The sequence below is a fragment of the Furipterus horrens genome, unplaced genomic scaffold, assembly GCF_987537825.1.
Source record: "Furipterus horrens unplaced genomic scaffold, mFurHor1.1.pri manual_scaffold_4, whole genome shotgun sequence".
NCBI lineage: Eukaryota > Metazoa > Chordata > Mammalia > Chiroptera > Furipteridae > Furipterus > Furipterus horrens.
This window is the reverse complement of record NW_028327174.1, coordinates 173,390,903-173,446,704: the sequence shown is the minus strand read 5'-3', so window position 1 is coordinate 173,446,704 and position 55,802 is coordinate 173,390,903. Positions and strand designations below refer to the sequence as shown.

Below are 55,802 nucleotides of genomic sequence, written 5' to 3'. Positions count from 1 at the left end.
AACAAAAACTAAATGAAAAAGAGGAAAACTGCTTATACATAATGAAGACTTCTTACTAAAGCCTAACAGTACATATTGTTTTCAGTGGTAAAACACTGAAACAACCTAAATTAAAATAAAAATTTAGATAGAGCCCTGACTGGTGTGGCTCCCAGGTTCTGCAGCCCAGGTTCCGTCCCAGGTCGGGGTCTTATGAAAGGCAACCTATCAATGTTTCTCGCTCACATCGATGTTTCTCACGCTCTGTTTCTCCCTCCCTTCCCCTCTTTCTAAACATGAATAAATAAAATCTTTTAAAAATTTAGACAGGGATGCCTATCATCCTTATTATTTAACATATCTTGGAAATTTTACCAAATGCAGAAAGTGAAGAATATAAATTATGATTATCTGAAAAGTTATAACACTTTTTTTGTGGATATGATTGTACTATCAGAAAATTCAAAAGACTATAGTAAAAAACTCTGGTAAAAAGTATAATTTGGAAAGTTGACTGGATAAAAGATAAATATAACAAATATAAACTGCTCTTTTCCTACTCTAGCAATAGGCATCTCAAATTGAAAATCAGAAAAATATTCAATTTACAGTTACAGAATTATAAAGTCTTAGGATAATAACAATTAGTCACTTTGATGCCATATACTATTGTAAGCACTTTGTATTAATTCAATCAATCCTCACAACACTCTCTTGAGATAAATTACTATCATTTATTATTATTATTATTATTATTATTATTATTATTATTATTATTATTTTAGAGAGAGGGGAAGGAAGAAAGAGAGGGAAACATCACCTGGGGACCTGGCCCACAACCCAGGTATTTGCCCTTACTGGGAGTTGAACCAGCAACCCTTTGGTTCGCAGACTAATGCTCAAGCAACTGAGCCACATCACCCAGGGCTTGTTATACTTATATTACAGAAGACAACACTGAGGAAAGAAAAGATTATGTGATTTACCCTAGATCATTAGCTGGTAATATGCTAAGAGCTGGGACTGGAATCATGGCAGTTTGGCATTGAGACTATTCTTGTAATCACTATATTAGAGTATTACAATTTTTAAAAATTGAGATATAATTGACATATAACATTATATTCATTTCAGATGTACATGATTCAATATTTGTATATATGACAAAATGATCACTGCAATAGTCTAGTTAACATCCACCACCACGCAGTTACACATTTTTTTTCTTGTGATGAGAACTTTTAAGATCTACTCTTTTAGCAAATTTCAAATACACAGTCGTCGTCGGCAGCCGTCCGTCTCGAGAGACGATGGTGTAGCTTCTTCAGAGTCTATCTGCACCGCCAAGAATGGCTGTGCAGTCCGACTCGGGAGTGACATGGTATCTGTCTCCTCCCGTGTTGAATCGACATCTTGCGATGACGCTGAAGCTACAGAGCCTGGGCAGGGTAATATGGAGGGTCTGCTGTTGCCCATGCAGCAGACCCCCCCTCTCTTCGCAGCTGAAGGGCCCAAGGGAAAGACGGAGTCGATACAGCTTGGGTTCAGGTGCGCCGCAGGAGTTGCCGGTGTTGACTACAACGTCAAACCGCCTTAGGGACTCCGGCTCCGGATTTTCTGTCGGGGTTTACTCCCTTAGCCTTTCCCCTGAAGAGGTATGCCGCAAGGCAGCGGAGGTTTTTTGGAGTCAGAGTTTTCCTTCTCTGATGTACAGTACAGTATTAGTAACTATAGTCACCATGTTGTACATTACATCCCTATGACTTGTAAGTTTTATAGTATGTAAATTAAATCAAGAAACACATAATACTCATATAAAGTTTATTAAAAGACATAAAGCTAGATTGGACAAACAAAATCAACCATTTCCTTGGATGGGAAGATAAAAAAGTAAATTCTTCAAAAATTAAAGTATGTATAGTTAAAATAATTCTAATTAATATCTTTTAAAAAGTCAAGAAAAAATATTTTAAGAGAAAGGAATAAATTTGCCTTACCAAATATCAGAACATGTTTATAAGGCCATGTGATCAAATCAGTAGGTAAAGGGGAAGAAATTGACCAGTGGAATAAGTCAGGAATCCAAAACTAGGTGTTCGTATATATAAGAACATGGCAATTCAGCTCATTGGGAAAAGGAAGGCAAACATAATACATGGTCCTGGAACAACGGGGTGTCCTGACTGAATGCCTACTCTGTGCTAGGACTGTGCAGTGGTAGGGCTTGCATTCCAGTGGAGCAGTGGAGCCTGCTAGGTAAAAGCACAGCTTCTCTTGCAGGACATTGACATCATCAAATCTGGAGGCAGGTGGGGCTGACTCAGGTTCCAGAATGTCTTCATGGCCTCTGCCTTATCCCCACTCCCCCACTTCCCATCTGCCTTCTCTTCTTGACTTCCTGCCTTGCAGACTCCAAGCTCCAGCATTAGAAGCAAGGACAGCAGCTTTTCACAGATTGTTTAACCAGTTCTTACAATTGCATAATTGTGTAAGAGCAATTCCCTGTAACAAATCTCTTAATCGAAAAAATAATGTGTGTATAAGTATAGGTTTATGCATATCCTAATGATCTGCTTCTCGATTCAGCTGTTTATTATTGAGATATAATTGATATATAACATTGTATGAGTTCAAGGTGTACAACGTATTGATTTGATATATTTATATATTGCAATGTGATTATCACCATAGATTGGACACCTCTATCATATCACATAACTGTCATTTCTTTTATGTGGTGAGAACAGCTTGATTGAGCCTTGACCGACATACTAGATGAAGGACATACAAATAATCATTGTTATCCTTTCCACTTTCCTTTAGATTTGAAATGTTCCAAAATAACACTATTGGGGGAGAAAAATATGTACAAAGGATCTAGTAGCAACAGAGTAAATCCAGTTGGCTAACAAATGAAAATATGTTCAAATTCAGTAGGAGTCAGGGACATGCAATTTAATGTAATAATGAGATATCACTTTACATTCAAGGTGGAAAACTGGGGCTCAAAACCATTGGGAACTCTGAGAGCCAGTGTATCATGTGTCCTCAGAGTTACTTACCCCGCCCCCTTCAGGGTTGAGGTTACTGGTGTGTTTATACCAGTTCCCACCAGTAATTGGTTGAGAGCTGCTCTGGGGGAGGCCACTTTTGGTGACCATATATTGGGGTAGAGCCACTTGCCAGAGAAAAGCTGCAGGCAGAGGTGCTGGCAGTTGGAAGTGAGACTGATGCGTACCAATTGGTAAGGCCTGAGTGGACAGGGATGGCTGAGGCAATGAGTGCTTGTGCATTGCTCAGATCCACTCATGTCCCTCATCAAGTTTAGGCTGTTACTGCTTCTTTAAGGTCACAGTTTCTTTTCTTTCTTTTTTTTAAATATTGTATTGATTTATGTTTAGAAAGAGGGGAAGGGAGGGAGAAGAGAGAGAAAGAAACATTGATGTGCAAGAGAAACAATCTGTTGCTTCTCACGCACCCCAAACTGGGGACCTGGCCTGCAAGCAGGCATGTGCCCTGACTGGGAATCCAACCAGCAACCTTTCCATTCACAGGCTGGCACTCAGTCCACTGAGCCACACCAGCCAGGGCTAAGGTGACACTTTCTTAAAAGAGGAGGAGGAAGGAGAAGAGGAATAAAAACTTACACACCAGGAGGGTTAGTGGGACAAGCTATAATCCCCACTGCTGTGATTGGCTCTAAGGCTGCAATTGAGAGTCTTCATTTTCTTCCACTACCATCTCTACTAGATGCTGGTCTAGATGACTTGCCTGGTGGGTAACCCAGACTTGCATCTCCTGAGCCCTCATTACTGTGCCCTTTTCAGACTGTGGTAGCTGCAGTTGCCCATTGTGGATAGTGTAATCTGTCACTGGGCACGGAGCCGCAGGAGGCACCCGTGAATCCCCTCGCATGCAGATATGTTCAGTCTGCTCATAATGCAGACCAGCCCTATCTCCTCATGATACTCAGGTTCAATCACCCCTGCCAGGACGATCACTCCACTCCAAGCATGTGAGACAGGAGGAGCCAGGCGCAACTGCTAAGTATAGAGGACTCTACTCTGTGGATGGGTGGAGATGCTATGCAACCTTTCAACTTCAGTTTCCACTGAGAACTGAGTGGTCATCTCCATATGCTCCCATTTAAATTCCTCAGGATGAAAATTTGATAATCCCTGATTTCCAGGCCAGGACGCCCCATAAGCCACAGACTTTGAGTCATTTGCCCAATCAGCTGAGGTCCAAGGGGTTGAGGGTCACATAACACAATTTGTGGGGTCTAGGGCTGCCTCAACAGGGGTTCTCCCCCCTCCCCCCCTTAAAAGGGGCTTTTGGTGTGGCTGGCACAATATGTGATATGTTTAGCAAAGGTGCTGTAACAAACAGCCTTTTGTCACAAGCCCTCCTAGTCACGTGATTAGTTCACAATCAGCTTACAGTCTACTGAGCCCAGTCTCCTAATTTGTACAATAAGTGGGCTGGACTCTGAAATGCCTGATTGAGGTGGTTGTGCCGCACACACCCTAGGCTTGGTTGGAAGCTGCTCTGTCCAGCAAAGTCTTCGTGACCACGGCAGAACAAACTTTTACCCAGGACACTTTATTATGTCTGGGGGAAGGAAGGTGACTGCTCTCTCTAGTGGAGAACAGCGATTTGACCTTCTTCCCTCCTGCCTTTTATTGAGGATATACATGAGAGATACAAGGTCAAGATTCATGAAACATCAATAGTTTGGAGGCGTTAGGATTACAGTTGACAGTAACAGATTACATGTACTAGTACAGAGGGTACAGTGATCAGTCTGTGTCAGGGTCTATCAAACATCTTGACGCCACACTGGCATTAGGTGTAAGCTTTCATACATTCCTTGCTAGAGATTGTTTATGTTATATTATAGATAAAGAAAGCAGAGCAAGTTCTAAAGCATAAAAGCATAATAAGCATTTTTCAAATCTAATTCCCATGGCAACCCTCTGAGTGGTTTTCAGTCATGTTTCACACGCAGCCTTATGTTGAGACTTAAAGACAAGCACAGCCAGAATGCCGGCAGCAGTCATGCTCAGGCTGGGGCTACAATTCCCTAAACCACGAGGAGCGGTTCCCTACACCTGCAAGTTTCCTCTCCCCTCAAACTTTTGTCCATAAACTATTGTTAAGCCAGACTCCCTTCATCCCATGCTTCTGTTTATTTTCGAACTCAAAATTTCATTTTTTAAATAAATGCTGGCTGTTATTATTTACCTTTATTACAGTTCATTCTGTGGTTTGGAACCATCATTTTTGCCTAGCGTTTGACTCTTGAGGTTTCCTTTTGGTGTATTTGCTTATTTTTTTTTTAGCTCTGTTCCATTAGCATCTATGAATGTGGTTTTGATGTCACTATTCAAGATAGGACCAAGGAGAAGCCTGCGTCAAGTCACTGGAGACCTACTGACACTCTTTGGCTTCCATAATCAAAGGGGTGTAAATTTCCTTCATAGTGCCAGGAGATGGCTCACAGTTCTCCCTCTTGACTCTGAAGCTACTGACAGACTTGAAAGGATGCTTTTGCTAAAATCTACACCTACTATATATCTCCAGCAGTCACATCCTGACTTATGTCAGACATTGTTGAGACAATCCCGTATTTTAGATAGGAACTTGTGGCTTGCCCAAAGTGACATACTATGGCGAGGGGTGGCTTCTTTATCCATAACATCATGCTCTTTCCTTTACATCTTACTTCTGCAGTTCAGGAAACTGATCCACTGATGCTATAGTAAATTACTACAAATTTAGTGGCTTAAAAGAATATATAAGTTTCTCATCTTCCAGTTCTGTTGATCAGAAGTCTGACACAGGTGTCACTGGACTAAAGTCAAGGTGTTAGCAGGGCTTTCTGGAGGCTCCAGCAGAAAACCTGTTTCCTTGCCTTTTCCAGTTTCTAGAGGCTGCCTGCATTCCTTGGCTCACGGTTCCTTTCTCTACCTTCAAAGCCAGTTACTTGGGTGGAGTCCTTCTCATGTCAAATCTCTCTGCCCTTTCTTCCACAGTCAAAGCTCTTTCTTCCCATGGTCCTGAAAGCTTTTCCCTTTCAAGGTCTCCTGTGATTAGATTGGGCCTACCAGGATAAAACAGGATGCTCTCTCCATTTCAAGGTTCCTCACTTAACCAAATTCACTTTTTGTCAGGTGAAGTAACTTATTCACAGGTTCTGGGGACTGCAGTGTGAACATTTTGGGGAGGCCATTATTCTGCCTACTATGCCCTACCTTTAGACTAGGGCCTCCTGGAATCATTGGGTTAAGGTAATAAAGACAGATGTAACCTGACTTTCAGGGTTTTGGGAGACTTCCTTGACTTCCTGATGTTGGCTGCGCTTCACCAAAGTTTATCCAAATGACTTCTTTAACACAGCAAATTAAATATATACATATATATATATATATATATATTTACTGATTTTAGAGAAAGGGGGAGAGAGAGAAACATTGATTTGTTCTTCCACTTATTTATGTATTAATTGGTTGATTCTTTTGTGTGCCCTGACTGGGGACTGAACCTGCAAACTTGGTGTACTGGGACGCTCTAACTAATTGAGCTATCTGGCCAGGGCTAACACAGCAAATTCTCTTCTCTGATGCCCTGGTAGTTGGGCTTCCTTCTCTTGTCGCCTTAACAACCCATTCCCTGTGATAAGCAGCAGAGGTTAGGAGAAGGCAAGCAATACGCTTTGGTATTTGTCCTCTAGGATAACATGATATTATGGTCCCGGAAAAGCTGTATAGCACTGGCCCCTTGGTTACCCAAGGACTTATTTTTTCATTGTTTGGAGAGAGAGAGGAAGGGAGAGAGAGGAACATATGCCTCCCATATGTGCCTGGACCAGAGATCAAACCCACAACCTAGGCATGTGCCCTGACTGGGAATTGAACCCATAGGTTATGGATGACACTTAACCAGCTGAGCCACACTGGCCAGGGTGCCCCTCAGCTCTTAAAAGCCCCAGGTGTTCCTGACATTTGGGCAGGCAGATGCAGCTCAAAGTTATAGGAGTGCTTTGTGATGTCCAGTTTTGAAAGGTAATGGGTACCAATATTGCAGAGTCCCCATCTGACACACATGGGGAAGGAGAAAGATCCTGCTCTCATCCCTGTCTACAAAAGAGGGTCACAGACAGTCTAGGATGTAAGGGAATGCAGACTGTCATAGGAGATGTATAAGAGCTAAAGAGGAGAGGAATATAGACCAAGCCTCCCTAAGATAGCCAAACCACTGTGGGTTTGGTAAATCCCAATTCCACTGGGCACCCTCCCTTCTGAAGCCTCTCTAAGGGTCAAGGTATGTATGCAGCATGCTCATTGATTCTTATTTGAGCACATACTGGAAGCTTGATTTTGTCATTTTACCAGGCATCCAAGCCATGTTCACTTGCATTTGGTTCTGAAAACTGGGACATTATCTACAGTTTAATGCATTCCTATAAGTGCTCCTGCAATTGATTTATACACATGCTGCCCCCACCCCTGTACATCACCAACACAAGTACCCGGACTGCCCCCTCCCACCCCCTGCCACCTGCTGCGCTATACTCCCACTCAATCTCACAGTCCTCTGAGGCCCCCAGGGAGTCACCAACACACATCACTCTGTTATGTGGGTGAGGCCCTGATTGGGTGCCTGGGGGAGGGGACTGGGTTGTTGGAAACTTTAATTAAGCAGGGACAGTTAACAGCTGCAGAGACACCTTAGAAAATAGTGAACCGTAAAAAGGAAATATTTGTAGAATCTGTTCCTATGACCTTTTAAGATTTTTCTGAAAATGACCGGTCATTCCCTGGCGTGGGAAAAAAAATAACAGCTATCACAGACACCCTTTAGCCCATCAAATCCTTTGTGCTTAATTCTGTGGCAGGCCTCAATGCTCACCTCACACAGACATTCCTAGGAGATCACACAGACCTAGGGTTGTGGGTGTGAGCACTCACACACACACACACACACACACACACACACCTGCCTCTCCCTGAGGGACATCCCTCGGGTGATAAATGTGCACTTCTGCCTCAGCGGACACTGTCTGGGGCTGGCTGGGTGCTGCTGTCGGGCAGAGTCTCAGCAGACCCACAGGCCCGTCACAGCGCTCCTCCACACACCACTAACCGTACACTACAAGCTGTTCGCGTGTGGTGAGGAACTCTTTCCTCCTCCCTGTTCCTCCCTGCAGCTGCAGGGTTGTGTTTCTGAGGGGGCGGATGTCACCCACTAGGGGTGGGTTTTTTCCACCCCCGTACCTTGTCCTGTCCCAGCTTCTTCCCACCCCCAGAAAGAGGCCTTTTTGGGGTTACATTCTAGGTCATGTCCTGGTAAGAGAATCAGAGAGCACCTCTCAACAATTGCTCAGTAGCCGCCTTCATCCTCCCCTGATTTTCCTCTCCTCCATCATCAGCCAGGCCCTCATCATTGATAGGGGGCTCTCAGCCCCTGGTCTTCCCCCATAAATGTCCCCTTTTCCTTGGGGCTGGGTGTAAAGGGACAATGTTGGGACTTTCTAAAGGAAGGGCTTTATTAGTAAAGTAAGAAAGAAACCAAAACCAAACCAAGAAGATATCAAAACCTCAGCTGGTCCAGAGTCTGCGTGCTCAGCACCCAGCTGCTGCTTCATTTCTTTGCCTCCTTCCCATTGTCTAAGAAGCTGCAGACCTTCTTCATCCCTAGGCAACTCCTTTGCTTGCCTGCTCCCTGGCCACCCTCCCTGCCAAGGGTGCATGAGGCATGAGCAGGCTTTTCCAGAGGAGCACACGGTGGGGTTGCCCTCATCCTCACCTCCAGCCCAGGCCTATCCCAGAGCCTCTGCTTCTGGGGACTCAGCTTGCTGAATCCGGCTCAGATGTTGGGACACAGGAGATGCCATGAATCCAGCAGGGGGCAGGATGGAACACTGAAGGGGTCAACTGGTCACAGGTGTGATGAGCAGGACAACAAGGGTGGAAGGGGCCAGGGAAAGGCAGTGAAGAGGAGTCCGGGGGTGTTTTCAAAGGAGAAACAGTGTGGTCCCAGGTCTGCTGCATCCTCCAAAGGCTGCAGTTCCCAGGAAGGGTTTTGGAGTGAGACTTCCTGTGTGTGGGATCCTCAACAGCACTGTGGACCTACAGCAGGAGGGGAGCTGGGTCCACCCTGAAACCCCCTAAACTGATGGGGAGATGACCCCACAAAACCCAGGACCCTTTTCTGAGAGCCAATACCTGCTGGAAACCCCAGGATGACAAGGAGCTAGGGCTCCATACTACAACCCCCAATCTGGTGTGGAAGATAAAGCACCTCCCCCATCCCTACCCCCATGCCAGCAATGATTGGGAAGATCCTCTGGGATCAGTTGGGTACAAAAGAGCTCTGATTACACAGGGAAAGCCTGTGGAAGAGGCAGCCAGGAGAGGAGCCACAGGGCAAATCAGGGAAGATGATCAGGGGATGCGCATTTGGAGCCCAGCACTGCCAAAGTGGGTCTGGGATACATGAACGTGGAGCGCAGAGAGAACACAGAGACAGGCCTGAGTAGTGGCCCAGTGTACCCCCAGCCTTGATCCCCATGCTCTGGCCCTCAGTTTCCCCTCCTCTGCCCCTCTGGTCAGTGCTCAGGATGCCATCCGCTTCACTGAACCCATCTGTCTGACACTTGCTCACATCTTCCTCTTTTGTGACTAGAAGTCACAAGGCAAAGCACTACGCCGTACAGTCAGGGGGAACACAGAGCCTAAGAGTGTGAAGGGACAGAGGGGAGAGTGGCAGGGAAGCTTGGTGCCAGTGGAAGAAGGGGAGACGGGTGGGGCAGAGGTCCCCAGGACCATGGCTGAGTCTGTCACCTATGCAGACCTGCGGTTTGTGAAGGCTCCCTTGAAGAAGAGAATCTCCAGCCAGTTAGGGCAGGGTAAGGGTAGATGAGGGGTCTCCTGAATTCTGCATCCCAATCCTCTTTCATGACCCCACCCCACAGATCCCCACTTCCAACTCCCATCTTGGTCCCTTTTCTCTCCTCTACAGACCCAGAAGCTGACGATGATGGGGAACTCACCTATGAGAATGTACAAGTGCCCCCAATCTCAGGGGGAGCCTCAAGCTTGGCTTCCTCTGGACCAGGGGACAAAGCCGGTATGGAGAGCCCAGGGGATGTGTCTGGAGGGGGCTGTGTCTTGAGCTGAGGAATACACAGTATTCTTGGGAGGACGATACCTTTGGGAAAAGGAGGGAAGTTCTTAGGGAAAAGAATGAGCACTGGATAAATGGCAGCCAGGAGAAGAATAAAGCTCCCAAGGGCAACGTGGATCCCAGTGGGGAGGCAGGGATCGGGAGGGATGGGGCAGCCCTGTGGGGAGATGGGTTCAAATAGAAAATGGGGAGTCAGAGGAGGGGGATGAGAGGGTAGGGGAAAGAAATGAGAGAACCTTCCTGGGAGAGGGTTTGGGGCAGGCAGAGAGGGGCCCAGCGGAAAAGATAAAGGGAGACTCTGGAGGACAAGGAGAGGGTACCGGTAGCGGTGGGGGAAAGGTAGCTAAGACTCAGGAAGGACACGAGAAAATCGCGGGGAGCTGAGGAACTCCGGAGAGCGCTAAGGAAGACCCGGGGCAGTAGCGCAAGACAACGAGGACCCTGGAGTCTCAGCGCGGGGAGGCGGTGGGTGGGTGGGGAGGGAGAGCGGCATTTCCCGGGCTTCCCATTTCTAACGGGACTTGCTCGTCTTGCGCAGGTCTTCAGTCAGAGCCGCCGCCGCCTGCGTCCTGGAGCTCGGTGACGTCACCAGCAGCCAGGCAACTCCTGCGCTGTGAGTACCGCGCCCTCGGCCCCCCATGCTGGAGCACAGGCACGCGGGGCGGGGCCTCGTGCTCGGAGGCCTCGCCCACCGCGCAGACCCCACGAGGCCGCGCAGACCCCACGAGGCCCCGCGGAGCAGGGCGCGGAGCGACGTGCTGGCGCCCCCGCCGGTGGCGGGTGGTGCTGGGCCCCGTGGTGTGCGGTCTGGTTCCAGGGGGCCCCGCGACCCCCCTCTCTGCCCATTTCACCCCCAACTTTCCGAGTTGTCGACCCAGATCTCTCCCCACTCCCCACTTAACGATGGTCCTCATCGACATACCTCCGGCCTCTGTCTGGGTCTGAGATTGAGTGCCTCCTCCTACCAAGCAGTGTCTTCAATTCTTACCAGTAACAATTCCCAGCACTTATAAGGGGCAGTCTTCCGTGCGCTACCCGCGGAAACTCATTTTCCGCCAAAAACCACCATACCGGCGCTGTCTCCTCTGAGGGAAGCTCTTTTCCATGAACCCCTCCCACACCCCGGTTTATAAACTGTTCCTGGGGCTCACTGGCCCTCCTGCCACTGTCTCCCTAAGGCCGTTCAGCCTGCTCGAAATACCTCTTGGGCCTGCTCCTCACCTGCCTGCTGTTAGGGATGGCTGCTATCTCCCTGGGAGTGCGCTGTGAGTATACCTCCTCTCATTTCCTACTTACCCCAAACAATTTTCTCTCTTACTCTTCCCAACAGCATCCCTTCCTCAGCAGGGGCTGGAGTTACTATCACCACACATCCTTAGCTTTTGGTCTGGTTTCCAGCCAGGTCTGTTTTAGAGCACTGTGTCTTCCTAAATTAACCTCACCTAATCCTGTACCTCACTTAAGGCTTAGGCAGTCAGAACTTAAATTTCAGCCTGGGATGCAAAAGGTTGCAAGAAGCAGAAAAAGGGTTGACGCTGAAGTCTCAGGGCACAGCTGAAGAAGATGTCATTCAAATATCTCTTTATGGCCAAACAGATCTGCAGGTGTCTCAGCAGCTCCAGCACACGAGAAGCTTTCTGGAAGCCACTAACAGCAGTCTGAGGCAGCAGCTCCACCTAAAGATCACCCAGCTGGGGCAGAGGGAACAGGATCTGCAGGGTTCCAGGAGGGAGCTGGCCCAGAGTCAGGAAGCACTACAGGTGGAACAGAAGGATTGCCAGGCTGTCAAGGAGCAGTTACAGGCCTGCCAATCCAACAGGGAGGAAACAAAGAAGGCCTTGCAAAAGGAGGAAGAACAGAGGAGGACATTGGAGTGTAGGCTGAATAGCATGTGGGACACACTGAAGTCCTACTGCACATGCAACCCACCAGGTATCTGCTCTGGGAGAGGAGAGATGGGAGGGTCTGCTGTGAGGGATGGATAGAAGTGAGGAGATACTCGTGCCAGGGGTCTATCAGGGGGCCACTGAGTTCAGGAAAGGGGTAATGAACCACAGTGATGGCTGACATGAGCTGTGCAGCCTTAGCCAACAGGGAGAAGGCTCAAGTTGCATACTGGATTAGGGGGACTCACCCAGCTCAAAGGCAGATCTGTGGGGGAGAGGAGGGTAGCAGCCAGCAAGGCAAATCCCACTGGCCGAAGCAGCAAACTCTCATCTGGCTTAACATCAGTGTCAGGGATCAAGGAACCCCTTGAATTTGGATGTGAAATAGGTTGTTTGCACATATCCTAAAGAGAGGGTCTATAACTTTAATTAGGTTTCACTACATATGAGATTCCCCAAAAGATTAAAGTTTGCAGATTGATGAGGTGCAGTCTGGTGGAGGGCAAGGCAGCTGAAGCTAAGTGTGGATGACACAGTGAGGTGGGTGGCGATAATGTGGCGTAGGGAATGGGGTGGGATGTTCAGCCAGCCAGTATGTGGGGATGAGAGAGAGGGACACATCAAGGTGAGGAGCTGTGGTAGAGCAGGCTGAGGTGCCAGCCCAAGAGGACTGGAATGTTCATGGACCAGCTGTCTGTGGTTGAGGTTAGGCTCAGGCTTAAGACAGTGTGCATACACCCCTGGCCCTCATTTTTTTTTTACTTTCTTATTCACTATGACCCTCTCAGTTCCATACCAGCGCTGCCACCCACTCCCACAGCTGTGCCCTCGAGCTCAGCATCTCAAAGTGCTCAGACTCTGAAAGGATGGTTTTTGAGCTCCACTCTGACCACAGCTGCCCCCGCTCCAGGCTCTCCCCACACTTCTTTAACCTCATTGAGTTCTCCACTCCACTGACTCCCCTGTTTCCTCCTTTCCAGCAGCCGCCACCTGTCCTCACTTCTCTCTCTACCCATCTTGCTCTCCGGGGTCCATCACTTCGACCACTCACTCCTTTGTTCTACTGCCCTTCTGGTGCACCTGACTGGCAATATCGAACTCTGGATGAACTCAACTGTCCACCTTGTCTGTGCCCGCACCCAGGTGTGACAAACTGTGCAATCGTTCTGCCTGGTGCCACTGATACTCTAGTTTCAGCCTCAGCTGGGACCTCACACTGCCGGTCGCCTTGCTCTCCATAATAACTCCTTACCCTAGCACCCCCCCCCCTCTCACTTTCAGTAGATGTCCTACTCTGTCAGAGAGGAAATCCCTCCATCCACCACCCCCAAGTCTATATATATCCATTTACATTTTTGTCCACCCCCATATCTTATAAGGATAACTACAACAACTCGTTGGATATTTTTCCTAAACATCCTCCCACACCCCTATTCCACTCTTCATATTGCAGCAGGGTAGTCCTTTAAACAAAAATATGATCCTGTCATCCCAGTGAAGAGCATGTCATTCCAGGTAGTTAATTAATCAAAAGGTATGGAATACATACTATATGTCTGGCACTGTGCCCACATACTTGGGATCTAGCCAGTGAACAAAATTCCTATATGTAAAACCCTACGTGACCTCTTTCTTGTGAAATAAGAATTCAAAAAATCCTTAAATGGCTTTCAAGGCCCCTGCCTGCCTTTCAGTGTGCCGCTTCAGCTTGCTCTTCTGTTTGGCCACAGCAACTTCTTTTTATTCCTTTAAATTACTGATTTACAAGGTGCAGTCTGGCGGTGGGACAAGGAGAATAACTCAAGCAATGGAAAGAGGTGGGTTGGGATCAGGAGCGCAGACTGAGGTGTGGGATGTTAAAGAAAGAGGATTGTTTATTTCTTATGGTCAGGAAAAGAGAAACAGAGAAGAGACAAATTTTGAGATGGAGGGAAGGGGAATAATTTACATTAAGTGTCCGACAATTTCAGCAAAATAGGAACCAAGGTTATCTACTTGCAGAAGACTGGAGAGGGAAGGAGGTGGTTCTCAGCTTGAGGAGCGTGGGAAAGTTTTCACTATGCAGTGTGGAATGCCTCAGAGAGCTAATGAGGAGGATGAGTCCTGTCGGACACCTATGGGGGCCCAGGCGAGGTTATCCAAAGTGGGGGTGGGGCGGGGGCTGTAATCATTCAGAAATTGGGAAACGTACCACCAGCCCTATTAAAATAAACCTCCCAGATTGTTAAGGAGTAAACTTGTTTTATGTTAAAGGCTTTTACTAAGTGTACACAGGTTTGTCATTTCCAGAAAGACTGCAAAGATCAAGGACTAAGAGTCAATGAAGCTTAGACCTATGGAAACAGTGTTAGCAACTAGGTTGCTGAGCAGTCACTTTCATTGCAAGTGTTGAGATCTCCCTCTGGGTCTGGGCTGTGCTGTCACACTCTTTCTGTTTTTTAGACACCTGCTGTCCCTTGGGATGGATACTGATGGAGGGGAAGTGCTTTTACATCTCACCTATTAAGAGAAGTTGGGAGGAGAGCGAACGCTATTGTAAATCTCTGTCCTCCAGCCTGGCCACAATTAGTGGCTTTTCTTATTCAGTAAGCATACCTTTATTCACAGACTGCTGTGGGTACTGTTAGGTAAAGGGACACAGGTCATCAAGTCAGGAATGGCAGTGTCCACGTGGCATGCATGCTGTGGCGTGCATTCCTTTTCTATGCAGCTTCTCAGCACAGTGCCCCAGGCGGCCCCTACTGATTAGAGTTGTCATCAGAGTTGACTTATGAACCATTTTTACTTTTACCGGTTTCTCATTTTAGTTTTCTGGTCAGCATCTGGGCAACCTAACAGATTCTTCGACTGTCATAACCCCTCAGGAAGAGAGGCCCCAGACCTGGTGGGCTGGATTGTAGGGATTGTGTCCTTGTGACCACAGCAGCCCACAGAATGGGTCCCCTTCAAGGGCTGGTGGACTGAAGGGTGAGCCTGCATCTGTCTGGTGGCACTTGAAGGATGCAGGGATAGGTCACTGATGAGCTGTGTCATGCACCAAAGATGGGCATGGTCCTCTTGTCAAAGTTCCTAGGTCTCCCTAGAATATTCATTTCCTTCCATCAGCCCATGTCCCGTTTTACACCCTTACCCCCATTCCACTATTGCTCACCACTCTCCACACACCTCTGGTATCTTTGAATCTCCCCTCAGGCTTATCGTTACAGCAGCTTGTATAAAGCAATGAGACAAGTTGGCTGGCCTGATCCATATTGGACTCAAGTGTTGGGAGAAGTTGATGGGTATGATTCATATTGGATTGACGTCAGGTCAAGGGAAGGGCAGCGACATCATGGTAAAACGGGCTCTGGGTAAGTTAGTTAGGACTTTTGAGTATTTTCAATTTCATAATCCCTTCATGAAGAAACAGTAATGATATTTCCCTTTAGGTCCAGCTCCCAAACCTTTGACAAATCAATATTGTAATTGCCAATTTGTCCATTTCCTCTATGGACAAGTAGGGCATTCTTATTCTCTATTCTGTCCCCAGTACCTAGCAGTCCCTGACACATGCTTTTGAAAATATTTTTATTAATTACTAGGTTGAGACCTATCATCCTTCTCTCAGAAGCTAGGGCTTCATAGCTGATGAAGAACCCTGGCATACTAACGTCCTGTCTAGGGCCACTTGGGGCACTGGAGTTGCCCCAGGGAAGTAAGAGGGCAATGGGATAACTTAGGGGCTCAACCCTGAAACAGCTGGTCACTTTTGACGTTCCCTAACTGGAGTTTCCATCTTTAAGACCTTGGATGATTTTTCCCTCCCCTGGCCCCAAAGTCTTTTCAGGTTGGAGTCTAGACATCTGTCCCTGAAACATACCCAAACATGGCCTTAGGTAGGTAGGGTGAGTTAGGTCTTGGGCTAAGTTTTATGTAGGGCAGGGGAGAGGAGGGAGGGGAAAAGAGGGGGCCAGAGCCTATCCCAATTCTATTTCATCATTCTTTAGGTCTAATGCTCAAAACCAACGATGTCCCAAGGTTTCAAAATACAGTTGGCAGAGTAACCAGGAGTGTACTACTACTCTTCCCTGCATCTGTGAGAGGGAAGCTTTTAAGTATCCAGATCAGCACAGAGCTGAGTAAGTGTGTGGGGACTGAGGCGTGAGAGCTTGGGGGGTACAGGGGCTCAGCTGGTCCGGGGAAAACTTGTTCCTGGGAGTAAGTCATGTCTGCAGCCTCCAGGAGCTAGGTATAAGGGGGTGCTGCACAGGGAGAGGGGCAGGGAAGCCCTGGCACTGACGGGAGGCTGTTGATGTGACCGTGCTGGGAGCTGGGGGAAACGGGATGAAGGTTCTTAGTGACAGTCAACTATGGGACTCATTGATATTTTTACTCTTCCAGATACTCATGCCAACAAGAGCCTGTGCCCCTTCCTCATCCCTAACTTGCAGCCACAAGACCTATGATTATCTCCCTCCAGGGTTCCCTCACTCTGCCTGGACAGTGCCTGGCCAAGGGCTGATCCAACCCAACACTTCTAGGCAGCCTGCTGCCTGCTTAAAATCCTGTCCCAGAAACTGGACTATTCCTGGAAAGAGGGTGCAGAAACCTCTGGAAGAAATTTTGACCTCCTCAACCTCCCATAATGGAATGGGGGTGGGGGGAGGAGGGCGTACGGGCTGAGCGGATGGGGGCAGCCCGGAGCCAGCCAGGCAGTTTTATTGAAATATTTTTAAATAATTTGCACGTGTTAGTCTTGTGTGTCAGCAATGCTGTGTGACCCCCACGGGAGAGCAAGCCCAGGGCTTGGATAGGCAATGTCTGTCCCTCGAGTCCATGCTGAGGTTCCCCTATACGGAGGAGCTGGTCAGCCCATCTGGGGCCGGCACTGTCCAGGGTGTGTGCTGTCCTCCCAGGGCATCCTGAAGGCCAAAGTTGGAGGCCCCACTGCTAAGAGCGTGCCCCAGGCAGCTGAAGGCTGGGTGTGGGTGGCTTGGCATGGTGCCCTCGGTGGCAGAGGAGACTGCCTGCCTCACAGTTCAGGTTGCGGTAGCGGGCAACAGCTGGTGTGGGGCGGGGGCACATGGACAAGAAGCCAAAGCTGAAGGGGCCCAGGCAGCAGCCCGGGCAGGGTAGCCCCTCGTCGGACTCCCGAGGAGCTGATGGGGGTGGTGAGGGTTCTGTTCGCTCCAGGGCTGCCGCCCGGGGCAGGCTGTGCTGGGCCCGGTTCCAGGGCTCCCCGGCCCAGCTCTGTGGGGAGTTCACCACCACAGCTGGGGGGTTGTTGTTAAGGGGAGGTCCTGATCTAGGGGACCAGGGCTGGGAGGCTGGCGAACAAGTGCTGATGAAGTTGTCTGTGGCCACGGCCAGAGGCAGCTGGGGAGCTGCTCCTGGGGGTTCTGGCTCAGGGCTACTGCCCTCACATTCCATTCTGTCTTCAGCTGAGGGGCCCACAGAGGGAGGGCCAGGACCTGGCAGTACTGTCTCCATACGTCTGGGGAGCTCAGGGGATGATGGTAGTGAGCGGCAGCGACGGGCAGGTGTCCCAGGCTGGAGGAGAGTGTCTGGAGTGCTCACCAAGGGCAGCTGCTGGGTGGAGAGCAGTGGTGATGGTGGTACGAGGGGCAGGGGAGCGACTGGCTTGCTGGGTGTGTCCAGGAGCTTGATCTTGCCACCCCGGAGGTCTTCCCGTAGTGAGAAGGGGTTGACTCGAGTGAGACTGTCCCCCCAGTTGGGGGGTGATTCTGGTGATGGAGGCAGGAAGAGGTCTGACCGGCTTCGGGAGAGCCGGGGGTCTGACCTGGGAAGCGTGGCAGAGGGACCCCCTCTTGGAACAGACCCTGTTGACAGAGAAGTCTGTGATCACTATTCTCAGCATTGATAGCTTCTTGAAGGTCTCATTATTAGCCAGGAGGCTGGTGGGACTAGAGCTTAGAAAAGGGAGTCTGATAGCGTGCTTGGGAAAGGGGCAGATAGTACCTCCAGCCACTTTTTACCTTTTTCCTTCTCTTCTTCCTCAACGCTCTAGAATCAGAAAACTATCTTCTTTGAGATGTCCTATCTCCCCTACCTCCATCCCCAGCCTTCTCAACTAATAAATACACTTAGTCTTCCCCAGATAATTCCCTGAGTTCTAAGGAGGAGAGAGGCAAAAGGACTCCAGGTAGGTCAAGGTCATGCTCACTTACCCTGATTGTGAGTCAGGGGAGCCCTGGTGAGGGGGGCTGGCTCAGACAGTTGCTCTAGGATCCATTCCAGGTGCTGGGTGATTTCGGCGAAGGGAGCACGAGCGCTAGGTTCCATCTGATGGGTAGAGACAGGGGCAGCTTCACTCAGTGCTCCTAAAGTGGTCCCTGAGTTCTCCTCCCATCACCTGGGACAAGACAGCCTTGCCAGTTAGATAGGGGTGGAGGTCGTGGGGTACGGGGGCTCTTACACTGCAGCAATGGATGGCCAGCAGCAGGAAAGGCAGTGGGCAGTCATCCCCTACCAGGGTCCGGAAAGCAGGCACATCCAGGCCAAAGTCCTGCACGGACAGAAAGGAAGGGCCCCTAAGTCAGCTTTCTTTGTGTTCTCCTGCCTCCCAGTGAGGACCTCAAGCTCCAGGGAACCCTTCCTAGTTATAAGTTGCCCAGTCTGGAGCTCTTCCTTTTCAAACCTGGAGCTATCATTCACCTCAGTACGGGGAAGGTAGTCAGGGTCCGCAGGTACTCGTGCGATGAGCTCACAGAGGATAATCCCAAAGGCAAAGACATCAGCCTGGGGGTAGGAGATAATGTCAGGGGGAGGAATCAAAAAGTTTTCATGCCATAATTTTGTTCGAATGTGTCAGAATTCATGGGGGTGTTTTGACAGTTCCCATGTGTTGGAGGGGGTTCCTGTTAGGGGCAAGGGAAGGAGGTCTTGGGGGCCTCCTAAATATCTGGCAAGGTTGCTGAGGAACTTGGGATAGGGACTTGAGTATCTCAAGGGTCTCTGGAAAACCTTGGGGATCTGGGGGTGATGTCGTACCTTCTCATCATACAGCTCACCCCGCAACACCTCTGGAGCCATCCAGTACGGGGAACCCACCACAGCCAATGGCTCCTTCCTTTCCCCTTCCCTGCAGGGCAGGGGCAGAGTGGTCAGAAACATGCCACTCTGACAACCACCCCAAACAAAAGGGGATGAGGTCAGCTCTCTCCCCACCCCAGGGGAAATGTCTCTGGGGGCTTCACTTAGATAGAGGCCTTCTGGGAGGTTTGTGGGGACAGTAGCATTCAGCTCACCTATACACAGGAATCTTTTCAGCCAGCCCGAAGTCACCCACAACAGCTGTGAAGCTTCGGTCTTCTCGACGGATCAGACAGTTCTAATTGACACACAAAGTATCCCCATACACTCATCACTTTTGGCTCTCTGATCTCCCAATCTATAACCCAAAGTTCTGTCACTCCAGAATAACCCCAGCCCTCTCCCAGTTTTCCAATATACCCAGTCTTGCAACATCATCTATCACTCCAAACACAGAGTGGTACTCAGTTGAGCCTCAGAGCACACCCCCTCACCCCAGTCCCCCATTCCCCATCAGCTTGCTTCTCTGACATCCTAACATATTTATTATCCACATTCCAACATCCACGGGCTAGTTACAACCCACAGTCTCAAATCCCCCTTCACGCCTCGAGCTATCTGGCCAGCCTACCTTGGATGTGAGGTCTCGGTGGAATACACCTTTGGCATGCAGGTACTGCAGGCCGTGGGCGATGTCCAGAGCCAGGTGGAGCCTGGCAGGCCAGGAGAGCGGTTCAGGGGAGCTGAGCAGCTGTTCCAAGGTCCCCCCATTCATATACTGGGGCATAGTGGGAGGAGAAGGAGAATGAGTATCAAGATTTCGTTCTGTACTCTAGTCTCCAGCTAATAAGCCAGGAGACACTCAGGAGGATCACAAAGGTCAGAAGGGAGGGCCTGTGCTCTAAGGTCCCAAATTCATATTCTAGGGCTGTCCTATCCAATACATGTGCAACTATTTAAAATTAAATTATTAAGTTTAAATAAAATTAAAAACTCAGTTCCTCAAACTAGCCACAGTTCCAGTGCTCCCTAGCCACATGTGGCTAGTGGCTAATTTTGCACAGTACAGATATGGAACATTGTCATCACTGCAGAAAGTTCCATTGAACAACACTGTTCTAGAGGATTTAGAAGATGAGAACAGCTGAGGCCTTTTATTTGTGGTTTGCCCAAAGGGAAGTGAGGGAAGACTCCCTGGAAGGAAGGAGGTCTTGCTGCCTCTCACTATTCCTCTGTAGAAGCACCAGCTCGTTGACTTTCTCTCCCCTTGGTGGTGGGGGTCCCCTCCTCTTGGCCCATCCTCACCTCTGTAAGAGCGTGCAGCTGCCCCTGGTGCACACAGACTCCCATGAACCTGGAAGAGGGATGGAAGATAGGGGGGTAGGCTGTAAGAGATCCAGCCTCTCCGCAGTTTCCACTGTTCCAGTGGGATCTTTCCCCTTCTCCCAGCAAGCTTCCCAGCCAGAGGCTGGAGCCGCTCACCTTAAGATGTTGGGGTGCCGGAGCCGGTTCATCAGCTGCACCTCACGTAGCGTGTTTCCCCGGTTACTGGGGAGCCTGTTCATTTTCAGCACCATGACTTGCCCTGACTGTCGGTGCCGAACCTGGGGGTGTCAGGGGAAGGCGAGTCCCGGGCAGGTCGGAAGAGTCGCCCGCGCCCTTGCTCCAGCCTCCAGTCGAAGGCTTGGTCCCGCCCCTCTGCCCTCTCCGCCGGTCCTACCTTGTAGACCTCAGAGAAGAAGCCGGCCCCGATCTTCTCGGCGCAGTGGAAATCGTCCACGCGCGCTAGGCTGGACACGGCGCTGCGGAGAGCCCGGTAGGAGGAGGGGCGGCCCCGGCCCGGGCCTCCACCCGCGCCCCCTGGCCCCGGGGGCCCCTCCCCCGGCGCCTCTCCGGGCCCGGGCCCAGGGCCCCGTAGTGGGGGCCGTTCCCCGGCCATGGCCGGGCCCCCAGCCCGAGCCTGCCTCACATGGCAGGGTCCCCGGGGCCCGGGCAAGCCGCGCTTGCCATGGGCTCGGGCCCAGCCCGATCCGGGGCGCTGGGACTCCTGCTCCCGCCTAGGAGAATGGAAGATCCGCCGAAGATCCTGGGCCCGCCCCCGCCGCGCCGGCTTGCAGGGCCCGGTTGGACGCCGCTCCGCTCAGCTCTTCGCAGGGCCTGGGCCTGAGCCGGGCGGTGGCGGTGGCGCTCCCCGGCGCTGGCGGGCAGACGGGCTCCCTGCAGACGGAGGCGGTCGGGCAGGAGGCTGCGGCGGGCTATTCGGCTTCACCGCTGGGGCTCAGGCTCCGCGGCCTGCTGGGGGCGGGGCTGAGCCGGGCCTCTGCTTAACTCCTTGGAGTCCGGCCCCCAGGCAGCGGCCACGCCCCCTCAGGTACGCACTCCCAACCGTTGGCCGTGACGCCTTAGGCAAGTGGGCCTGGGGCGTCGGGGTCAAATAAGTTCAGGCCTGAGCTGAATAACTTAAGGGAGTTAAGGGCTGATTGTGCGTACGTGCAGGTCAAATGTCTTTTAGCTGCCCAAGGAATCTTTTCTCCCCTTCCACCTTCAGGTCGCTGTCAGTTGAGGGCCGGGCTTAGGAATCCATCTGATTCCTAGGCTCCATGGACCAACAGGGCAGAAAATTAGACCCCTCATGGCCAACCGAAATCTAAGGCAGCCCAGCAATCTGCCCACCTTCCTGGCCTCCACCCTGGCCCACCCTGCCCATTCCCCATGTCTCCACTCCTACACTGTAAACCTCTGGACTCCCTGAAACTTCCTTCCTCCTCGGGAGGCTGCGATGCCCCAGGGCTGTAGTGAGCCTTTGGCCAGCCCATCCCCAGTGTGGCCCCAACTCCTCCTCATTCCATCCCATCTCCCTCGAATAAAGTTCAAATTTCAGAGCCGCCGCCTAGTGTGACACACACCCTTGACCTTCTTAGTATTTCGTCCAAATGACCCTTTTTCTCAAAGGAGAAGTCTCCACCTGCAGGGAAACCCCGCCTCCCGCGAGATCCCACCCCTTGGCCAAACTCCGCCCCTCAAGGGGCTCTTTCCCTCGAAGACCCCTCTCTTCTTCAGTGAGACCCCTCCACTTCAGAGGGACCTTTCGTCAGTATCACACTACTAACGTCAGTGTGTACCGAACCTGTCAGTGCCTCCTCCGTGTGTTCCTCCCACGCAGTGAGACCCCACACTTCAGAGTGACTCCACCAGTCTTTGTGACCCCGCCTCTCAACGTGACTCCTCCCCTCAATGTGGGCCAGTCTTTACTAGTGTGACCTCTCTCAGCAGATTCCGCCCTCTTTCTTGTAGGAATCCGATCTGCCTCCCTCAGGCCGGAGGAGGAGCTGCAGCTGGCGTCTAAATCGGCGGGGAGTCCTATATTCACAGGCAGCGTTTCGAGATCCTACCCTACGCTTCCGGTTCTCTTCGGGTTCCTCCGGCGAAATAGCCAATCCTCGCCAGGGGTGGGGACGTCGCTCGATCCCAGCGACGGCTCCCGGACAAGCGGTGGGGGTGGCGGTGAACGCCACCTAGCGGTTGCATGGAGCGCAGTGGCAGTGGGGGGGCTTCGGGCCTCGAGTATGAAACAGGCTGTGATAGAGCTTGAGAGAGCGCGGCTGAGTTCTCTTAAAGAATTAGAAAGTACTATATTTCTATTTCTGTGGTAAGCTGAAAAGAAAATTAGAGACCTGTCCCGTGTTTATGAGTGCTGGGGCCAAGTTTTCTTCGTCAAGAGCTAATGAGAAAAGAATAAATAAATGCAGTCTTAAATTATAAAGGACGCATTAGAGAGCCAGGAGAAGGCCAGATGCTGTCTCCGTGAGGTTTTGCATAAATTTGGTGGGAAGAACAGGAGAGATTCACAGCCAGCCCTTCCAGAGCCAGTGGAGACAGGCCAATCTGGAGAAACCTATGCCTGGATCATGTACATGGTATTTATTCTCCCAGAGGCAATTTGGTCTCAGCAAAACAAACTCATTCTTCACTTTAAATAAATGTTAATATCTACAACTATTTAATTTGTAAATTTGCTTTCTCTAGAAGTATGCGATCTGTAAATACTAGGAATTAATGCCTCATTTTGTTTAAGTAATATCATAATAGATACTTTAATCGACGTATATGACCCTCGATCCAAGTTTGAGAATTGCTATAGTGGATGATAGTAGTTCCAAGCAGAGGCACCAGGTTCCTGTTTAAGAACGACTACTGTGGTGGTTGTATGGAGCAGGGAGCCTGATTAGGAAGGAGGCTCTGACAATGATTCAGTCAGGAGAGGATGAGGGACTGAACTAGGATATGGATAATAGGGAAGGAGAAGAGGAAACACCCAAGTAGTGTGGGAAAACTTGCTGATTGATTACTATCTAAAGTTGGTCCTGTGGAAAGAACATCAGCCAGGATAATTTTTAAATTTCTAGCTTAGGTGATGGGGAGATATAATTTGAAATAAAGGATCCAGTAGGAGGAAAGTTTGAGCAGAGGAAGGTACATGATTGCCATAAACAAAGAGGTGATGGTAAAACTGTGAAACTGGATGCCATCATCTGAGTAGGGTGTGTAGAGGAAGGAATAGGTTGGCAGTGGAATCCTGGGGAAAACCAACATTAAAGGATGGATGGAGGAAGAGAAGGCCATGAAGAAGAAGGAGAAGAAACAAGCTAAAAATAGGAAGAGGCTCTAGAGAGTCTGGTGCCATGGAATCCAAGGAATGGAGAGTTTAGGAAAAATGGAACAATAAACAGCATTAAATAGTATAGATAAATTTTAAATATTCTTTGAGTTAGGCTATTAGAAGATCCTTCAGTTTTTCAAACTTTTTATGATAGAAAATGTCAAACGTAAAAAAATAAAATAAAGAACAGAGAGAACAGAACAATGGACCCTTCCTTACCTTGGGTGAGTAAGACCATTTTGAGAACCAGGCCTCAGTTGAACTGTTGCCATCAGTGACATGTTTGAGTAAAAGTACAAAACTTTCATATGCCTTTTATGCCAGTGATTCTCCAATGATCAACTCATGACCAATTTTGTTTCGTTTATACCCTTGCTCTCTTCCCCCACCCAGTTGTTTGGTGCATATTTATGACATTATAGTATTTCGTTGATACATATTTTAGTATGTTATCTCTAAAAGATAAGGATTCTTCTTTAAAACAAAATCACAGTGCCATTGTCACACTGAAAACAAACAAACAAAAAACAAAACAAAACAAAACACTTTCTTAATATCATCAAGCATCTCATTCACATTTCCCCCATTGTTTTATAAATATTTAGTTTAAAAAATTGTTTTTTGAATCAAAATCTGAGTAAGGGCCATACTTCACAGTTGCTATGTCTCTTAAATTTTAAAAAATCTTTAAGTCTATTCTCCATCTCTTTCCCCCTTACTAATTAATTAATTTCTTTTTTAAGAGACCAGGTCATTTACCCTGTAGAGTTTCTCAAACTCTGAATTTTGCTGAGCTTCTTCTGGTGTAACTTAGCATGTTTCTCAGCTCTATATTTCCAGTAAATTGGTAGTTAGAGACTTAATTAGATTAAATTTGATTATTTTGGCAAAACTAATTCATAGGTGGTTTTAGTACATTTACCAGGAGTCATACAGTGATGGTCTCTTTGTGATGTTAGTAATGAATGATCATTGTCTAGACGTGTTGCTCAAACTTGGCACTATTGATATTTTGGGCCAAATAATTCTTTATTGTAGGGAGCTGTCCTGTGCATTGTAGAATGTTTAACAGCATCTCTAGACCCTACTCACTGAATATCAGTAGCAACACCCCTAATTGTGACAACCAAAAATGTCTCTAGAGAATTGCCAGTTGTCCCTCAGGGGGCAAAGTGTCCCTGATTGACAACTACTGGTCTAGGTTCATTAATATAGGAGTTAGAAAACAATATTCTTCTGTCCTTTCTTTTTGGGAGGGTTATAGTGACCTTTATTGATTGTGCATGACAAGGTAGGGGTCCCTAAGCCCTCTTCAGGGGGTCTAGGATGGAAACTGGAGGTCAGGAGATTCTCAGTGTGTAGAGGGATTGATTTGGAGCAAGGACTCCCTGGCAGCTGAGGGCCTCTCTTCCTTTCACTGGGGCAGGTGGTCCAGCGGACTCTTACTACTTGGAGGTCAAGTGGACCATAAGGTCCCCCACTCTGTTGCTGTAGCCAAATTCATTGTCATACCCGGAAATGAGCTTGACAAAGTGGTCATTGAGGACAATGCCAGCCCCAGCATGGAAGGTGGAAGAGTGGTTGTCGCTGTTAAAGTTGCAGGAGACAACCTGGTCCTCAGTATAGCACAGGATGCCCTTGAGGGGGTCCTTTGATGCCTGCTTTACTACCTTCTTGATGTCATGATTTTTGGCAGCTTTCTCCAGGCAGCAGGTCAGATCCACAGCCAACACATTGGGGGCAGGGACATGGAAAGCCATGTCAATGAGCATCCCTTTCAGCTCAGGGATGCCCTTGCTCACAGCCATGGCAGCACCAGTGAAAGCAGGGATGATATTCTGGGCAACCCCTTGACCATCACGCCACAGCTTCCCAGAGGGGCCATCCACAGTGTTCTGGGTGACAGTGATGGCATGGACTGTGATCATGAGTCCCTCCATGATGCTGAAGTTGTCATGGATGTCTTAGGCCAAGGAAGCCACGCAGTTGGTGGTGTAGGAGACATTGCTGACAATCTTGAGGGAGTTGTCATACTTGTCATGGTTCCCACCCATCACAAACATGGGGGCATCTGCAGAAGGGGCAGAGATGATGACCTTCTTGGCTCCACCCTTCAAGGGAGCCCCAACCTTCTCCATGGTAGTGAAGACACCAGTGGGCTTTACAAGATATTCAGCACCAGCATTACCACAATTGATGTTGGTGGGATCTCGCTCCTGGAAGATGGCGATGAACTTTCCATTGATGACAAGCTTCCTGTTCTCAGCCTTGAATGTGCTTTTGAACTTGCCATCAAGTAGAGTCATACTGGAACATGTAGATCATGTAGTTGAGATCAATGAAGGGGTCATTAATGGTGATGATATCCACTTTGCCAGAGTTAAAAGCAGCCCTGGTAACCAGGTGCCCGTCATGGCCAAATTGTTGACTCTGACCTTCACCATCGTGTCTTGGTTGCACTTCTACCTGGCACTGCGCAGACAGCCGCGGGTGTCAAACAGGAGGAGCAGAGAGCCTGTCCTCTGTTCTTTGTTAGGTAGAATAAATACCTCTACAAAGAGAAACTTTTTCACATTAACCATTTGTTCCCTAGAGATGTATTTCATGTAGTAAAGGCAAGAAAAATGCTTGTTTCCCTTTTATTTTATCAGCTTTTAAAGTAATGAGTTGGTTACCTAGCATCCTCCAAAAGGGACCATTGAGGGTTTTTTAAGTACTATTATGAACTCATAATTTAACACATATATGATGTGTCTCAGTCATTGGCACCTTTTTATAATTTTGATGCTTAAATTGTCCTATTTTGGCTGGTGGGAACTTATTCAAATTGGCACCTGAGTCCTTTTGATATGACCCTTAAGGTTTCTTTCTCTTTGAGGTAATAAAATCTTTCAGGCTCATTTTGTACATTCCTAGACTACAGCTGGTATCACCTGTGATTCATGGTTTCTTTTAATTGAAAATGGTATTTAGAGACCACAATCTGGGTACTAGGGCTATAGGTTATTTGACCTTTGGAAGAGCAGTTAAATGAATATATAGTCAATTACATGTTCTCCAAACAGTCCCCTCCACCATCTCTTTATTATAAAAGAATTTTAAAACATGCCCAAAAGTTGAAGGAATGCATAGTGAATACATGTGTACTCTCACCTAGATTCAATAATTGTTTACATTTTGTTGTGTTTGTTCTTTCTCTCTCATGTGGTATGGTATGGTGTGGTATGATATGATAGGATATCATATCATGTAATTTTTCCCCCATTTTTTATTGCTGTTCTATTTCAGTTGTCCCATGTTTCCCTCATTGCTCTCCCCTGCCTCACCTACTTCCCCCCTGAGTCAATCCCCACCCTGTTGTTCATGTCCATGGGTCATTTATACTAGTTCCTTGACTAGACCCTTCCCCTTCATATCATGTAATTTTTATTGTGCCATTTGAAAATAAGTTTCAGGCATCATGACACTTCATTAGCATTATCTGCTAAGGTCATTTTTTATGTAACCATAATGCCATTATCACATCTTGAATTACTTACTTCATTTAGCTTTATTGGTTCCCCCTTCTTCATCTTTCCAAACAGTAAACAGTGGTGTATCCAGCCCTGACTGGTGTGGCTCAGTTAGTTGGACATTGTCCTGCAAAGTGAAAGGTGGCTGGTTTCATTCCTGGTCTAGGCATAAGCCTGGGTTGTGGGTTAGTTCCCTGGCTGGGCACATGAGAGGCAATGGATCAATGTTTCTCTCATCGACATTTCTCACTCTGTCTTTCTCAATCCCTTCCCCTCCCTCTAAAAATAAATAAAATCTTTTTTAAAAAGTATATTTTATTGATTATGCTGTTACAGTAGTCCCTTTTTCCTCCCTTTGCTCCCCTCTGCCCAGTACTCCCCTTCCCTCCGACAATCCCACCCCCCCTTAGTTAATGTTCATGGGTCGTGAATATAAGTTCTTTGGCTTCACCCTTTCCTATACGATTCTTAACTTCTTCTTGTCTATTTTGTACCTAGCAATTATGCTTCTTAATCCCTGAACCATTTCCCCATTTCTCCCCCTTCCCCCTCCCAGCTGATAACCCTCCAAATGATCCCAATGCCTATGATTCTGTTCCTATTTTGGTTTGCTTAGTTGGATTTTGTTTTCATTTTTTAGATTTAGTTGTTGATAGTTTTGAGTTTGCTGTCATTTTAGTGTTCAGAGTGTTGGTCTTCTTTTTCTTAAATAAGTCCCTTTAACATTTCATATAATAAGGACTTGGTGATGATGAACTCCTTTAGCTTTACCTTGTCTGGGAAGCACTTCATTTGCCCTTCCATTCCAAATGATAGCTTTGCTGGATAGAGTAATCTTGGTAGTAGGTCTTTGCTTTTCATCACATTGAATCCTTCTTGCCAGTCCCTTCTTGCCTGAAAAGGTTCTTTTGAGAAAGCAGCTGATAGTCTTATAGGCACCCCTTTGTAGGTAACTTTCTGCTTTTCTCTTGCTACTTTTAAGATTCTCTCTTTATCTTTCACCTTTGGCATTTTAATGATGATGTGTCTTGGTGTGGTCCTCTTTGGGTCTAGCTTGTCTGGGACTCTCTGTGTTTCATGGACTTGTATGTCTATTTCCTTCACCAAGTTTGGGAAGTTTTCCTTCATTATTTTTTCACGTAAGTTTTCAATTTCTTGCTCTTCCTCTTCTCCTTCTGGCACTCCTATGATTCGGATGTTGGCATGTTTAAAGCTGTCCCAGAGATTCCTAACTCTCTCCATATTGTTTTCAATTCTCTTTTCTTCATTCTGTACTGGTTGACTGTTTCTTTCTTCCTTATGTTCCAAGTTATTGATTTGAACCCTAGTTTCCTTCCCTTTACCATTGGTTTTGTGTGGATTTTCCTTCATTTTACTTAGCATAGCTTTTACTTCTTCCCTTCTACATTTGCCACACTCAAGCAGGTCTGTCAAGTCTGTGAGCATCTTTATCACCAGTGTTTTGAACTCTCCATCTGTTAGGTTGGCTATCTCCTTGTTGCTTAGTTCTCCCTCTGGAACCTTGATCCGTTCCCTCTTTGGGGCCATACTTCTCTGTCTCCTCAACTTGACAGGCTCCTGTGTTTTCCTGCATCTTAGAGCTGTTGCACCTGTTATGTTGTGAGGGGCCGAGCCTTAGGTATTTGTCAGTACAGGGTGACCTGTTTCACCATGTTGTGGTGCTGTATGTGGGGGAGGGATCTGAGAGGGAACAATGCTGCTTGCTCAGCACTCACCCCTTTTCTAGGCACTTCTCCCACTTCCTGTATGGGACTGGTGCTTCTCTAGCTGTTGCCCTGGTTGTGGTATCCAGAATGGGTGGCTTTGCGGATGTTCTAGGTCTGTGCAGGCCCTTTAAACAAACAGACTCTGCTGAGAGACCGGCAGTTTCTTCCTCTATCCCAATGCCCAATGTTTTTCAGAATCAGAAGCAGTGAGGCTTTATTTTCCCTAGCGCTGAAACCGTGAGCTGTACAGTCTGGTCTGGTGCTGGGAGTGCTCCCTGGGTGTCCCTCCCTACTTTTTAAAATATGTACTGCACTTTCTGCTGCTGGCTACAACCACTGTCACCACCACGACTGCCTCCACACCACATCCTCTCTGCCCCGGCTCCACACCTCCTACCTGTCTGGATGAGTATTTCTTCTTTATATCTTTGTTTGTTGGACTTCCATGCAGCTCAGTTTTCTGGAACTTCTGGTTGTCTCTAGTTTTGAGGTAGTTGTATTCCTTCTTAGTTGTGGAGAGAGACTCAGCATGTCTGCCTATGTTTGCACTTTGGCCGGGAGTCCTCAAATATTTTTTATTGTGTTTCTATTTCTGGTTTACTGAAAATCCTTTTTTGAAAATCACAAATTAGTATTTCATTTTATAAAATACTTCCCCAATATCTGTCAGGGTAATCAAATGGCTTTTATTTCCATTGGTTTATTTATGTTAATCACGTTGATAGATTTCTAGTTCAATCATTGTTGCAGTCATGGAGTATATCCTACTAGTCCTTTTTAAAAAGGATTTTATTTATTTATTTTTAGAGAGAGGAGAAGGGAGGGAGAAAGAAAGAGAAACATGTGTGAGAGAAACATTGATCAACTCCCTCTACCCAAATGGGCCCCGGGATCGCAGCCCAGGCTGAGAATCAAACTGGTGACCTTTTGCTTTGCAGGACAATGCCTAACCAACTGGGCCACACCAGTCAGGGATTCTCTGTATAACTATTGTGAGGTTTGTTTGGTCTTGAATTTGCTGCATCTTGAATTAAGTTCATACTAATTTTGTAAATTAAATGTAATGTGGGTCTTTTTGTAGGTGGCATGTATTCGACCACTTTTTCCTTTCTGCTATAGTTTTTCATTCAGGTGTTTGATATAATTTGGGGTTGATTTTGATTTATATTTTCCTAGACATTATTAATGTCACTGAAATTTTCTAGTTTAGTTATAAATGCTTTCACTTAATGTTTGTTTAGAATTTAAAAAAAATCCTGTGTGTGTGTTTCCTCCCCCCACCCCCCAATTTTTTAGAGAGAGGGGAAGGGAGGGAGAATGAGAGGGAGAGAAACATTGATTGGTTGCTTTTTGTATGCTCCCATCTGGGACCTGGCCCACAACCCAGGCATGTTCCCCAGCTGGGAATCAAACCAGCGATCTTTCAGTTCATAGACCTGAGCTCAGTCCACTGAGCTACACCAGTCAGGGCTGTGTCTGCGTTCTTAGCCACTTAGGGGGTTTGAGTAGCCTTTTTTCTTTTGGCTAGCTGTGTCAGTTGGCTTATTGTTGTCTGTTTCTTTTTTAGACAGCTCTTATAATGATTTTAGTTGTTTTTATGATTCATTGGGTTTTATTGTCAGCTTCATAAATTTTTCCTCATATTTTCATTAGCTTATGCTGTTTCTCTTTCTAGCTTATTGACTGCTTAGTTATTAGCTAGTTAATTTAGTTGGTTTACACCTGTTTACCTGGCTAGTCTGTCTGTAGCCTATTCTGCTGAAGCCATCATGGTCTGTACCACATAACCTGCCTGCCCTAAGCAGAGCTAGTCGATAAGGGTTGCTGGTTCATCTGCTGTGAGATGCTTGAAAGCGATGAGTGTGGTATAGATATTAGTGCTTTATATTTGCTTCTCCTTCCTTCCTGGCACATGGAAGTGTATACTTCTGAGCTGCAAGATATTAATAATTGGTAAATCCAGGTAAAGTTTATATTTTTATTGTAATTTTTCTATATATTAGTTTTTTCCTCCAAATTAAGATGTTCAAGAAAATATATATCAGGGCCCCAATTCCCAGTAAAACATGGTTGGGGCCAGACATGAATATTAAAAAATATTTACTCTAGGTGATTTGGACAACCTCTGTTACTGTCCTAAATTCTTTCCCTTTCTTTCTTTCCAAATTTCAACGAAACACTGACTTTCTAGTTATTTAGCACTTAATAAGACAGGCAGTGGGCCGATTACTCCTTATGCATCACCTTATCTGTCTTACTCTACTCATTGAGGCAGTAACATCAGTTCCCCATTATATAGTTGAGGAAACTGCTGTTCAATGAGATGAATTTGCCAAAGGCTTGTATTTCTAGTAAAACTAGGAGCTGAACTAGGTGTGTTTTTTAAAAAGATTTTATTTGTTTATTTTTAGATCGAGGGAGTGAGGGAGTGAATGTTGATGTGAGAGAGAAACACCCATCTGTTGCCTCCCCGACTGGGGACCTGGCCCGCAACCCAGGCATGTGCCCTGCCTGGGAATCAAACTGGTGACCCTTTGCTTTGGGGGATGCTGCCCAAATAAGTGAGCCACACCGGTCAGGGCTGGGTGTTTTTTAAATTTTTAAATATTATTTATTACTATTTTATTTTTACATTTTGATGCCTTTGGCTCTAAATAAATAAAAACTTAAAGTCACCTAAACAGTAATGAAGTTATTTCACATAAAAGGTTGGTTAATTCAATGGCTCTACATTACCATCAAGGACCCAGGCCTTTCTACTCTACCATCCCCCCTTGATGTGTTCAGGCTTTGTCCCCAGATTGGGCTTCACCATGCCTGCCAAAGTTCCGTCATCATGTCCACAGAACTTCTAGAGGCAGGAAAAGACATCATTCCTTCTTGTCCATCTTTCTTTTTAATTTGTTGTGTCTCTTTTTTAAAAGCAAAGAAGCTCTCCCCAGGACCTTCCCTCATCCCAGACTTCCTCTCATGTTGCCGGAATGCCACAAGCTTTTGCTAGCCTGTCATTGGCAAGAGGTGTGGGACCACTATGATGAGTTTAAACTAATCAAGGCTCACTCCTAGGGCTGGCAGCGAGCTTCCCTGAAGTTGCTGGCTGCTCAGCAAAACAAAATTAAGATTCTGTTAGGAAAAAAGGAGGTGGGGGTAGAGAATAGGTATGAGGTATACAACCAATGGTGTCTGTTACAGAATCCAGACGTCCAGGTTGTTAACCTTGACACACTACTGCTAGTCAGGTTTTCCCCTCAGCTCCCACTCTCACTCAAGCACAGTGATTTCCAACCGGTGTGCCGCAAGAACTTTTAAAACATGCAATACCTGACTATTTAGTCAGGGACTCTAACTTCTTTTCCCTTAGATTGTCAAATTAAAAAATGACAACAGCCAACACAACAATAGTCCAGTGTGAATGAATCAAATTTATATCCATTTTTTGCTCAGATCAGCAGAATTTTAGTAGTTTATGTGTGCCACGAGGTGAAAAAGGTTTAAAATAGCTGTTCTAGCATATTTCCTTAACTGTGAGCCAAGTCCCCTACAACTAGCCCTAAGTGACACATACTAAGGCTGTCCTTGGCAGGATGGTGGGGAATATGAAATGCATTTCTCAGGACCCAGTGCTCTTGCACAGTCCCTGAGGAGTGAGGGATGTGTGCTTAGTCAGAGCAGGCGCTGTCACAGTCTGGGGCGGGGGAGAACAGCAGCGGCTCCTTGGAAAGGCGGTCGGGCCTGGCCTTACCTGGGCCGCAGAGCTGAGTTCTCATCATGCTCTCCACTCTCTCTGAGATGTCGTCTTCCTGGTCTGTAGTTCTCTTAGAATCTTAATTCTTTTCTTAACATATTCTAATTTGCTCCCTAGTCTTAAACCCCAACATTACCGTCATATTTCCCTTGAACTCTCACAGTAAAAAAACCTGTATGTACTGAATTTACTAACCATTCCTTGATTTCCTATATGTGTTAGACTCTTAGAGACAATACTAGGCAATAGGGAAGGAAATTAAATTTTAGCAGCTGTGCGCCCAGTTCTTTCACACACACTATCTGACTTTATTCTTAATATCACCTTGGTAGGTTAGGTTATATTAACCTTCACATTAGAATTTAGAGAATTCAGAAATTAGGTCCCTTGCTCAGAGAAGGTAACGTCAGCCCAAGGGCACAAGTTATTAGGGGCCCATGACTGCCTGACCTCATGCCTGTGCTCTCTCCCCTGACGCTTCATCTGGCCTCATGGTCTTTATTGCTACAAAAAACATTTGCATACATTGATTTGAGCCTCACAATGGTAGCAAGGTGAGTAGTAGTATCTGCATTTTATAAATGGTAGTGGAGTTTAGAGATACTAAATTATGTGCCCAAAGTCATGTGAAGCTTAGCTTTTCTGACTCCTACATATTCTGCCACCATGAGGTGTGCCTAGCAGAGAGAGGTGTATTTGTTGAATGGGGAGTGATTCAGATTATAGTAGGCGTGCAATAAATAATTGTCAAAGTTATACTATTGAACATTAACAATGTCACTGCCTAGAGGTCTCTAGTTTCCTTTTTTCTCCTGTCACCTCCCCTCTGGGCTCTGAGGCTCAGAGACCCTCTTTTCCCAAGGAGCTCCATCATCTTTAATCAAGACTCACAAAGAGCAGAATCCACATCTTCTCAGGCAGGTGCTGAGACGAGGGCTTAGGAAGGAAGGGTACTCTTCTGAGATACAGTGGAATGGACCTAACAGTTTTTGCTTTCCCTCTTCTCACCTCAGGACTCCTTGGGTCCTGGAGTGGCAGGCTGTACTTAGACTTCTTCCTGCTCACAGGCGGCAGAACTGCATTTGTTCTGAAGTAGACAGACCTGTGAACCTCTCCTGTCCCACGGGCCTCGGCCCTCTGTCCCATCTCCCCTCCTTTAGCCCCGCCCCTGACTCTGGCTCCACCCCACAGCCCTGGACACAGTGTACACAGCCCGGAGCCTCTGCTCAAAGGGAAACAAAAGGGACTGCTTGTGTTCCCATGGTTATGGCCAGCACCTTCATACCGGGGCTGAACCCTCAGAATGCTCATTATATCCCGGGGTAAGACTTCTACTCAGAGCACAGCCCTGCTTGCTTCTGGGAATAGGGGTAAAGGGATATAGGCCTTGCGCACCTGGATCTCTGGGGCCAAGTGCACATACCTGTACAGGAGGCACAGGGCTATGGTATGTATGGTGTTGGGTAGAAAAGGAAAAGCAAGGAATAATGGTAGGTGAGCCTGCGACAAAGCTTTGTGTTGTCTTCTCCATGGTAACAGGGTAACAGCAGAGAAGGATTGAAAACCCAGACAGAGAACTGAGAAATGCCTGCTCCAAATATATAGACAGCTGAGTCCAGAAAAGATCAGTGCTTCCAAGGTCTCTGCTTCTGTCTCTGGGGAGGGTGGGGCAGGGGCATCGCAGAGGTGAATGTCAGTCCTCTGCTGCAGGTACACTGGACACTGCCCACTACTTCGGTTCAGCATGGGCCAGACCTATGGGCAGATGACCCGTCGGCTACTTCGAGGAGCTCCTGGCCTAGCCTGGCCTCCTGCTCGTCGCATACTTCTGCCTCCCATTCGGCCTCCGAGGTCCCCCGAGGTTCCCAGGGGAAGCCTGCCTGTCAGGCGTGGGCACAGAAGGCTCAGTTCCGGCATGATCCCTGGGTACACAGGTATGTACAGAAGCATGAACAGATGCCCCATGCCAGAACATGTGTCTCAAGCACTAACAGAAACCTTCCTTGCCCCCTGCCCATCTAGGTTTTGTCCCCCAGGCACAGTTCATCTTTGCCAAGAACTGCAGCCAGGTCTGGGCTGAGGCCCTGAGTGATTTTACTCAGGGGAATGGGGAACAAGGGAATCAGGAGCAAGCAAAGGACGTCAAGGGAGATGTGGAAAAAGATCAAGAGCCAAAGCCAAAGCCAGAGTTGGAGGAGGATGAGGAGGAGGAGCCAGAGCTGGGGCAAGAGGCGGGACAAGTAAGACAGAGAAGGCTGAGGGTTGGGGGAGCAGAGTGCAGTGTGGTGGCAGTGGGGAGCCTCACCTCTGCGTAGGCTGGGGACATGGGCTTAACTGCCAGCTCTGACTCCCTGGGAGCTTGTGTTACGAGCACAGGGCTGAATCTGATAGCCTATTTTTCTTCTGTCAACTTCCCTCACAAGGCTTCCCCCTATTCCATGGATGACAGAGATCCTCACAAGTTCTTCATGTCAGGTGAGGGGAGGCGGGTAATGACCAAAGGCATGGCGAGGCCCCCAGGAGGTCCTGACTCAGTATCCACATCCCTCAGGTTTCACTGGTTATGTGCCCCGTGCCCGTTTCCTCTTCGGCTCCAGCTTTCCTGTGCTCACCAACCAGGCACTGCAGGAATTTGGACAGATGTACACACGGGGCAAACCCCAGAAGGGTCTCAAACATCTCCCCCCACTTTCAAGGACCTACCCTCAGAACCTGGGCCTTTTACCTAACTATGGGGGCTATGTGCCAGGTGAGGATGGCCCCACAATGCGGCTTTTGGGGCTGGAATATTTGTGTGTGTGTGTGTGTGTGTGTGATTGGGGGAGGTAATTTGGGGGGTTGAAACTAATAAATATGGGGGACCTTGAATCATGTAGTTCATTCAGCTTTATCATTGGGCAGGAAAGGAAACTAAGGTAGCTCACAGTGGGGAATTAGAATCAGATTTTGGAGGGCAGCTTGGAAGGTATAGTCAACTGGCTGAGAAATAAAAGGCTTTTCCATGCTAATGGCTACAAGTGACAGACTCTCTTGCCCACACAGGGTATAAGTTCCAATTTGGCCGCACATATGGGCATATCACTCATAACGCTCCAGGCCTCAGCACCTTCCAGAAGCAGGTCGTGGCGTAGGTACCTGGACTTCAAGGTCTCTCTTCCCTGTTCATCTATGCCAGCCATCCTTTTGGAAGAGAGAGATGGGCTGGAGGGTGAGGGGAGGCACAAAGAGAACATGGTTTGAGGCCAAGCACCTTTTTTATTAATAGGTGTAATAAATAAATAAATAAATACATAAACAGAAGCCTGGGCTCCTCTTCCCTCCTTTGACTGCCAGGCACTGGTCGCAGCCTATTTACATCTGGGAGCTTAGGGATCTTCCCCTGGACTACCACCCACCGTCATCACTGCTTGGCCTAGGGGCCCTGCACCCACGGAAAGGCTGGCCCAGATAGGCCGGGGAATGCTGGCAACCCGGTGCTGCACCCCTTCCCTCCTTTCCTGGGTGGAGGCCTGAACGAGGTCACTGGCACAGTTAAGGGGGAGTAATTAATACTGAGCATGGGGACCAGTGGCCCCAGCTCTCAGTCTGCTCTCTAGCCAAGCCAGAGGGCTTGGGAAGGGCTGTCAGGCTCTGGGTCTGGGGGTTATGAGGGTCCCTGAGGCCACCAGCATGCACAGGGCCTCAGTTTTGGCTGTTTCCAGGAGTCGGGCTCAAGGTCACGTAGGCCAGAGGCACCAGGCCGGTGTCCGGGCCGTGACTACAGTGCAGCCAGTCTCCTCCGGCCGGCCCCAGCACGCGAAGGATATCTCCCTTGTGGAAGCTCAGCTGTCCAGGGCCTGTGGCCAGGTGGTGGCACAGTGCCTTTACTTCGCTGGGAAAACAACAAATGGAGGTCATAGAAACCCCACCCAAAACCAAACCCTGCCCCCCAATCCTTCTGTCCCCCAGGGCTCACCACGGAGGCTTGGAGGGCAGGGCTGGCGAGGGCGGCTCCTGCAGGCTCTCCTTGGGCTCTGGTTCCCGGCGGGCACCCACTGTTTGTGCCACTAGTTGGAACACGGACTTGTCCAGACTCAGCCAGTCCGACGGTAGCCTAGGGGATAGTAGTTGGGGCCTGTGTGTGCCCTGGCTTCAATCAGGCTCCCCCCTGCCCTCCGTTTATACCATGGGCTACCACTTACCTGTTTGTGGGCCGGGCCTCCCGCTGAGGCTTTCGGGATCCAAAGAGGTATCCCCACCTGATGCCCCCAGGTGAAGGCGCTGAGGCTCCTTCCTCGTTTTCCGTGGCGGGGGCAGTAGACCCCTCTCTCTCCCGACTGCGCCTCAGCTCAGCCAGCACAGAATCAGGGGGGCTCCCCATCCAGAAGGGCCAGCCCCTGTCCCGGCCAAGGGTCTCCTCAGGGGCAGGGCAGGCCTCAGCTCCCTCTACTACTCCCTCTCGGGGGGGTGGCCCCCCACCTCCTGTCCCTTTCTTTTTTTCACTGCTGCCACGGGAGAACCTGGAACCCTCCGTGGAGCCGTCGATGTAGACCTGGGAACTCTGCATGAGCTGGTGCCACCAGCCAGCCTGCCCGCCCCAGGACCTGCCACGCGTGGGGCCCCCTGCTGCCACTGCTGCCTCCCCTGCCTCCTCCTCTTCCTCCTCATCTTCTCCACCTTCTGGGGCACCCACACCTTTTACACGTTCCCCTTGGGCTGCCCTGTCCATGTCTCCAGGGCCCTCCTGGCCCCGGGTGCGGGCCAGCTGCAGTGTTGAGTGGGCGGACAGCAGTAGGTCCTGGGACACACGCAGCAGTTCCTTGTGCTGCCGCTGCTGCTGCCCACTTTGCAGCAGCCGGTGCTGGAACAGTAAGTCAAGGCTGAAGGGCAGCAGGGCCAAGGGCTGTAGCAGCAGCAGCAGCTCCTCAAAGAGGCCAGGGCACACGGTGTGTGCTGCACTCAGGAAGCCCCACGGCTGGTAGTGGGTGTGGATGATATCTAGGGGAGAAAGGAGAGGCACTGAGCCACACAGAGAAACAGCACCTGGCCTGGGAGGGCCTGTATCGTGCCGCACAGGCTGTACACTATGCCGTTTACAGGTAATACAGTGTAAGTGGTTCCTGAAGTTGTGCAGCACATCAGCTCCACAACCTGACTGAGTATCCTGCTGACTGCAAGGCTCGAACGCAGCAGAAGCTGGGGAAGGACTTGGGAAGAAGCCCAGGCTTTGAGGATGGAAGCTTGTATGGCTCCCCTCTCCGCCTGTAGCATCTGAAAAGACAGCTGTGGCTCCCTCTTTTGAGCCTCTGAGGTCTGGCCTATATGGAGTTTGCAATACAGGGCAGGGTTCTGGGCATTACCTTCATGGTTATAGAGGTGATTAAACCAGAACTCCAGGGACCGGATGCTGTAGGGAGACAGGTGAAAAGAGTTGAGTCTTATGTGGACGTAGCCAGAGGCTAAGGTGCACAGGAGACAGATGCACAGGGCACACACAGGGCAGACTGGAGGTGAGCATCTCCCTTCTCTCTTCCATGGCAGGGATGCTACCTGGATCATTTCATGTCATATAGTTCTGGATAGACCATGGGGATGTAGGGAGGGGGTGAACATGTGATTCACAAACCAATCACTTCCTCCTAGAACAGAGTCATCTTGTACAAGACCCAGGAAATCAGGGCAGCTACTGAGGGACAGTGCTGAGCCAAAGGGGATGACCTGCGCCCATACTTGAGAAAGAAGAATACTATGACATGGGTCCCAAGGAAGAGTTAGGGTCAAGCATGATTTGGAAGCAGCGCTGGAATTGAGAGGATCAGGGTTTACAATATCCAGAGAAACTGAGAACCAGATTACAGTAATTTCCAAATAAGCCAGCTATGGATTTATAAAAGCAGAAGACCATGTCGTTGTCAGTGCCAGGGCCTTGTGGCTGTGGTGGGAACCCAGTGACCTACCCAGAGAGGCTGAGCAAGGTGAGGAGAAAGTGAGCCTAGGCTCTGGCCATGGGTCCCACAGACCCCCCCCTTTCTGTCTCAGTCTAGGGAGTTGCTCCCTCAGAGGCAGCGGAGCCCAGGGGAGGGGCTGGTGGCTGGCAGCTCTGGCTGTGCTCCCACACACTCACTTGAGCAGGCCAAGGATGAAGGCATTGAAGCGCATGGTGTGACTGGTGAGCTCTGGGAACTGGCTGACTTTGTTGTAGAGGCCGTGCAGGACCTTGGTGGACGGGCCTGGGAGGAAGCAGAGCTGGAGGTCATGTGCCCAGTCTCTGGAACCCGAAATTCACCCTGGGGTCCCCATCTTGCACCTAGCACTTACCTAGCTGTGTAGAAGCCTCAACCACGCTCCATGGCATGTTCTTACGTTGCCCAATGATGACGTCTAGCACAAAGGCCTTAAGCCCATCCTCCAGCACGGCCTGGACCGCAGGGCACAGGTACTTCAGAACCAGGTGGCCTACATTGGGGCTAACAGAACTGTTCCCCAGCTTTGCCTGTGGATGCAGCAGGGAAGTACAGGGATTCGTTTGAAGTCACACTCCGGTCCTCTTTGACCCTCTTAGCCCTCATGGTGCTTCTGTTGTGATCCTCCTCCCTAAGTATCAATTCTGGGTTCTAGATGCAAGAGAGCAAGGGAAGGCGGCAGCGCAGGGAGGTAAGGGTAGAGCTCAGCTCTCTAGTTTCTTGCCTACCTTCACCCCAGGATCCCGGCTTGTGCCAAAATGGGCCACAATGAGATCCACGGCAGTATTAACAGCTTTCACCAGCCCTGTAAGCAAGAGTTTGATGTAACAGGTCCCTGACCAAGTCTCTGAGCAACTCATCTGGGACTGAGCCCTTGGTGGGAGAGGGAAGGGCTTCCATACACACTCTCTCTCTCTCTCTCTCTCTCTGTGTGTGTGTGTGTCTGCACAAGGGTCTCATCAAAGTACCAGCTCTGGCCACTTCCTGATTTTACCCAGTTCTCAAGCCTGTTTTCACCTCCCAGCCTGGACCCACTTCAACGATTCCATTGTTGAGACCCTCCAAGTCCTAAGTTCCTTGACCTCTTACTCCAATCCTGGACCAATCTATCTGTCTTCTCCACTCTGAGACACCAGGCTTCTGGCTACTGGATAAAGCCCAGGGCCACTCACACCGGTGACTGACAAGGGCACTTCTCTGAAGTGTGCCTTGTGGCACCCTCAGCTAGGTTTTCAAGTTGCCATGCCAAATCTTTACCCCTTTTCTCTAGCCCTTGGTTCTACCTCACACAGAGAACAGAGGCCACTGGTCATGAATTCCTTCAACTTTCCTCTCCATCCAAAAGACATAAGCATATTATATCTCCCCTCCCTCCCTCCTACTCGTTCCCTCTCATTCCCTTTCCATTTTGGAGGAAGGTGGTTGTTCGCCTTCTCGCCCAAGGTTCTTCAGTCTCCCTAAGTTCCGAATTTCCCACTCTGCCTCTGAAAGGGGTTTTAGCTTCACCTTTCTTCCTTTTAATAGGCTCCTTCCCCTTCAGCCCATAATTATGCTTGATATTTTCCCATCATCTCACTAAAACTGCTCTGTCATGGTCCCTAACTTGCTAAACATAGTGATCCCTTGTCAGTCCATATATTACTAGATGTTACCATCATGCTTACCCACATTGCTCGGCCCTGTAGTAACTGAAGAATTCTCCCCATTAGAGCATGTGGGCATTTATTCATGATGGGCAGCCTCCTTCACAATACTTAGCTGCTGGAGGGAAGGGACTGAAGCTTGACTCCAAAGCATCTGATAAATTTCCCTTGTTCCCGTGCACATACTCATGGTACACAGTACACAGACATCTCGCCTCCATGCCTGTGCTCTCTATTCCTTCCTGGCACTTGGAATTCTAAGACAGGGAAATATTCTGGAGGGCCAGCTAGCAGGATAATAGGCACAAACAGTGACAACAGAATTCTATCCTGAGCTGGGGGTTATATCCACCTTTTTTCTGAAGAAGGTCAATGGAAATGGCTTCTGAGTTGCCATCTGGGGACAGACAAAACTCAGCTGGTGGTTTCTCAGTCAAGGAAAAAGGGTCTTGGAAATCAGGGCAGGTCAGTGGTAATGGCTTCACTATTTGACCTGGAAAGAAGAGGAAAAAAAAAATCAATCCCAAGCAACTTTCTTTCTAAGAGTTACAGCTCAGTTCTGTGCCTGAGACCCTCGGAGACATTTTCCTTTGAGACTGGCCCCTTCTCTAGCCCTTCCCAGCTATGGCAGAGCCTGTCCTGGGTGTACTGAGGACTTGGACCACACACCATTCAGCCGGCAGTTCAGGTGGCCAGCAGCACCGAGGGAGCCAGGGAACTCAAAGATGGGGTTCCTTCGGGCCAGCCGAGCATCCTGTGGCCTTCGGTCTAGGCTCCCTGACAAACCAGGTGGCCCTAGAGGGTTCTTCCTTCTGTATTCCCGCCACTTGAGTGCTTGAGGGGATAAGTGGTTGGCTGAAAGCAGAACAGATTAGCAGAAGAGACAGGCAAGAATTACTGGGAGACAGCATTTCATATCCACCCAGTGGGCCCATACAAAACATGAGGGTTAGGAGTGAGTGCATATTATCCACAGATGCTGCAAATCTTTTGACCTCAGACCCCAGGCTGGAGTATAGGAAACTATTCAAAGGCAGGGGATGGGGGTCAAAGTATTTAGGAGCAGGCTGTGAAGCTCCTACCGTTACTAGGCCTGGAGGCCATGTTGCCTTCACCACCTCCCCGAGCCAGGCTCTCTGCTCGACTGAGGCTAGATCTCCAGGAGCCCAGAGGCGGCAAGCTTCCTGTTCCATGGAGTCGGTACTCTGCCAAGGCCAGTATCTGCTGATCCTCTTTCTGTGGCTGCTGGGAGGTGGCAGGCTGGACAGCAGGACAGGAGAGACTCCACGAGGGTGGGCTTTCTGTGGCTGTGGCCTGCTCAGGGGGAGGGGAGCATGAAGTGGAGGCAGAAGAGTCGGTACTAAGCCCAAAGGGGCCAGCACTACGGATAGGGGAGTAGCTGCCGAGCGGTGATGGCCGCGAGGTTTCTGGCTCAGGCCCAGCTTTCCTGGCACCTCTGTTGGTGGATGCTTGTGACTCCCCTGAAGGAGCTGAGGCTGGGACTTGAGCAGTGGCAGCAGCCAGTGGGGCAGGTTGCTGTGCGCGGCTGCAGCCCGAGAGGTTGTAGAGCTGGGAAAGGCTGTGGAGGGCACGGGCCTTGGACAGCGGCTTGGGGAAGTGGTGCTGGAACACGAAGGGCTGGATGGGTAGTGTTGTTGGCCTCTGCTCCTTGCTGTAGCGAAGGACTGGTCGACTCTCAGCACTGCCTCCTGTAGCAACACGGATGGGAAAGAATCAGATGAACAGACACTGAAACCACATGAGAGGAAACACTGAAACGGACAGGAGGTGATACTTCCTGGGACAGAGGGAAGACATGGGCAGGGCCTGGGTTGTAGGGATTGAATACAGTAGTGGTAATCCAAGGTTGTGGGATACGGCACTGCTCCCCCCTTCTTTTGTCAAACGTTTCCTATTGTTTTTATGATACTAAACTGTCTTGTATTCTTGGCCGTTTATCCATTCTTCATTCTCTTGACTTCAAAGGTGGATGTATTTAAGGTTCAATTCTTATATCTCACTTTGCACATTCTCCCTGCATTATTCAAGTTCAGACATTCATACAGATGACTCCCGAACCCATAGCTTTAGCCTTGACCTTTCTTTTGCTCTTTCGATCACTCTGCTTTATGGTTTTGCTTTCATACAGAATTTGCTATTTTAAAAGAGCTTACCCACCACCTCTCTCCTGATGACTTCCATTTCTATCAGTGGCAGAACCACCCTTTTTCTCTTTCTAAGGCCTAAAGACTTAGAGTCAGTCACAGATTTTCTGGGTCAAGAGGTTGTTTATTTCAAGCTTTCACTCATCATCCCCTATCTCCTTCCAAGCAGGGACATTTCATTCTTGAGCACATCTAACCATACTAAATATTTCTTGCAGCCAGAATCAGCTTTCTGTCACCCCATCCCACTCTTTCATGATTCAGGCATTGGAGTCTCAGAGTCCACAGCTGCTTCTTCTGCACATACGTGTGTTCTCCAGGAGTGGTCCTCTGCTGTTCTTTCAGACAATATTCATGTCAATGTCCCTCCAAACATGGGGCTCAGAACTAAATACAAACTCCAGGTCACTTTGTCTTTGTGTATGGGTTGTGCTTCTAATAAAACGCTGTGCAGACTGTAAATATCTAAATGAACACAAGGGGGTGCTCTAAGCAGCCACACAGCCTAAAACCCTGGGTGTGGCTCACTAGCACACGTCTGGCTCAACAGTTCTGGGAGGCAGGAATTACTGTATATCCTTGACAGATCAGAATATTGGAAATTCAGAGAGATTAAGTCACTTGCCCAAGGTCACACAACTAGGAAGTGGCAGAACTAGAATTCTGTCTAAGTCAGCATCTGACTTTGGTGCTAATGTTCTTTTTGCCACACTGCACTACATATGAAATGGTATCAGGCTGGGTTTTCCTATCCCTCATCTTTTCCCTTTTATTTACTTCATTGAGTCTTAAGGGGATGGTGACCACAACCCTATTAGGGAGGTGTTTCAGAATCATTCCCAGAGGATGTTTTCAAAGGATACTCGCCTGTCATCCCCAGCCAGCGCATGGAGGGTAACCTTTGTCAGTCTCCCTTGCTCACTATGCTCTGGCCACACTTTCTTCAGTCTTTAACATGCTAAGTTCATTAACGTCTTGGCCCTTTTGCACCTGCTCTTCTTTCTGCCTGAAATTTTCTCATCATTCAGGCATAAAACACCACGTCCTCATAAGACCTTCTTTGACCACCCCAGCCCCTTTGGCAAGTCACACTCTATCTCATTACCCTGTTGTGTTTTCTTTTTAGCAGTTTTAATATCAGAAATGATCTTATTTGTTTATTTGTCTATTACTTTTTGTAAGGGCTCCAAAAAACAAGGTTTTAAAAGCTGTTCATTGCTATATCTCCAGTGCCTAGAACACAGCCTGGTACATAGTAGGTACTCAATAAAGATTTGTTAAGTGAATAAATCCCTACTGAAGCTTTGGTCAAGGCTACCCTCACTGCATCCAAAATCTTATCGGCTTGCTTCCTAAAATACCAGGCCCCGTGGCCACTAATGCCCACAGAATAAACTCGAATCTCAGTCAGGCAGGTGTCCACACTGGCCACAGATCAGTGTTCTCCCCGCTCAAACTTCCACACCTGCCATCCTCATTAACACCACTCCTTCCACCCCAGTCCCATCTTTAAGCACACTGCTTTTCCTGCTGGGAATGTCTTCCACTTTCCACTTATTTAAATATCAAATTTCAAGGCCAAGCTGACCCTGGCTATCAGATTAGGTCCTCCCAACTGTAGCTTTATTACTTACACTCCCTATATAAAGTATGTTTAAATTAGACTATTTAATCCTACTCTTTTAAAAATCTTCCCTGCTAAGTTCCCAGAATAGGGCTTGAGGCAGAGGGATAATGAGGGAGGGGAGGAGGGGAGGGCTACTGTGGGCAGTGGGTCTCAGTTTTATCCTCAGGGAATACATAGAGTAAGTTTACTTACATGTCTCTGTGACAGCCATTAAGGAAATTGGAGACAGAGACTACATTCACCCAAGTCTGCTCTTCCATTGGCTATACAACCTCAAGTCCCTCAATTTCTTCTTGAAATGAAGGGCCCAGAATGTCCAGGTGAGCATTAACTGGTTCAGAGGAGTGGGGGGACTATCAACTTCTCCTTTCTGAAGTCTATGAATAAATCCAGTCATTTTAACTCTCTGAAACAGTGCTTTAAAACTGCTGACTCATTCCGAGTTTGCAATCAATTAAATATCCTAAATAACTCACATACAGCTCATACATCAAAGTTCTAATTGGTCCCTGCTTTATTAGTCCTTTCCAGATTTGGTAAGATCCTTCTGAATACGGATTCTACTGCTCAGGATCTCAGAGAGATCTCAGCTTCTTTAGTCATTCATGAATTCATTGAACTGTCACTTGTTTTTCTATTGGAAAAAAAAAAAAAAAACACTGAAAAACAGATCAAGAGAAGCACCCTGTGGTAGGTCACTGGAGACTTATGGAACAGGACACCGTCTCGATATGAAAAGCCTTATCTGATAGAAAAAACTAATGCCCCTCCTCCCATCTCTGACCAGGACTGTTCTTGTCCTCAGAATGCCAGCCACAGGATACCCTGTGCCTAGACACACCCACCAAACACTGCAGTCTAAGGGGGGAGGTGTTCCAAAGGACCCCACCGTTTCTGACCTCCCTCTTCCCTAGAGGCCCTCTTCTATCCCTTTCCCAAGGGCAGCTCCTGTGTATGTTCAGGAAGTGTGAAATCTTTTGCTGGACTATGTTTCCCTAATGGAAAGGATAATATTATTTATGGTTTTTAACTCCTTTCCTTTGATAAGCCAAGAGACCCAACCTAAGGCTACAGCACAGCAAACTCCCCTGTATCTCCCCTTTCCTCCCATATCCTCTGAGATCTGGCTTCCACCCTCACTGCTCCTGAATGTTGCTTTTAAGATTATCAGCCTTACTCTTAGTGATTTCTCTTCAGAACTCATTTAATTGAACCTCTTTTTTAAAACTTTCTCCTCCTTTGGTTCTGTGACTTCACTCTCTTGATTTTCCTTTTATTTTCCTGCCGAACTCTTCTTAGTCTTCTTTGAGGGTTGCTCTGCTCACCCTTAAACCATGGTATCCCCAGGGCTCTGTCCTTGTTCCCTTTATAGCTCCGCACGTTCTCCCTGGATAATCTCATCCATTCACATCTTCTACTACCACTTTTATTCCAATGACTCTCACATTATTTAACGGTCTCCTGACCTCCAGCAGTCCTTTCCAATCTACCTTCCACACAAACAACCAGTAATCTTTCTAATATGCAAATCAGAACGTTAAGCTATTATGAACAAACAAACAAAAAAGCCACATCCTTGACTAAAATCCTTCAGTGGTTCCATCCACATTCCACTATGGCTATTCCCAATTTGTAATTTCTGGACACCATCAAATTATTCTGTGCCTTTGTGATTTTGTATAGACTATTCTGTGAGCCTAGAATGTTCTTTCTTACAAGTCTCCACAAAGCCAATTCCTTATTGTCTTTCCAGACCGGGCCTGAATGTACGCCATGTTAGCAGCCCTCCTCTGATATTTCAGTCTAAGTTAGATGCCCCCTTTGTAGACCAGAAGTGTGCACTGCATTTCACTTCCCTATTTGCATCTTTGGCTGGAGTTCCTTTGAGGGCAGAGATTGTCCCTCTTATCTTTCTATCACCAGCACCCACTTAACATAGAGCCTTTATAAAATCATTACTTAAATATTATAAAATAAACAGGGAAAGAGCTGGCCTCAGAGGTCTAAAGGTCAGGTGTCAGGTCTCAGGCTCTTTGAAGAGTGGCTACAAACACTGATCAAAGAACAAACTTCACTGACACCCAGTGTGGTTTATCTCTTGGACTGATCTTTTGGCTCTTAGATAAACCCCTTAAGCACTGCAAATGCCTAAATGTCCAAAACTAAGCTCATGCTCCATCCCTTTCCCAGGAAGTTGAATTCTGTGTTTGCGGTCCCTAATCATGTGTCATCATCTTTCCGTTATCCAGGCTTAGAATCACAGTCTTCTGAGTGCTTTCTTTACCAATACACCAGTCTGTAAGTTCCACTGATTTTATTTCCCAGGGCATTTTTTTTAATCCTTTAACCTCCTTCTCCCCTTTACAACTGTAGCACATGCCCTGGACTGGACAGGTGATTATCTAGGCTGAGGTACCTCTAGAGGTATGGATGGGATGGCTGACAGGGCCCCATCACTGAGGGGCATGCATATATTCTGGCGTTCTCCAGCCTCTACATTCCTTACCGTCAGCTCTAGCTCTTGCATCCCTCTGGGTATGGTTGTTGGCTGGACTCCCTGGGAGAGCAGGCCCTGGATCCATCAGCTGCATCAGGGGGCCTTGTCCAGGAGCTCTTAGGACAGCAGGTGACATCTCACTGGACTGGGGGCCCTGACAGACCTGCGTGGACCAGGGATCTGGGCCAACTAAGTCCATGTCTGGCCCCAAGGGCATGGGTGGTAGGCTATGGCTACAGTGAGTATCCTCATCCAGTGGGCCTGCCCTATCTTGTTGGGCTTCTTGAATGGGTGAGAACTCCTGGGAGGAGTCCCCAACGCTCACTCGAAGTGGGGGGGAGCCAGAGCCTGCAGCTTTCTTCCGGCCCTTGGCGAGCTCAGCAAAGGAGGTGACCCGCCTAGGTGGGGAGCTAGGCCCAGCCAGAGCTGTAGGGCCCTCACTCAGGCGCACTGGGCAGCTCAACATGCGTTCCAGCGAGCCCAGGCGGGCAGGAGGGCTGCGCTCCAGGCTGCGATCATAGCTCCGAGAGCGCTGGCGTCCAGTGCTAAGGTTTGGGGGTGAAGTATTAGTGTACACTTGACCCTCAATCACAGTGGAGCCCACGGGAGCTGCAGCTGCCACAGAGGAACCCACTACTTCTTGTTCCTCTGGTTGGACATCTGGCTTCTGGAATAGATAATACTCAGAGGGCTGGCTAGGGCCAGGGTCTGGGCCAGAGCTAGGTACAGGGCTTATCTTGGTGTGTTCCTCAGAGCAACTGGTGATGGAAGAGCCAGCCGGGCTTGGGGATGATTGGGAGGACAGGTCACAGGTGACAAGTTTATAGTAATTCTGTGTGGCCACAACAAGACGGGCCTGGCTCTGGAAGCAGGCTGTGAGGTCAGCCACAGCTGGGCAGGGCTCACAGTGTGGGCGGTAGGAGTTGCAGTTGGCATCGAGCTCAGGAGATGAGGCATGAGGACAGCCATAGCCCCCTTCCCTTCCTCCACTGTCAGGGTGGTGGGACTCACAAGACATCTTAGACTCGGCTGGGGAGGGTTGAAGGTCCAGGTAGAAGGCGCCAGGGTCTGAGTGGCTGCAGAAGGAAGAGTCGCTGCAAGACTGTGGCACAGAGTTGAGATTGGCACGGGAGTTGCCATGCATCTTGTTGTAGAGGGCGCTGAAGGTGACCAGTACACCGTCTGAGCTGTTGCAGGAGGAGTCACTCACGTAGCCCATGGATTGGTCAGCCGCCTCTGACTGACTGGATGCACTACTGCAGCGGCAGGGCTGGGCTCCTGGGCCTGAGCATCCCGGGTTCCTTGGGGATTCATCTGAGCTGAGCTTCCATTCCTGGTCAAAGGAGAAGCCAGAGGTATCACTGGCTCCGCCTCCACTGCCACTCCCGCCAGTTCCCCCACATTCGTCCAGCTCCATGGTCTCTGTTTCCAGTTCTGGCCGGCAGCAGTGGTTAGTGACACACTGCTGGGTATCCAAGGTGGTCACTGGCTCCTGTTCCTGCCCTTCCACAACTTCAGCCCGACTCTGTGTTGCTCCCCATGGCCTGCCCACTCCGGGGCCAGGTGGTGGCAGCGGGAAAGAGGATAGATGGAAGGTGGGCTGGCCAGCTCCATGCAGATGGAAGGGCTGCTGGGTAGCACTATCACCAATGCTGTCATCATGTAAGTCACCAAGTCCTGGCTCAGCCACACCCTCCTGCAGCAAGAAGGGATTATGTCGTTTAGGGGCCCCAGGGCCTCTTCCATCCGGACCCCTACTCTTGGTGTTGCTGTCTGCAGACCGTGCAGACACCCCGGGAACAGAGTGTAGACTGTTGTACAGGAGGGAGTCAGCTTGTCCTAGGTCTTGATCAGGCTGGGTTATGCCCAGCTCGGGTGGGCAGAAGGGATTGGGTCTTGTGCTCCCACTACCTCCACTTGGCCCTCCACAGCACTGCCTGTCTGGGACTTGACAGTGCACCAGGGGGATGTGGTGAACGATGAGGGTCTCTCCAGTCAGCTTTGGGGGACTATCCATTCTGGAAAGTTCGAACAAGGGCATCAACAGCACCAGACACTGCCCCCAGAGCCCAATGGGGCAGAACACATTTCATCAGGAGAGCTTGGCACCTGGAGAGAGAGGGAAAGAAAGGGAAGCTAATGTCACTTCCCTGGAAGTCTGGGACATGCCCTTCCTCACATAACTTTCAGGTGGAGAAAAGCCCAGGAGGAGAAAAGTCTCAGAGTCAAGATGGAGCTTGAAACACAGCCCGATAGGACAGGGGGTGTCCCAAACACTTTCTGCATCGCACTGATCCAGCTCTTGAGTTCTCCATTTTAAGTTTGTCATGAATCCACTTGTGGCAAAAGGCCAGGCCCTCCCCCTCTTTTTAGAAAAAAAATTATTTATTTATTTTTAGAAAGTGGGGAAGGAAGAAGGGAGGAAGAGAGGGAGAGAAACATGAATGTTTGAGAGATATATCAATCGGTTGCCTCTTGCAAGCCCCAACCAGGGACCTAGCCTGCAACCCAGGCATGTGCCCTGACTGGGAATTGAACCAGTGACTTTTCAGTTCTCAGGCAGGCACTCAATTCACTGAGCCACACCAGCTAGGGCCCTCCCCCTCTTTTTTAAAATCCTCACACAAGGATGTTTATTGATTTTAGAGGGGGGGGAGGGAAGAAGGAGGGGAGAGAGAGAAAGAGAGGGGGGGAGATAGAGAGGGAGAGAGAGAGAAAGAGAGACATGAATGTGAGAGAAAAACATCGATCAGTTGCTCCCCTTTGTGCCTTGACTGCGAATTGAACCTGCAACCTTTTGGTTATGGGATGACGCTCCAACCAACTCAGCCACACAGCCAGGGCCTAGGCCCCTTTTAATGCCACATATGAAGATCTGGAGATCTCAGAGATAGCATTTTCTTCCCTTTCAAGGACCCTGTTCTCAGCAATAAATGATGACTAATCCTGAGTACAAAAAAGTTAGAAAAGTGACATAATTAAGAAAACACCACTAGGATGTGTTATGGTGCTAGGCACCGAGGGGACACAGAGGTGCCTTGGCTACAGCTGCAGCACAGAAGTTTACAGATGAGGAGAAAATCACAAATTCTATACTATGTCCTCATAGAAGTAAGTTATAAATTTGCAAGAAAAGTACTTTTAAGTATACTACATCATTTGACCCCCCCAAGTCATCTCAGACTCCCTTTCTCCTCCTCTAAACCCCAGCATACTTGTCCCTCTCTGATGACCATAGGCTAAGGAGCCTCATTCTCCCCACTACTGTATTGGAGCTTCTTGAATGCAGAGACTGAGGTGGGTATTAGAGTGACTATAAGTATGGCTGCTTCCTACCTCTTCCTTCTCAATGGAGGTGGGGCCTATTTTTATTTCCTCTCTATCACTCCAGCACAACATCACATAAGGCATGGCAAACATAAGAGGCATAATACATTCTTAATATTTGTTTAGCTTAGGGTATAGATCTTCTGAAGTATCCAAATTCTGCTCCGTTTTAGCCTAGAACATTCACTACAAGAGTACTCTAAAAAGCCTTCTCTTCCCAGTTTTATCTCTGATAGGCTAAGGTAAAGTTCAAGGTCTCCTAGCTCCAATTTCAGAGTCTGTTCTGAGTTTCTCTGGTCTCTTGGCCTGGACCGTGGCAGAATGGCCTCCTCAAGACTAGTCTTCTTTGCTACCAAGATCATATCCTAACAGTGTTTAACTCCTCATATCCATTTTTTCCTAATTCATTCATTTCTCTTCCTTCCCTTTTTATTTCTGTCATTTTCCTTTTATCCACCATGAGTCTAAATTCTCCCATTGCCTAAGTTCTCCTTCACTTAGTTGAACTCTTAATACTGCCAATTAAAAAAATAATTAACTCATTTAGATCATAGGACCACAGCTTTTCACGTGGAGTACAATGAAGAGCTAGCCGAGTTCATTTCATGCTCAAGGACATGAACAGGTAATACATAAAATAAAAAATTCAAATAGCTAATAAATACATACGTGAGGGACACAGTATTAAAATATAACTATGTGCCCTGATTGGTGTGGCTCAATGGGTTGGGCGTCGTCCCACAAACCAAAAGGTTTCTGGTTTGATTCCTGGTCAAGCCACATGCCTGAGTTATGGGCCAGGTCTCCAGTTGGGGTTGTGCAGGGGCAACCGATCAATGTTTCTCTCCCTCTCTTTTTCCCTCCCTTCCCTTTACTCTAAAAATAAGTAAATAAAATCTTAAAAAAAATAAAATAAAATATAATTATGTGTGTTAAGTTAAATTACATTAAAATTAAAAAGCAGGTGTTAACCATCTTTCTTCTTCCTTTCCTTTCTGAGAGGAAGGCTCCTTTTTGGACTTCTAAGCCTTTGCATGTTGATTGGGGTAATGAGTAGGTATGGAGAAAGGCAGAAAGAGGCTAAACTGAACTATAAGATTAAGTTATAGAAGAAAACATGGGAATAAATCTTTGTTATCTTCGATTAGGCAATGGTTTCTTAGACCTGACACCAAAAACACAAGTGACAAATGAGAAAATAGGAAGGTAAGATGAACTTTTAAAAAAAAATCCTCACCCAAGGATATTTTTTCATTGCTGTTTAGAGAGGAAGGGAGGAAAAGGTAGAGAGAGAGAGAAAAATCAAAGTGAGAGAGAAACATGACTGGATGCTTCCTGTACACACTCTCACCTGGGATCGAACCCACAACCTAGGTAGGTGCACTGATCGGGGGATGAACACTCAAACTTTTGGTTTATGGGGCAGTGCTCCAACCAACTGAGCCACACGTGCCAGGGCAGGTAAGGTGAACTTTATAAAACTTAAAAACCTTTGCGCATCAAAAGATACCATCAAGAATGTGAAAAGACAACCCACAGAATGGGAGAAAATATTTGCAAATCATATTTCTGATAAGAGATTTCTGATCAGAAGCCTTAAAATTCAAAAATAAAACGGTACATAACCCCATTAAAAGATGGCCAAAGAACTTGAATAGACATTTCTCCAAAGGAGACCTACAAATAGTCAAATAGTCAATAAGCCCATGAAAAGATGCTCAACATCACTAGTCATTAGAGAAATAAAAATTACAATGAGATACCACTTCAGCCCCACCATGTTAGCTAAGATAAAACACAATAACAAATGTTGGTAAGGATGTGGAGAAATTGCAACCCTCAAACATTGCTGGAGGCCATGTAAAATGGTGCTGCTACTTTGGAAAAACAATCTGGCAGTTCCTCAGAATATTAAACATAAAGTTACCATATAAGCCTGCAATTCTACTTCTCGGTATATACCCAAGAGAAATCAAAACATGTTTACACAAAGGCTTGTATACAAATATTCACAGCAGCATTATGCACAATAGGCAAAAAAGTGGGAACAAGACAAATGTCCATCAACAGATAAATGGGTAAACATAATGTGGTGTATATATGTAACAGAATATTATTTAACAATAAAAAGAATGAAGTACTAATACATGCTATAATGTGAATGAACCCCAAAATGGTAAGTGAAAGAAGCCAGTCATAAAAAGCTTCTTTGTATGGTGTTGTATGAGTCCATTTACATGAAATGTCCGGAACAGGCAAATCAACAGAAACAGAATATAGATTAGTGGTTGCCAGGGACTGGGATATGGGGATGGGGAGTGATTGCAAATGGTATGGAGCTTCTTTTTTGGGGTAATGCAAATGTTCTGAAATCAGATAGTGGTGATGGTTACACAAGTCTGTGAATAAAATAGAAACTACAGAATTATATGGTATGTCATTATATCTCAATTTTATAAAAGGGTGAATTTATGGCATGTGATTTATATCTTAATAAAGCTGTTATTTAAAACTTTTTTTTTTTAAATAAAAAAGGATTCGGGTTTATGAGACGAGGGAAGGAGAAGTGAGGAAGGGAACCAATGTTGAGCAATGAAAGGTACTGGGCATTTGCAAAGACAAGGTAAGGACGAGAAAAGAGAGGAACAACTGCCTTAAAGTGCGGGATTTTGTAGAGAGAAATGAAGTGGATTTTTGGAAAGTTTTGCTACGAGGTACATAAGGTAAGTCTTACCTCTTCTAGTCCTTCACCAAGAAAACTTTGTGCTCAAATACATATGCCACCAAGATAAAAGAAAGTTGGAAACACTTTAAAATTCCAATAATAACCAATTTTAAAATATACAGAAAAGAGCCCTGGGTGGTGTGGTTCAGAGGACTGAGTGCTAGCCTGCGAACCAAAGTGTCTCTGGTTTGATTCCCAGTCAGGGCACATGCCTGGGTTGTACGCCAGGTCCCCCGTTGGGGGTGTGTGAGGGGCAACCATATATTGATGTTTCTCTCCCTCTTTTCTCCCTCCTTTCTCCTCTCTCTAAAAAAAAAAAAAAAAAAAAAAAATCTAAAGGAAAAAATAATTTTAAAAAGCTTTAAAAAATACAGAAAAGAGTATTGTTAAAATAATGTTGTGTTAACATGATTATTGACTTGGGAAAATGTTCACAAAATATTAAGTGAAAATAACAGATTATAAACAGCATGTACATTATGACATCATTTTTTAAAATAAATATGTCTATATCTGTTTTAGTTCAGGCTGCTATAAAAATAATCTCAGACTGGGTGGCTCATAAAAGGCAGAAATTTATTTCTCATAGTTTTGGACGCTGTGAAGTCCAAAATCAAGGTGCCAGCATGGTTCTGTTCTGGTGAAAGCCCTCTTTTTGGGACCTAGCTGGCACCTTCTTGCTGTGTCCCCACAGGGTGTAGGGGACAAGGGATCGCTCTGGAGCCTGCTTGATCTCACTGGTTGATTTTATTTTATTTTATAAATAAGGGTCTTATTCCTTCCTGATATTCACAAAGCCAAGGGAAATGTCTGCCAATCATTTCTCCACAGACAACTCTAGTTTGGCCAATTAAGGCACCAAATTCTGTAGGCCTTTCATTTTTGCATTCATGCCTTCCCCCACCCCCAAACTTTCACACGCACTTTTTAACGTATGTGATCTCACTGACCTTCACCACAATGCACCAAAGTTGGCAGAGCCACTTTCATTTAAAAAAATAAGGAAATCGACATTCAGAAAAATAAAATGACTTGCCCAAGATCACTCAGTGAATAAATGACAGAATTAAGATGAGACCTAGGAATACTAACTTTTGATGCTTTCTCTTAAAAATTTTTTTTTTCTTTTATTGATTTCAGTGAGAGGGGAAGGGAGGGAGAAAAAGAGGGAGAGAAACATCAATGTGAGAAAGAAACATTGGTTGCTTCCTGCTGAAGGATGAATGTGCCCTGACTGGGAACTGAACCATAACCTTTCAGTCTCCAGGACAATGCCCAACCAACTGAGCCATACAGGCCAGTGCAAACTTAAGGAACTCTTCTGTTTGCTCAGCAATAGGGTAACTCTGGGCAGGAAAAATGTGCCTAAGTTCCAGAAGAAAGGTTTCCCTGTCTGGACATCAGGATCTTTCTGCCAGACAATAGAACCTCTTTTCTTGGCCTCCTAAGGGAGGATGGGGAAGACAGTGGTACTCAGTTGCTATTCTCTAGCAATTTGACCTTGTCCTGAGGTCCCAGGAGTCGTCTCAGCAGGACTGATAACTTTTTCACTTGGGCAGGACTGGAGGGAAGAGAGCAGGAGGATGCTTATGCTTAGGTGTCTTCCTGTTAGAAATCTAAGTCTGTGTAAGAAAAATGATTATAACAGGTCAGGTGCCTTAGGCATTACAGTGGCTTTCTCCCCACCCCACTGCACCTCCATACTGTGGAGCCTCTTGGTCAACATTCTTTCTTACTTTATCCATTTTTACCTGGAGCCTCATGGCTCCCATAGTGCCAGGATATTGTATGTGTGTCTATGTGCATGTATGTATATGTGGAGAGAAAGGACAGGCTGGATGCTTCTCAGCCCTTCCTGTTGAAAGCTGCATGGATCCCTGCTTGTTCTCCATCATAAACTTACAGTAGCTTTAGGGGTGTCTCCTCCCATTAAGCCTTTGTTTCTAGATCTGATCCTCTCCACCCTAACCCACACTATGGCAGCTTCATTATAACTGCCCAAAAAGGAAAGAGAGGCTTTTCTACTTCTTGACCAAAAATAAATAAAATAAAATATATATATATATTTGGATATGGCATTAGCCCATCTGCTTTTACCCATCTCTGCACCACAGCCTAATTATATGCAAGGGTGAGCTTTTTTAATGTTTGATCTCACGTTCGCTGTCACTATCTTTAGGAAAGACAAAGCCAACCCTCTGAAGCTAGGGCGCAAATGTGCTGATCGGTTATCCTACCGTCCGTGCCCTGCCCCTCCCCCAGCTCCGCTGAGCCATACCTCGGTATGGGGCTTTGAGCTGAACCCGAAGGCTTCTGTTCCTTTTGCACTCCGACCAAGCTCAACCTTGACAGTTCCAGCTGAGGCACTGTTCCACGAGACCACACAGGGGGAACAGGGTCGATTTCTTAAGATCTGATTTCTGCTAATACAATGGCAACGTTGCTAATGGAAGGAGGCTGCGCAATCCCAGCCCCGATATCCTTGCGGCTGCCGCTGCTGCCGCTGGTGCTGCGGTGACGTTGCTGCGAAGGGAAGGGGGAAGGGAAGGGAGCTGGCATGCCCACAGTGCCACCACTCAGGCTCCCTCCCTGTCAGTCCCCGAGGGCCTTAGCCTAGGGAAGGGAGAAAGGAGACAGCCTCTGAGGGCAGCCAGTGCTGGAAGAGGACAACTCTCAAAGCAGCAAAGGGAATTAGGGAGAGCGCTGGGCTTAGCTCCTCTCTTGCCCTTAAGAATCTCAGGAAAAAGTCTGGGCAGAGGCTTAGAGCTTCCTTCCTTCCTTTGGCCCCTCCTTTTAGATCTTAGCCAGAAACCTCTCCCTCCTCTTTTTGCCCACTCTGAATGACTTCTTGTTTTCCAGCTTTTTCCTTTTACTAGGATTCCAGACTGGCCTCTGGGTGGAGCCTCCAGCCTGGGAAGGGATTCCTGAAGCCCTCAAGGGAGGCAGCAGGGACCAGCAGTAACACTAAGTTCAGTCTTTAAGGATGATGACCATCTAGACTCAGCACTAGGCTTTCTAGGGTGTGCCTCTTCAGAGAAATGAGTCTGTCTCAGAATCTAAGAGACTGGGCCATAGGCAGGCTTCCACACCCAGGGTGGTAGTGAGCCTTGGGACCAAGCTGGCTACAGGCCCCCTTCCTAACACAGG

General features: G+C 47.9%; 4 protein-coding genes and 1 pseudogene across 5 annotated transcripts; 2 read left to right on the top strand and 3 right to left on the bottom strand.

The window, feature by feature from the left end:
• Positions 1-9,673: 9,673 nt before the first annotated feature.
• CD72 (CD72 molecule) lies at positions 9,674-16,772 on the top strand. Of its 2 annotated transcripts, none has more exons than XM_090274387.1 (9): positions 9,674-9,889; positions 10,003-10,110; positions 10,706-10,780; positions 11,346-11,432; positions 11,764-12,099; positions 14,496-14,638; positions 15,246-15,334; positions 16,040-16,171; positions 16,434-16,772. In XM_090274387.1, exons 1-9 carry the CDS (start codon positions 9,808-9,810, stop codon positions 16,474-16,476), a joined length of 1,095 nt encoding a protein of 364 aa, XP_090130513.1. In that variant the 5' UTR covers positions 9,674-9,807; the 3' UTR covers positions 16,477-16,772. The 2 variants fall into 2 exon arrangements, with proteins under 2 accessions (XP_090130513.1, XP_090130514.1); XM_090274388.1 differs by having other exon boundaries at positions 9,677-9,889; positions 15,246-15,403.
• TESK1 (testis associated actin remodelling kinase 1) lies at positions 16,721-21,756 on the bottom strand. The gene is made up of 10 exons (XM_090274348.1): positions 20,806-21,756; positions 20,568-20,689; positions 20,391-20,439; positions 19,717-19,863; positions 19,301-19,383; positions 19,044-19,134; positions 18,708-18,791; positions 18,469-18,558; positions 18,221-18,335; positions 16,721-17,872 (listed from the first exon to the last, which is right to left on the bottom strand). Exons 1-10 carry the CDS (start codon positions 21,022-21,024, stop codon positions 16,983-16,985), a joined length of 1,890 nt encoding a protein of 629 aa, XP_090130474.1. The 5' UTR covers positions 21,025-21,756; the 3' UTR covers positions 16,721-16,982.
• A 3,434-nt stretch (positions 21,757-25,190) lies between these two features.
• Positions 25,191-26,189, bottom strand: LOC150013356 (glyceraldehyde-3-phosphate dehydrogenase pseudogene; annotated as a pseudogene).
• Positions 26,190-33,938: 7,749 nt separating this feature from the next.
• On the top strand, positions 33,939-35,943 carry CIMIP2B (ciliary microtubule inner protein 2B). The gene is made up of 6 exons (XM_090274395.1): positions 33,939-34,051; positions 34,440-34,663; positions 34,752-34,969; positions 35,153-35,204; positions 35,281-35,478; positions 35,772-35,943. The coding sequence occupies exons 1-6, from the start codon at positions 33,990-33,992 to the stop codon at positions 35,858-35,860; spliced, it is 843 nt and encodes a 280-aa protein (XP_090130521.1). The 5' UTR covers positions 33,939-33,989; the 3' UTR covers positions 35,861-35,943.
• Positions 35,944-35,964: 21 nt separating this feature from the next.
• RUSC2 (RUN and SH3 domain containing 2) lies at positions 35,965-55,380 on the bottom strand. The gene is made up of 12 exons (XM_090274400.1): positions 54,934-55,380; positions 46,613-48,712; positions 41,397-42,023; positions 40,984-41,169; positions 40,667-40,807; positions 39,400-39,476; positions 39,027-39,201; positions 38,833-38,938; positions 38,069-38,115; positions 36,911-37,706; positions 36,685-36,822; positions 35,965-36,600 (listed from the first exon to the last, which is right to left on the bottom strand). The coding sequence occupies exons 2-12, from the start codon at positions 48,642-48,644 to the stop codon at positions 36,411-36,413; spliced, it is 4,515 nt and encodes a 1,504-aa protein (XP_090130526.1). The 5' UTR covers positions 48,645-48,712; positions 54,934-55,380; the 3' UTR covers positions 35,965-36,410.
• Between the last annotated feature and the right edge of the window lie 422 nt (positions 55,381-55,802).

Bases quoted from the DNA above. Each gene is read 5' to 3' on its own strand.
- CD72 (XM_090274388.1), top strand. From the start codon at position 9,808: ATGGCTGAGTCTGTCACCTATGCAGACCTGCGGTTTGTGAAGGCTCCC. The intron at 10,781-11,345 runs GTGAGTACCGCG...TGTCTCCCTAAG, and splicing joins AGCCAGGCAACTCCTGCGCT to GCCGTTCAGCCTGCTCGAAA. The intron at 16,172-16,433 runs GTAAGTGTGTGG...TTACTCTTCCAG, and splicing joins CCAGATCAGCACAGAGCTGA to ATACTCATGCCAACAAGAGC.
- TESK1 (XM_090274348.1), bottom strand. From the start codon at position 21,024: ATGGCCGGGGAACGGCCCCCACTACGGGGCCCTGGGCCCGGGCCCGGA. The intron at 20,690-20,805 runs GTAGGACCGGCG...TGACACCCCCAG, and splicing joins TCTTCTCTGAGGTCTACAAG to GTTCGGCACCGACAGTCAGG. The intron at 18,336-18,468 runs GTAAGAGCCCCC...TCTACCCATCAG, and splicing joins TGGCCATCCATTGCTGCAGT to ATGGAACCTAGCGCTCGTGC.
- CIMIP2B (XM_090274395.1), top strand. From the start codon at position 33,990: ATGGTTATGGCCAGCACCTTCATACCGGGGCTGAACCCTCAGAATGCT. The intron at 34,052-34,439 runs GTAAGACTTCTA...CCTCTGCTGCAG, and splicing joins AATGCTCATTATATCCCGGG to GTACACTGGACACTGCCCAC. The intron at 35,479-35,771 runs GTGAGGATGGCC...TTGCCCACACAG, and splicing joins CTATGGGGGCTATGTGCCAG to GGTATAAGTTCCAATTTGGC.
- RUSC2 (XM_090274400.1), bottom strand. From the start codon at position 48,644: ATGCCCTTGTTCGAACTTTCCAGAATGGATAGTCCCCCAAAGCTGACT. The intron at 38,939-39,026 runs GTAAGTGCTAGG...GCTTCCTCCCAG, and splicing joins TGAGGCTTCTACACAGCTAG to GCCCGTCCACCAAGGTCCTG. The intron at 37,707-38,068 runs GTAATGCCCAGA...TTTCTCCCCTAG, and splicing joins TCACCTCTATAACCATGAAG to ATATCATCCACACCCACTAC.